The sequence below is a fragment of the Phalacrocorax aristotelis genome, chromosome 4 (assembly GCF_949628215.1).
Source record: "Phalacrocorax aristotelis chromosome 4, bGulAri2.1, whole genome shotgun sequence".
Taxonomy (NCBI): Eukaryota; Metazoa; Chordata; class Aves; order Suliformes; family Phalacrocoracidae; genus Phalacrocorax; species Phalacrocorax aristotelis.
In genome coordinates this window covers 63,481,120-63,553,208 of record NC_134279.1, presented here as the reverse complement: position 1 = coordinate 63,553,208, position 72,089 = coordinate 63,481,120, and the positions used below count along the sequence as shown (strand labels likewise).

At 37.5% G+C, this 72,089-nt stretch overlaps 1 protein-coding gene across 3 annotated transcripts; it reads left to right on the top strand.

Moving 5' to 3' along the window:
• Window positions 1–19,140: 19,140 nt before the first annotated feature.
• TBC1D19 (TBC1 domain family member 19) lies at window positions 19,141–71,510 on the top strand. Of its 3 annotated transcripts, XM_075091737.1 has the most exons (21): window positions 19,141–19,660; window positions 29,683–29,755; window positions 30,547–30,592; window positions 32,385–32,460; window positions 40,049–40,123; window positions 41,074–41,137; window positions 42,030–42,076; window positions 44,094–44,204; window positions 45,050–45,122; window positions 45,911–45,949; window positions 48,236–48,348; window positions 57,365–57,439; window positions 57,919–57,981; window positions 60,784–60,868; window positions 63,210–63,254; window positions 64,503–64,535; window positions 66,822–66,931; window positions 68,136–68,227; window positions 68,963–69,078; window positions 70,052–70,122; window positions 71,124–71,510. In XM_075091737.1, the coding sequence occupies exons 1-21, from the start codon at window positions 19,562–19,564 to the stop codon at window positions 71,196–71,198; spliced, it is 1,581 nt and encodes a 526-aa protein (XP_074947838.1). In that variant the 5' UTR covers window positions 19,141–19,561; the 3' UTR covers window positions 71,199–71,510. The 3 variants fall into 3 exon arrangements, with proteins under 3 accessions (XP_074947838.1, XP_074947840.1, XP_074947839.1); XM_075091738.1 differs by lacking the exon at window positions 40,049–40,123 and having other exon boundaries at window positions 19,482–19,660; XM_075091739.1 differs by lacking the exons at window positions 68,963–69,078; window positions 70,052–70,122; window positions 71,124–71,510 and adding an exon at window positions 68,416–68,537 and having other exon boundaries at window positions 19,481–19,660.
• Window positions 71,511–72,089: the final 579 nt, after the last annotated feature.

The following is a 72,089-nucleotide window of genomic DNA, read 5'->3' as shown; positions in this document are numbered from 1 at the left end:
TTTAATAATTTTACTATTTCCTTTAGAAGTTCTGGATGAATACCATCTGGTCCTGGGCTGAGCTGGATTCAGCATCTGCTGGTTAAATTGCCAGACTAAATGGCAAGAATTTGCTATGAACTCTTGACTCCCCTTTTGGAGTGGATTTCTGCATGAAATATATTAAGATGAAAGAGTTTTGGTTTTCTAGGCATTTTTTTTGCACAGATTTACTCAAAAATACAGCCAATAATCTTAATGTTTGGAGAGTTCTGAGTTGCCTTTTTAACAACATTTGTCTCTCCACTACATTTAGCTAACTGCGTGGTGGATCACTCTCTCATACAGATCAGTATCATCTCTTTGTCTCCCTGCAAACTTTAAGAGAGAGGAAAAAAAGGAAGCTGTTTTAATGAAATGTTTGCTAATCACAGTTGTAATTTTATTATTTAGGAGAAACAAAAACCTGAATGTCCCACTTGAAATAAATCATGCATTATTTGGGATGTTGGAAGTTTTAGGCAAGAACTTCCTTTGAGCTGGCTGCTTTATTACCAACACTATTTTATTAATAAAATTTGTTTTGTTAATTAAGAAATAATATAGGTACCATAGTGTACCTGTGTAGATAGCTTAGAGAAAAGGATACAAAAATATTTTTCCCTGTATTTGAAGAAGAGAAGGCCTGCTAATCCACGATAACAAAAGAATTTGCCTTTTTTTTTTTTTTAAATTTTAGTCTTAATCCTTTTTTCCCCTGTAATGTCCAATACTGAACACGCTGGCTTTGCAGCCAAAACAGTTGCTGTGCTCTGACATTTCTTACTATGTGTACAAAGCTTTTCTCATCCAAAACCCACCACATCAATTTACAGTTGTCTTATACTTTTTCCTGAAGAATAAGCATCTGTTCTGTTTTTTCATTAATTTGACAAAGATCTTCACTTAAATTTAAATAGAAACTCCACTGGTAAAATGATTAATTTGGAAAAGCTTATCTTTATCTTGTGTCAAACCTACAAATAACTTTGGTTTTGTTGCCAGGTCTTTTTTGGCCTGGCAAATTAAGCAAAATAACTTAATTAGAAGAAACATATATGGAAAGTCATGGTCTACTTCTGTTCTCACTTGCCAGGGTTATGCTGGCATTAGGCCACTGATTCAGTGGAGTTACTCACACAGATACAGACTACAGGGAGACCTGAATTAGGCCACACTTTCAGAGAACATACAAAATTCTCAGGGACACATTTATCTTAAGCTTTTTCAAGGTGATCTGAGCTTGAGTCCTACCAGTGTCTCACAGCAACTGCAGTTAGGACCAGTTTATGACATACTCATCTGAACTCAATAACATAAAGATTAAATTTACTTCAAAGCACCTTGTTGTGCTGTTAACAATTTCTGAAATAATGTCTGCCAGCTGCAGAGGGGATCAAAGGCAAATGAGGTGCTCTTGCTGCCCCTGCAGTGCATCTCCAGTGGTCACATATGACAGTGCTGTGGCACGTAGCTTAATAAATGCCTGGAAGAATCCACAGTTCTTGATAGATGGCACTCCATCTGATCATATCTCAAGCTATCTTTAAAATTATTTTGGGGGTGACCACTTTTCTTTCTCTTGAAGTGCTAATTCACAGTATTTGAGCTTCTTGGATGTTTGCAGTATCACCCACCTGACCTACCCATGAGACACATTACAGCTGGCCTTGATGCCTTCATGGGCATCTGGTCAGCCTGTCATACCATCTTCCTCAGAAGAGAAGAAATGAGGCCTCCCAGGTGATGGCTGTGACTTTTGTACAACATTCAAGGCTCACTGATAAACAGGACAAATAAAGCATACTGTTTCTGTAAATCTTCAGGTCCAATGTCATAATCATGTTGAAGTTTCTGTGAGCTTTCTGGGTGAAAGAATGAAATTTGGTTTCGCTCCAGAGATTGCTACACAAGTGCTGTATAAAGTTTAGGGAAAACTGCTTTGAAGAAATATGTGTAAATGGTCTGTCCAGTGTAACATAAGATCACATAAAAATCCTACACCCTGTGACAGCCAGTAAGACACTATTAGTGAGGTCTGGGATGAATCATTATCCACTCATTCCTCCCGCATGGTTTATCATGCATGTTGCAACTCACGTTGGCACTTCTTAGCTAATGTTGGCCTATCACTAGGCTCAGCTGCATCTCCTCTCTCCAGAAACCTAGCCCTCTAACTAATTGTTAAAACTGAGGGCAGAAGTTTTAATAATGCTCTCTTGACAACTGAAGCCGACCGTTTTTCTTTTCATGGCTTATCATAACTGATGCATAAGTGCTTATGAGAAATGAATAGAAACATATGAAAGAGGAACGTAGATATTTTTCAAAGGTGCTTGTTTATTTTGTAGACTATACACTGGGTTGTACAGTCCTATTTTTTTCCTCACTTTGTGAATATATTTGTTTGCCAGAAAAAACAGTTCAGGATTCAAGCTAGAGATGCAAGAAAATAGCCCTGCACACCCTTATGTTGTGGGTGCTAGAACCACATGCCAACTTACCAGCATGAACACATAGCCCAGGATGTCACTTCTTCTTTATTATCTCAACACCATCAGGTGTTGATACCATTAACGGGCTCCTTTGAGCATATTTTTGCATACTAGACCAGCACCAGTCAAAGACAAAATCTGTCACGTGTTCTAAGGTACCAGTCACCTGAGACTGTTTTCTGACGTACGGTCATGACACAGTTTTAACAAACAGATAAAAGATCAGGGGCTGCCACCAGAAACAGCCCCCATAGGTTATAATGTCAGCAACAAAATGGTATAACTGTTCTTGACACTAGTCAACTGCTTAATAAAGCTCAACACCAGAACAGACTGCTAAATAAACCCCTACCTGTAACAATCGAGAACTGCAGTCCTGTCTCTTTAAGATTCCAGTTAAGCACATAACAGAGACCCTAATATTTTACCACTAGAGATTTTCATTAGTACACCGCACAGAAGTACACGAAAGAAGCTAGTTCTGTTAACTGCAGTTGGTATGAGTTTCAATTTAAAGATGAAAAAAAAAAAAAGCACAGGAAAGTGAAATATTTGGCACAGGCCACTCAATGAGTGGTGGAAGCAACTGGAAAAGGCAGGCAGTCACTTCAGACTTGGTCCGGTCCTATATTTGTCAGACAGCTCTGCTCTCAAAAGAAGCCATGCTATACTCATAACATTAAGATCACATAGATTTCCATATTTCCGCAGAATTAGGTAAAGAGATGTTAGTTTCACAACACCAACTAAGTCAGTAAGGGACTGGCTGTGTAGTTAGTAGGGAAGAAATAGAGAAAGCCAGCGGATGTATCATTGAGTGATTTGGTACCAGCACATCTGAAGACAGGGCTTTGATTTAAGTTTCCAAAGTTTATGTGTCTTACCGTGTAGGGAGGGAAGTCACTTTGTGTTTCATGACATCTGATCTGACATCTACATTTTTGGAGGAGTATCAGTTTCTGTAACAGAAAATAAATACCTTTAAGGTAATAACTATCGAAATTTGTTCATTGACATCTGAGTTCCTGAGAATCAAATAATCACTGGCTTAAAGGAACCTAAGCTACGGGTAGCAAAGGAAGTATTGTCTCTATTAGAAAACTACTGAAAATTACACTTACATAAGAAAAATTCACTTAATCAACAAGAGTAGCTCTTGAAAGCTTCATTTTTTATAGGAATCATAAACTTTCTGTGAACAACAGTCCTCTGATTTGACATAAATCTGCACAAGTCTGCACAAGAGATCAAACATACAATTTGCTTATATTTTGATGGATTCTCTATTACTCAGTAGCTAAAGAGGAGCACATAACTTCACTTTTTTCAAAGTAACTAACTGGCTAAGTCTCTTATCAACAACTGAATTTTGAGTAGGAATTCTGAGCATGAATTTTGGTTATTGGAGAAAATTCAGACCATGAAGTCAGGGTGAAGAATAATAATAATAAAAAAGTAGAACAGAAAATAAAGTATTTGCAGTAGGGTGTCTGGTTATGAAACAGCTAGCCAAAGAATTCAGAAGAATCTAAAGATTTTAGGAGATATTGCAAAACTTTTCTCCTTTAGAAGACCTTTCTACCATTACTGCTGGTTACAACATAGACAGCTACTGTAGTCTATAAGCCCCTACCAGCAATCCCCACAAAGAAACAATACTCTCTCCTTGAAAGCAATTAACCCAGGAAAGATTTTGATCTAATAAAAAGAAAAGCAAAATATTACGTGATGTCTAGAATATTGCTGGTTTTCCATCATCATGATTTTGTGTGGAAGGGCACTCAGACAGATAGATGATGGGTTGTCCGCTTCAAGTTCTGGGGCTCCTAGAATGAAAGTAAGACTTTAAGTTAGGCATGGCTACGTATTTCGCTGCACACAATTAAGTATTTTATTGTTTGACTCTTCTTTTCCTGTGACAATCTCCAGGCCAGTTTTTTTTTTGTTAACTGGAACTCTGCTAGCTGACAGTTTGGACTAATTATTGAACCAAGTAAGATGAGGTACAGGGAGATCTTCAGGAGTGAAGACAATTTACCTCAGCTGAAGTTCTGTCCTAGGTCTTCATTTCTGGAATGTTTATCTTTATTTGTAAATTAGCCAAATTATCTTTGCATTTTGAACTTCTTTGATAGGCTATATGTTTCTGAGAAACTGAGAGAGGCTGGTCAAGCCCACAGTGATAACAAATACTCTGATTTATTTCAACTATTGTGCTAAGATGTCCGGGAAGTATGTGATAGTATTTCCATACGGCGTCATTTCAAAATACTATTCAAACACTGAAACACAAAAAAGAATAATTTCCAGAGTTTCACCACAAATGGGCAGTTAAAAGATAGTATTATTGGCCTTACTTGCCATGCCTTTGTCTATATAATCCTTAAGAAAACACACTCGGAGGAACAATTGCCATAGTTAGTTTGTACTATTTGCTCGTGTTTATACAATATTACATTGTGCAGGGAGTTAATGTGACTGAAAGCATGTAAGTTTTAAATTAATTTTCATTGTTTAGTCTTTGCTTACATTACAAAACTGTGTTAAAGCTGCCAAGGAGAAGACTCAACTCTCAAAAGAAGGGAGAAACAAAAGTCCAAGGACAAATTCTGCTCTGAATTCTCTATGCTCACTTTTTGATGGAGCAAGGCTCAGTTAAGGTGCTAAGGTAACCCCAAATATCCAGACAAACTTATCAGAAGTTGGATGTTTTGAACATAATCCTTGTATACAGAAAAGTTACATGACACACTATCGATTTTGCTTTAGCAAACATTTGAAAATTTGCAACTAATGTGGATGATTTTTTAAGTAATTTTTTTGTGTGCCTGAAGCCCCTATTTTACATTTGCAATTTCGTGCATACTGGTTTGGCCCTTTCTGTAATCAACTGCACTGGTGTTAAGCGTGCTTTGTACAGACAAGGCAGTGCAAAACAGTCACAGATCATATGAATTGTGGCAATCATGTCACTTCCCAGATATTTTATTTCTTCCCAGTGTTCTCCTTTTATTCTAAAGCATTCATTTTGCAATCCTGCAATGTGGGGAAAATTAATAAATTGAAGTAGGAAAGGTATTTCTTATGAGACCACGACAAAAGGTCAGTGACTATATCTTTACAAGCTTTGCTTATTTAAGTTGCTGGAGCAGTAAAGGGCTTTTTAAATATTTTAAGTGATATGCTAGTGAAATGCTCCCAGATTCTACTCTCACTCACTCTGGTTTTAAACCCAGCAGTACTGGAAGTATAATTTTGCTCAAACCATAATCTTACAGTGATCTTACCTCTTTAAATTTCATTTACATTTCAGTTAGAAAGCCAGAAGTGTCAGCTGCAATTTTATACTTTGTAAACACAGACCTCCCCAAAGTCTTCACTTAATTCTTAATGACTGCTCATAAAAGTTGTTATTAGAAGTCAAATGGGAATGCTCTGGCAAAATGAAAAGTAAAGCACTATTTATTTCATTAGCTGTTAAACTGAGTCATTTCACAGTGGAATATCTTTTTCACAAGACCTTATAAAGAGAAGGCTGGAAATTTAAAATTGGGTTCTGTGGGAAATATTAAAATAAATTCTAAAACATCAGATTATTATATAAATTGATAAATAAATTTTGATTTTCTGTTTTAAGAAGTAGGTGGTAGGTCATATACAATATTATGCAACCTGAAATGATAGAAAACTTCTGTTCTTCTGGTCTGACATGTTACTAGATATCCACGGCCTTCCAGATTTAATGCTGTTTGAGAAGAAACTGGCTGTACAAATTGATATTTCTTTGATGAAATCCAGCTTACTTATCAAGAAGGCAGTGAATTTCATTTGCCTGAATAGTATGAGGGAACGAGAGACAACACAGAGTTTATTTTCTCGCTTACACTTTTCCCATCATCCTGTTCATTACATGGTGGCTGATTTAGTTAGTGACACAATAACAACTTCTTTTCCTCTGTTCCTTCTTCAGTGTATCCTCAGTAGTGCATAGTTACAGAACTGTTTCCCTTCCTATCTGTGTGCGTTTTCTCCTCCTTTAAGCCAACTTAACCAAAACTGTGAATTTGCACATAGCACCTTAAGCCCTGAGCGTTCATCCCTTAGGCCATGCAACTGAGCTGTATTCAGTGCCTTCAACAGGGCTATTATTTCCAGTTCTAAGGAGTAAATAAATGGTTAGGTCTTCCACGACTTGTGCCTCTTGGATCAAGTTATGCAAGCTAGTATCACCTTACTGTATAAGGATATATATTTTTTAAATATTTTGAATTTTATAAAAAAGCATATTAACTCATGTCACAGTTAAAGCTCACTGAAAGTTGAAACTGTTGCATGGCTATGGATATTTGGGGTTTTGGTGTCCCAAACCACTGCATAATGATGCCAAAGCAAAGCGTTTTTTCTGAGTGAATATTTCATTATAAAGTCAATAGGCATAGATACATTTTCTCCTCCAAATTCCTTACAAAACCCACCATATAGGCTATTTTAACTCTTTGCCCCATGCATATTCTTACTGCAAACTTTCACAGTTACATTTGCGGAAAAAAATTCACTGGGTTTTGAAAGTAGCTTCCTTCAAAAATCAGTGTCAACTCCTGCTATTATTCCCCTGTATGTCAGGGGGATATGTGGGGGGACAGGTTTATGTGTCACCTCTTTGATCTAAATCTTTATTATGCTGCCTTTATTATTAATCTAATTTTACCCAAATGAAAAGCCTCCTAAATGAGAGTGGGTCTTTCTGCTGTTGAACAACTCCAGTGGGGTGTTTTAATGCTGTATTTTAGGTTGATCCTATGCACTCTGTTCAGCAGAAATTTACCTTGCTTTACTCTCTATGAGTGCAAGCCTGAATGCAGTTTCAGACAATGACCAGGAAATTTTTATCCACACTGGATACTAGTGTGTATCCATGTATTTTTTAAATCTGGGAGCACCTTTTATCCCATCTGCTGCAGAAAATATGCCCTTTTAGTAAACAGTGGGTAGCAATGTGGGCCACAGATGTCCTTCCTATGAAGATCAAAAGTGATCAATGACAGAAGTCACTTGGGAGGGTAAGGAGGCATCCCACTGAGGAGGATGCGCTATCGCAAGCTATTGATGATCTTCAGCTCAGGCATGTGGACTCCTGGAGCTGGGTCAGGGAAAATCTGGCTTTAACACATTCCACACCTTAGCTGACTAATGTATCGCAATTATTCTTCTGACACTACTTATTCCTCCAATTACACTGCCGTATGACTGCTTACTCACACTGATGATTGATCGCCTCATCTGGGGCAAATCTCTACATTTCTGCTAAACTGTTTTACCAGCTTCATATCTTGCCTCTTCACTTTCTTTTTTTGCAATGAATACAAATAATGCCAACCTTTCTTCAGCCCTTTAGCACTGACCTTTGTGACTGTTTTTTGATTTTGCTTCCTGGTGTTTCTGGGAACATGTTGAAATACAGGCTATAAGATTTAGTCCTGTATCCTGTTAATTAACAAAATAATACAATTTTTTTTACATAGTACCTCTGTCCCTTTTTTGATTTAGCAAATTTGTTGTGCATTGGAAAGATTTCTTTACTGAGCTCTAAACAGTGATGCAAAACAGAAAACCTAACTGCATTTGTGGTGGGTTTTTTTGCTTTTAGTGCACAGATCTTCATCTGAAACCAAGTCATCTGGGTTTGTTTGTGCTCCCTAAAGCTGGGTACAATATTTCAGTGCCATTCTTCCTTTAAGGAGATTTGCATACAAAGTTGTATTTTGGGGGTTAGTGAAAGCAGGGTAGCCTGCTATTCAACAGTGCTGTATCCAGCCTTCAACGCTGTTTTTTACTTATGCTTGCTCTTCTACCTCACTGTTTTAGTCTTTTCAGGTGGTCGCTTTGAATTCTTGTGCATGTTCTTATTATGAACTTGTTTCCACAGTAAAAACCGTTCATTTAGTTGCGTTTCATATATGCACAGCAATTCTGGTAGTAGGCAGCATTAGTGCTCAATGTTTTCAGATAATTTGCTGCAATAATCTATTCCTGTATATAAACAGAGAAACTGTGTTTAGAAATTAGGGCCGAGTTTTACATTTTGACTTACATCTTTTGAACTAATGCAGGACAATGGCAAGTATTTCAATATAGCATTCTTTAGACCTCTGCTACTGCCTGAGATCTATCAGAGGAGACTGTATTCCATAGTTGGTGAAGATATTTATTCAGTGCCTGGTGCTTCCTTTCAATGATGTAAAGCATTTGTCCGTACAAGGGAAAAAAAGCACTATCAGTGGAGATGAAACTATGAGAAACTTATGAAGGTTCTGCCTGTTCTGCTCAGTTCATTCAGCAGTTCCATTTTGTAGTTTATCTTACTAGCACTTCTAGCTGTCTTCTTATCAGAGACCCAAACTACAGTGCTTATTTTAACAGTTGGGCTACCTGGTTATCTTCCACCTACGTAACCACCAAGAAAGAATTTAAAAAAAACCTTACAAGAGCTTCTAGGTCCTCTTGGTTTATTCTTCACTCTTGAGTCTTCTATTTGAAAGTGTAACAAACAAGAAAACCAATCAGCCTCCTAATCCTTCACAATAAAATAAAAAAAATAGAAAAAAGGATAAATCCACTTTGTCATCAAGTCTTAATCTGAGGAATAAAAAGTGCCTAGAATTGATACCCAGGGAGAGATCCTTGTTCTGCACTGAAGTTTATAGTTCTGTGTCTTAATGATTAAGAAGAGGAAGGCTATGATTTGAACACTAAGTAACGTATCCAAGGTGATCTACTGGTTGCTGAAGACTTGCAACACACACTGACATGACTTTGTAATAAATTGTATATATTCCAGGCAGCGAACAAAAGTACAACAGACTATCTTAAAACACTCATTACATTTTCCACAGAAGACAAATTCCTCTACTGCAGTAAGTAGGGACGTGGTTTAGTGGTAGACTTGGCAGTGTTACATTTACAGTTGGACTCAATGATCTTAAAGGTCTTTCCCCACCTAAATGATTCCATGATTCTATTCTAAGTAGGATATGGTACCAAGAAGCTATTTCAGTGGAGTAATACTCAATACTGCATAATAAATAAATAGAAAATCAGAGTTTTATATATTTTTAATAGTAGGTATAGAACTCCACCACACACATTTTTAAAGATATTTTTAAACTTATTTAAAATATTTAATATTTAAGATCTAAAATATATATAATGTATGAAGTGCATCTACTACTCAGTGTATAAACTTTATTTGTGATTCAGCATGTGTTTTTCTTCGAAATGGATCTAAATCAATTGACTCCATTTTTATTTTATGCCCAAGAAATCCTACATTTGCATAATTATATCTTAATAGTCATGGTAATTGTACACACGGGAATTTTATGAACTAGAAGATATGTTACTGCTAAAGCCCACATCACTTGATTAATAACCAAACACATGAAAAATGGACTAAAACTAATCATATTAGAAAAATTAGGGACTTTGTGCATGTTATTTGTTTTACATGCCTGATAGCTCACAGCTGCTGCTATGACTCAGCAATGACATTAAAAATACCAGTGATAGGTATTATGACTTGAGATACATCATCCTCTCTAGGGACACTTATAGTTATCTAAAGCCAAGGCCTGGTAGGAAATTACCTAAAATCAAGCCCTGAAGCAATGTGAAACTCCTAAAATCAAACCGCTAATCCCTGACGTCATTGGTAGTCAAGCCTAGCTCTCAAGTTCAGCTGCATGTTAGATAAAATATATTATTTCTCATGAACAATAGTCTGCAGTAAGAGATGTTTTGTGCCCTGATTAAGTGAAGATACATCATCTAAGCTTCCTACATTCTTCATATTGCACCAGTGGTATTTGGGCAAAAACTCTCATGACTCCATGGGAGCTGATTATTTTCACAAAATATTGAAACTTGCTAAAATATACACCGTAACACTTCGGGCAGTAATTTAAATAGAGCTTAAAATTGATGACGGCGAGTCACTAACAGAAATTTCCTTTTCTTGCATTTTTAGTATTTGCTACAACACTGCTATCAGCTACAACAATATATTGTGGTTCTGATTACACAAGGAAACCAGTGGATATTACAAAGGTAATCTTGCAGGATTAGCCCGTAACTGAGATTAAAGTTTAATATACATTAGTCTAATACAAAGAGTGAGCATGCTGAGCAAAGGACTGAATATGTTCTTCTCTTAAAGAACCTGCTTGGATGAGAAATCCAGAGAGTAGCTGTTTGAACCCGATGCTTCGGTTCACTGGTGAAGTTCTGCAGATGACTTGAGATGGAGGTTCTGGGTTATGGATTTGAAACCCTTGTGACTTAAAATGGTTCTGAGTGGAGAAAGAAGAAACGAAGGTCTGGACAAGAGCAGCTTTTTAGTCATAAAAATACCACCCCCCCAAAAAAAATCCAGTTTGCCTGAAAGGAGATAAACATGCCATGCTCTCCTGTCTGAAGGAAGGCAAATTTGCAGGGTCTGTGGGGACATAAGGGTATGTGTGGTTTTTATGGCTGGTTGGGTTTTTTTTCTTCTTTAATGTCTTATCCCTTTGTTTTGGCAGGAAAATAATGTTGCTTATTTGTTTGTTTGTTTGTTTGTTTGTTTTTAAACCTGGATTTCTGTGGCACTTGTTGGCTGGGACACAGCCATCCTTACACGTGACCCAGTCTGCCACTGGGGAGTGCACACACTGTCATTCTCCAGGCAGTGTCTCATATAACAGAAAAAAAAGGGATTTTGGAGATATACACAACATCTGTGAGATGTTATCAGGGTGAATGCAATGTTTAGCTCCCCCCAGGACAGCATTAACTCCCTATTACTCAGGATGTCAAGGAAAAATAAGTCGCTTTTCTACAGTAGTAAGTGACAATGGTTGCATGCTTAGCCCTATTCCCAGCCATAACTCATTCCCTTACCCTGCCAGCACTGACTGCATGAATGCACCCACCCTCAGCACAGTTAAAGGCGCAGTCTTCCCCCTCCAGCCCCTCCCCAGCCCCATTCCCCCAGCAGAGAAACCAGCCCTAAGAGGAGACTTCATGGCTTGGCATTTCTACCAGCAAGAGAATGAAAGATGAAGGTGGGATGAGGGCAGCATGAGTGTTGCAAATTGCTTTAGGGAAAGAGCTTGAAAGTGCTGGGCTTTTGTTGACTGCTGGGATTTTGGGATTGGGACTGCTGGGATTTTGCTGACCTCCCTCACCCTTTACTCTGTTATACAATGCAACTGCCTCCTTTGGTGAAACCTGCTGACAGTCCTGGTTATTAGGGCAACTAATGCAGTTGTGGGGAAAAAAAGTAAAGGTTCCAGGCACTCAATGCTTCCTTTGAATGGTTTGCCTGCTTTTACACCCCAGGAAATAAACTGGTCTTCAGAATCATTTGGAAGCATTAAAACATACTTTGTCTCATGTGGCCTTAAAAATGACAGTATGATGTATCTGTTGCTTCATTCATATCCTCTCCTCTTCTAAATCTAAAACCCACCAGGGGAAAGAGGGAGAGAATATGGGTGAAATATTTCAGATACTGGCTATGTAATTTTTACTTTCCCTTGCCAAATTCTCAATGTTTTCTAGACCTGCGGTGGCAGGTAAATACAAAACACCTGGGATACTGGTATCAGTTATCACTAACTGCAGTAACTTTCACAAAAAAACAGTAAAGAAAGGTATGACATTGTAGAGCACTGCAGCTGTAAAAGGAGATGAGGGGGAAGAGAGTTGGTGTTCAGAGATGTAGGACAGAGATGGAGAGATAAGACCACACACAAAAAAAAGAAAAAAAACAATAGAAAAACAATGACACCTACACCAAACCTTCTGATAAAACCAGCAAGCTAGCTTTGCTATGTGGTACTGGACATCATAAAACCATTCTACACTGACTGTACTGCAGTTGCTTACTTGCAATTTAAAAATAAATCACAATGAAAAAGCAGTAAGTGTCAAACACTTATCACATGAACCAAGTTAAACCAGTCATGTGATACCAGGGGGAGAGGCTAGAGAGTTGGTTGGGATTTCTGCCAGTGCCTGTTATTTAAGTGATATTTTTTAACAATGACCCTGTATTTCTCAAGCTGCTGTGCAGTAAGCGCCTTGTAAGGAAACAAAAAAGAAGCACGCACTTAAGTGTGAGATTTCTTAACTGGATATGGTAAGGATACCGAAGAAGCAGTTAACAGCACTCAGTGAGATGCTGTAAAGATTTCTTTGTAAAGCCTTGCTTTTTAGCTTTGATTGGCGTTTACAGGAATTGAGTTTTCCTACCCATAGTGGAGACATAACTGACCAGAGAGAAACTCAGCGTATAGGACGAAGGAAACCAGACTGTAAATAGCCTGGAAAAACAGGGAGTGAAGAGTGACAGATGTGCACGTGGAGGGCAACCAAGGCAGATTTGGAGTGCAGGTAGTCAAATGCAGGAAATTACTCATCTGCAGCTGACGTTAGCTTTTTCTCCTGTTTTGCTGACCTATAGTAGATAAGGATGGCTTTTGCAGACCTGCAAAGTCTTATGCATTGCACATGAAACTCTCCTGATGTATCGTTTTCCCACATTCCCCAGGAGTAGGGGAACTCACACTTCTAGCCAGCAAGGTGCCGTGGCTTCTGTCCTGCTCCACAACCTGCCATCTGGCTGGACATGGTGCCTGCAGATCACAGCATGGAAAACAGCCAGACACAGTGCTATGCTACCAGTAGGAACATGCGCAGCCTCTGAGTCCCCACATCTCAAGCAGTCCTGGTAAGTGACATGCTCACCAAATGTGATGTAAGATTGCCATCCCGGTAGCAGTCCAAAAGTTCTCTCAAAAGCTGGATAAGACACTACTGAGGACTACGTCAGGCAAGGGGGTACGGCTTCCTCTCATACTTGCAGCTGCAATGTAAAACCTTGGACTTACAGACACTGAGCTGCAGAAGTTAGCGTCATGCCCTTGTTTTCTGCATGTGCTTGTCTTAGCAGGTCAAGTTCCTACACAAACAAATGATCCTCCTCAACAGAAAAAAACCCACCAAACCAACAGAACTGTTACTGCCTCCACGTGAACTCTTTGCAGAATTTTATTACGAATTAGCATACAAAGCTATTACAATTCATATGCTTGTTCAGTTGGGAACGTAGGCAAATATTTATCACAGAATCACAGAATGGTAGGGATTGGAAGGGACCTCTTCAGATCATCTTGTCCAACACCCCTGCTTGAGCAGGCATACCCAGAGCAGGGGGCACAGGACCATGTCCAGGCGCGTTTTGCATGTCTCCAGGGAAGGAGAATTCACAGCCTCCCTGGGCAGCCTGTTCCACTGCTTTGGCACCCTCGCAGGAAAGATGTTTTTTCTCATATTGAGGTGGAACTTCCTGTGTGCCCATCGCCCCTTGTTCTGTCATTGGGCACCACTGAAAAGAGCCTTGTCACATCATCCTGACACCCACCCTTTAGATATTTATAGGTATTGATGAAATCCCCCCTCAGTCTTCTCTTCTCCAGGCTAAACAAACCCAAGTCTTTCAGTGTTTCCTCATATGGGACATGCTCCAGTCCCCTGATCATCTTGGTAGCTCTCCACTGGACTTGCTCAAGGAGTTCCACATCCTTCTTAAACTGGGGGGCCCAAAACTGGACACAGTACTCTAAATGTGGTCTCACTAGGGCAGAGTAGAGGGGGAGGATAACCTCCCTCGACCTGCTGGCCACACTCCTTTTAATGCAGCCCAGGATATCGTTGGCCTTCTTGGCCACAAGGGCACGTTGCTGGCTCAGGATCAACCTGCTGTCCACCGACACTCCCAGCACTCAACAGAGCTACTTTCCAGTAGTTCCGCCCCCAGCCTGTACTGGTGCCTGGGGTTGCTCCTCCCTAGGTGCAGGACCTTGCACTTGCTCTTGTTGAATTTCATGAGGTTCCCCTTGGCCCAGCTCTCCAGCCTGTCCGGGTCTCATTGGATGGTGGCACAGCCTTCTGGTGTATCAGCCACTCCTCCCAGCTTGGTGTCATCAGCGAACTTGCTGAGGTTACACTCTATCCCATCATCCAGGTCTTTGATGAATATGTTGAAAAGGACCCAGTGCAGACCCCTGGGGAGCACCACTAGTGACAGGCCTCCATCCAGACTCTGCCCCATTGATCACAACCCTCTGAGTTCTGTTGTTGAGCCAGTTCTCAATCCACCTTACTGTCCTCTCATTTAACCCACACTTCCTTAGCTTGCCTACAAGGATGCTATGGGACACAGTGTCGAATACCTTACTGAAGTCAAGGTAAACAACATCACTGCTCTCCCTTCATCGACCCAGCCAGTCACACCATCATAGAACGCTATCAGGTTGGTCAAGCATGATCTTCCCTTGGTGAATCCATGTTGACTGTTTCTGATAATGTTCTTGTCCTCTACATGCCTGGAGATGACCTCCAGGATGAACTGCTCTATCACCTTTCCAGTGTTGGAGGTGAGGCTGACTGGCCTATAGCTCCCTAGCTCCTCCTTCTTGCCCTTTTTGAAGATTGGAGTGACATTTGCTTTCCTCCAGTCCTCAGGCACCTCTCCTGTCCTCCACAACATTTTAAAAATGATGGAGAGTGGCTCAGCAAGAACATCCACCAGCTCCCTCAGCACTTGTGGGTGCATCCCATTGGGGCCCATGAATTTGCTAGGATCCAGTCTGCATAGGTGATCTCTGAACCAATTCTTCTCAACCGATGGTAAGTCTTACTTTCTCTAGATTTGTCCTCTCTTCTCTGTGGCCTGAGATGCCTGAGGGCCAGCCTTAGCAGTAAAGACCAAAGCAAAGAAGGCATTCAGTAACTCTGCCTTCTCTGCACCCTGTATCACTAGGGCCCCTTCCTTGTTCAGCAGTTGGCCCACTGTATCCCCAGTCTTCCTTTTACTGCTGATGTATTTACTTCTTGTTATCCTGTTATCCTTGACATGCATTGCCAGATTTAGTTCCAAGGGGGCCTTGGCCTTCCTTGTTGCATCTCTGCACATCCTGACAACATTCCTATACTCCTCCCAAGTGGCCAGTCCCTTTTTCCACATACTGTGAACCTCCCTCTTCCATTTGAGTTTCTCTAGAAGCTCTTTGCTCATCCATGAGGGTCTCCTGGCTCCTCTGCCTGACTTCTTCCTCCTGGGGATGCCCTGATCTGGAGCTTGGAGGAAGTGGTCCTTGAATACTGTCCAGCTCTCTTGGAACCCCCTGCCTTCCAGAGCCCTAGCCCATGGGATTCCTCCTAGCAGGTCTTTGAAGAGGCCAAAGTTGGCCCTCTTGAAGTCCAAGGTTGTAACCTGACTCATAGCCCTGCTTCTACCTCACAGTATCCTAAACTTGACCATCTCATGGTCTCTGCAGCCAAGGCTACCCCCAAGTCTCACATCCTCAGCCAGCCCTTCCTTGTTTGTTAGGATAAGGTCGAGCAGCACATCTTGCCTCGTTGGCTCCTCCACCACTTGCATCAAAAAGTTGTCCTTGATGCTCTGCAGGAACCTTCTGGATCGTGCATGGCTCGCTGTGTTGCTCTTCCAGCAAATATCAGGGTGGTTGAAGTCCCCCATGAGGACCAGGGCCTGTGATTGCGAGGCTACTTCTAGCTGTCTGCAGAAGGCTTCATCAACTTCCTCTTCTTGATCAGGTGGCCTGTAGCAAACACCCACAACAGTGTCACCCATGTTTGGGTGTCTCTTAATTTTTACCCACAGACTCCCAACTTATTCTCCTTCTGCTCCAAGGCAGAGCTCGATGCATTCCAGTTGGTCCCTCACATAAAGAGCAACTCCCCCACCTTGCCTTGCTGGTCTGTCTTTCCTGAAAAGCCTGTAGCCATCCATGACCACATTCCAGTCATGCAAGCTATCCCACCATGTCTCTGTGACTGCAGTGAGATCATGGCCCTGAGACAGCACACAAGCCTCTAGTTCCTCCTGTTTATTCCCCATGCTGCGTGCATTGGTGTACAGGCATTTCAGAAAGGTGCTGGGGCACACAGGTTTCCCCGGAGGGGCGTACGAGGACCCACTACAGCCATGCAAATCCTTTAGGTGGTTGGTCCCCTGGTTGCCATCGCATGAGGCTGCACAGCACCTTTATCACTGCTCAGGTTGTCCTGTCTTATTCCCCCATTGTGTGTGATGGCGTTAGCATTGCCAGTTTGTCCCCCTCCCCCCAAGTTCCTCAGTTTAAAGCCCTCCTCACTGAGTTTGCCAGCCTGCTGCCAAAGATTCCCTTGCCCCTTCCAGACAGGGGTAGTCCATCCCTGCCTAGTAGGCTATGGTTGTTGAAGACCATCCCGTTGTCATGAAAGCCAAAACCCTCACGTTGACACCAGCCACATAACCAGGAGTTGATTTGTATTATTTGCCTATTTCTAGTTGCCCATTTTTCTCCAACAGTTAGTATGGAGGAGAAGATAACTTGGGCACCAATATTTTTCATTTGCTTTCCCAGAGCTTTATAGTCTTGCTTAGTTGTGCTCAGACTCTGGCTTGCAGAGTCATTTGTGCCCACATGGAAGAGTAGCAGAGGATAGTAATCAGTGCTTTTGACAAGTTGTGGCACCCTCTCAGTGGTGTCTCGGATCTTAGCTCCCAGAAGACAGCAAACCTCTTGTGACTCCCTGTCAGGGCGGCACATGGGTGCCTCAGTGCCTTTTAACAGAGTCACGCACTATGAGCACTCGCCTCTTCTTTTTGCAGTATCTATTCTGTGCTGCTGGTAGAGTTGCACCTTGTGGACCTTGCTCGTGGGTGTCTGCAGTCGCTAAAGCTACAAATCTGTTGTTGGTGGTGATACTGGGAGGTGGGGGCTGAGGCAGAGCCCTGCTTTTGTGGGTCACCAGGGTCCAAGGTGCCTCCTCCTTCTCAGTGGTGTCTGCTACAGAAGCGTGGTTCTGAGTCCGCCTATCTATCTCAGATAGATAGATAGATAGATAGATAGATAGATAGATAGTTCATTAATGAACTCCCAATACACAGAGAAAAAAAATGTGCTCACTGTTGCCCCCAGCTTCATATATGCATGTAAGCACAGAGCTGACAGGTAACTTGATGTAAATCAGAACAGATACTCAAGGCATTGGTAGACAACTGGGCTTTTTATTTCCCCATGCTGTCTATGAATTGAGAAGTGAGTTCTCCTCACTGGTTTGATTTAGCATATGTGATTTTTTTGGGTTTCTCTACAGTTGGTTAAAGAACTTTTATCTCTGATCTTCTATTACTATTCTTATTTAAACTTCATTTTATGCAGAAATGCTCACAGATAAGTCAAAAGAGGTTGCAGAGAGATGAGTTTGGGTGCATTTTTATACCTATTGTGTTGTTTTTTCCAGCAATGTAACTGATGACACCTGTCTTCATTTCCTCACACCTACATCACTCACCTGCAGAGCTTACAGCAGTGAAAAAGGTACAACCTGATGTTTCAGACTCTTGAAACTTTGTTTTACAGAGGTATGGCCATCTTCAGAGCTGAAAATGGGTATTAATGCTCATCTTTGGAGGTCAGTGATCAGATTTTCCATGTTACCTCCTTGAACCCTCTTAGCTTATTTATTATTCTGGGGTTCTCAAAATTAGTATTTTTAAATCAGTTTATTGAGTGATAATTTGATTACACGGTCCTGTTACTGATGCACATCGGAATAGATTTTCCCAGAAGGACTAAGTGGATTAAAGTTCCTTGCATTTACATCGACCAACGAGATGTACGTAGTGCAACGCAGCTACTCTACTTAAATGAGGGCTGTGCTGGCTCCTGGTACTGAGCCTGAATTAATGCCTCACCATGCTGAGCACACAGGTAAAATATTCAAGAGTGCAGTAAAACTTCACCTGACTACAGGACTGCTACTATTCCTCAGGAAACACACAGAAAGGAGCCTTGGGGTTGAATTTGCTGTTCACACCCTCTGGATGTGATACCTCAGGCCTGAAAAAGCAGCTTTTTTAACTGTCTCTCAAGCTTTAATGATATGAATCCTGCTACATCATACAAATACAAAGCCACATAAACCACAGCTAAAGATGTTTTTATGCTAATCTGTCTGCACCAAACTGGGTTTGAAGCCCTTTCGCTGCCACCTCTAGCTGAGAAGCAGTTCAAGAAGATGCTGCCTTGTAGCTACTGATTGCAGGAGCTCAGCTGAGGTGCAACAGCTGACTGTAAGAGAAAGCTTAGTCCTTTCCAAGACAAAGCCAGACAGGTTAATTAAGCCTTTAGTAACGATGATGTAAGATATTATTTAACTCGTTATTGAGACAGACCTCATTGCTGGTTACAGTCCAGCTGGCCTGGCAGGTGGCAGCTAGCGAGTGACAGCAGCTACCAACACCTTTGTAAGGCTGCTGTCAGGAACCGGCCCCTGCCAGGTGAGCGGTTGGACGCGCACCCAGGGCTGAAGCCATCTCGCAGGCTGCGGGGAGGAGGACGCTTTTCTCCGCACGCCCTGCAGAAGCGAAGGGCAGAGGGAGCCGGCTGGGCACCTTTGGGTGCCTCCGACCCCGGCGTGGCCAGCTGCTGGCACGTGGGCTGCCCGGCCGAAGGCCAAGACCCGCACGTAGGCTTCCCTTACACTTATTTCCGAGTTCCTTTCCAGCAGTGACACAACATAAACGCTTATTTAGGAAACAGAAGCGGGGCGTGAGGTGTTTGCCGGAGCCTTAGTTGACCGTTATCCAGCCCAAGACGGCCACGGCCCGCAGACCCGAGGAAGCCTGCCAGGTGCCCGGGGAGAGGCGCCAGCTGAAGGCACCACCGGGGCCGTCTCGGCAGCGTGGGGCCGCCTGGGCCAAGCTCCGAGGGGGCGGCGGGGTCCGCGCCACGCCGTGCGGCACGCTGTCCCTCTCGAGTCACCGTCGGCGGTGAGGAACTCTTCTGTGAGGCACCGCTTTCCTTCCGGACGCCGCGGCGGAGGACCGCCGCCGCTGCCGCAGTTGCCCGGTAACGCCGGTTAGGGAGGCGGGGTGCCGCGGCGAAAGCGGTCCGGTGCGGCCGCCCTCCAGCGGCCAGGGGCGCCGCGCCGCGATGCTGGACCCGGACAGCGGGCTCTCCCTCACCATAGCGCGGATCGTGCAGCGGCTGAAGGGCTCCAGCCTCCACTCCCAGCTGGAGCGACAGGCCCGGGTGAGCCCCGACCTGCCGCTGTGCCCGCAGGCCCGCCTCCCGCTCCCCCTCACCGGGGCTTTGTTCCCGGCCGCCGCCCCCGGCCCGGCCCGTGGGGCCTCCGCCGGGGCAGGGGCCCGGGGCCTCCCTTCCCTCCCTCTCTCCGTCCCTCCCTCCCTCTTCCACGGGGCCCGAAAGCGGGCCGGTTGGTTTCTAGAGCTGTATTTAGAGTTTCACCCCCTGGGACTGAAGGGTTTCGCAGTGAATGTGAAGACCGTCCTCTTGAAACCTCACTGCTTCAAATCGTTCCTGAAACGAAACGCTTTGTCTTCTGACCTCTAATTTGGAAAGCTTTAAGTATCCCCCACTCGTTCCTCCTCCAGAGTGCCCCCGAGAAAATGAGAATTTGCTGAAAGGAAGCGAAAATACATAAGAAACCCACATGAAAGTACATTCTTGCAGCTGCGAAAACAGCTGCTTTTTTATATTTAGTAACTTACCTGAGCTTGAAACCAGGTTTTCATATTTCAGCTGAACTTCATCTAGGATATTTCAGATTAAAATTGTGACAATGGTCATGACCATAATAACATAGTAGTGGTGCTATAACAATTATTGTGCGTTACCAAAATATGTTGGGTTGGGTTTTATAAAATCTTGGGGTTTGGTTTTTGGTTTGGCTTGATTTTGGTTTGGTTTGGTGTCTGTCCCCGACTGTCTGTCCCTGCTCCCCACCCCCGGCCCCCCAAACACTACTTAAAATTGTACAGGCTTTTTTAGGGTAGAATGTCCGTTGTCTGCCTTAGTTTTGTTAGGTTTTTGAATGAAACGTCGTTTTCTTCTCTGAATGTCCCCACAGCTTTCCATAGAAAGTGACATCACTGTGTTCTCATTGTGGTTTTTTGTTGTTTTTAAATTTGCTGATTTGGTCTCTAAGTGCTTTTTTAAATGTCTGCTTTGCTCCTCTTAACTAGCTGCTCTTTAGATATGATTAAGCAAATGTGCATGACTTGAAGGGGGCTGGAATTTTAAAAGAGTTACAGACATTGGGTTCAGCTAAGTGTTGGGGAATTCAGTATCCCAAATTAACAACTCTGTTACTGATTATAATAAAACCTGTCTGTACTCACTTCTGCATTTGTTCTTTTGTGTCTGTCTCCCGTGAGGCCTGATTTCACAGTCATTTGATACTTCGCATGTTTGTTTTGGGACACGAGGAAGCTGGGTGTTGTCAGGACTTGGGGTGTTTAAATGCTGCTGGTGGATGACTATTTTGTACAGCCATTTTGTATAGGTGGACACTCTGAGGACCTTAGCACTACCCTTCCATTGCAGTGTTTGATGTCTGAAAGGGCAGTTAAATGCCTAAATCCCCCCCGACCCTGTAGCACGTCAATTTACTCTATACAAGCAGAACCTCTGCATAACTAAAGCATAAAGATGACCTGTAAAATAAATACAGTGTAATGACCACAGCCAAATCTGTTGTCATAGCTTTGCAGAACAGTGTTTTACAAATTTCTTGGAGAAGAAAAAACCATGTGTATATATAGGTCGGAAGATTATTCTAGTCATATGAAGTACTAAGGGGAAAGAAAATAAACAGGGTAACAAATATGCAGATTGATTCTTGGAGTAGATGTTTGAAGAGTTTGTAATAGAAGATTAAATCAGAGCTATAGTTCAGTGTAGTGATCTGAAGGACTGGAAAGCTTTTTAGGTACATCAGCTAGAGGAATTCTCAGTGTAAAGAGTCATCTTTTGGAGCTTGTAGTTTAAATTAATAGGGCCAAATGTATGCCGTTTGTTAGGGATCTGTATGTTCTCCTTGATCTTGAATTTTTTTTTTTATTGACCATGCATTTATGTTCTGTCATGTACAGTATAGCCTTTGTTTATTTATAACGCTTGTATAGTCATATTATTGCTATAGTATGCAGTTGGAAAGGCCTTGTCAGTGAGTTCTTTATCTTTGCTTCATCCCTTAGTGACTGTACAGAATTCTGAAGGTTTCTGAATTTTGCTATTCTCTGTATTAAATTAATGCTTGGTTTCCCTCCTATTACATGGGTTATTTCTGTAGTTGTGTTGTCAAATGTGAAGTCTTTGCTATTGCTATGCATCACACTAGAACTCCAGTTTATTGATAGGACATGGTGGGTTTTTTGTCTGCTGGTTAACAGTCAGTTTCTGAACAATGCTTATTCTGCACTGGTTCCAATATTGATCTATAGGTGGTCCATTTTTCTATTATTTTTAAGCTGTTTTTTGGGAAGCATACTGTATTTTGAGAAATCTGTTGAGGCACTGTATCAGAATAAAACTTACTTATTGTTTTGGATATTTATACTGTGGTTATATTTTACCTTTACAAAGATTGCTGTTTATCTCTCAGTGTAGAAACTGACATTGCTGATACTCCTTCCTCAAAAATATTTACCGTCTCTGAGAAAACAGGAGTCAGAATGTAAAGTCGGAATAGATTGTGAAGTCCATTATAATATTGCCTGAAATTTTTGAGAGGTCATGTAGTTTCACAAACAGTATTTTAACAAAAACTCTGTTCTGTAAATTCATTTCCTCTTTGAATGTCTAGGAAGGAGAACTCAAAAATGAACAGTTTGTTTCATGAGTTAATAGAATTTTGGGGAAAATGCAATATCCTGACATTATTTGCGAGAGTTGACAGAGTAGCCCTGTGGTTATGAACTGATCACACCAGCGCTATGCTTGGCTGTCACTGAGAGCCCAAGCTAGCGTCAAGGACTGCAGTACACAACCTCTTTGAAATAAGTTTGGCACGGGCACCCAGTGATTTGCTGTCACAGCTTTAGCTCTGGGGATACCAAGATTATCACATTTTTGTCCCGAGGACTGAAATAGAAGTAGGGTCATATGCTTGTTAGTGAGGATTTGGAACATAAACGTTATGTTGATTTTGTAGGTTGAGTTTTGGTATGTTGATAATGTGCCTGCAGTTAATACAAAGAGATTAATGCAGGAAAGGGTATAAATGTGCCTGTCTTTTGCTTTGGAATGTCTTCTGAGCATATTTTGTAGTGTGTTTGAAAGGAAAGAGTAACTGTTACAAAGAGCCAAAATATTAGATTGTAGCTTTTCAACAGGTAGAATTGCAGCTGGGGTTATTGGGTATGGGAGGAGAAATCTGATCTCAGTTTCTCAGGCACACCATTCACTGTGTGGGCTTGTAACCAAATTTGTTTGCTTTTGCCTTAATTGTTCCTTTCCCATTCTGAAATGTAAATGTTTTTAAGGTAAACATTAGTGGTGGTTAGAAAAACTGAGACATGGACATCTTCAATCACAAAATGCAGTTTGAAAAAACTATTTTTTGTGAAATTTTGCTAAAATTCTGTTTTAGGGAAAATCTTTGTCAGTGAACTGACAATAAAAATGGAACAGTTCAGAGACATGAAAAAAGTGTTACCTTTTTAACACATTTTCATCTGCAGACAATTCAGAAACTTTGTTTTTCATCATGTTTGAAGGAAGCCAGGCTTTAGTAATTCATTAAGATGAATCAATCTTAAGTTTTGTTGTCCAGAAACCTCTAATAGCAATCAGTCTGACTCTGAGTTGCCTGGATCCTCTAGTGGCCAGGGGCAAATAACAAGTAAAGTTTTTTTTAAAAAAAGGGGGGAAGGAGGGGCCAAACAAAAGCTTCAGTAGTTTATTCCTAAAGGTCTTTTCTGAGAATGGGGGGTGAAAATAAAATGAAAGATAAAGGTTCTAGATTATGTTTTAAATTGAACAACACAGACTCACAATACAAAGAATTCCTCTGGGCATTTTCTGTGTGGATGATGTCAGATTTGGTTTTTGTAGGTATGTCTGTAGTGGGACAACTTGAAGGAGAACTTGTAGAAAAACGGGATAATGGCAGTCAAAGTAGGCTAAAAGTGGTAACCTGAATGTAAGAATCAGCCCTGACACCCCACCCTACACTGACAATTGAATATTAAGTTTGGGAGTGAGAAAACATTTTAGGAGGTACCTGAAGGCATTATCAAGGTTTGGAGAGGATATATGCTAGGAAATGTCATGATCGGACTTATTGTCTGGAGGAGAGGTTTCTGCCATCACTCTTTGAACAGGCCTGTGACTAATTCCACAAAGATTTAAAGAAAATATTAATTAAAGTGAGAAGTAAGAGTCTTCCCAAGACTTCACATGGGGCTAAGAAGAAGAGCTTGCCTTGGGAGCACTAGGAATGTTGCAGCTGGGGTATTGCCCAACTGTGTGCTTCTAAAGGGAGTACAGATAAATTATTTAAAGATGTTTATGTGGAGTGGATGGTCTGAGGATATTATTTTCATGACATTTTTCTCTGACGCTTAAAAGAAGAAATTGATACTGATCCCTGCTTAAGTAAAAGATGAAATTAAGGAGAATGTTTCTGTGAAATGTAGCATTTATTTAATAAAACTTAGCAAATAAATGTAGACTCATGAGTCATCGTAGATAATTAATGACTCCTTTTCATGCATTGTATTTAACAAAGGGCCCTGATATCAATCCCCTCCTGATAGAGCTTGTACTTTGGTTTAAATGGTTCAGTAGTAACATTTGCAGTGCAGTGAATTTTTAAATTGAATGCGGTTGTGACTACGTTGAACAGATTATGGAGTTCGGAAGCACTGCAAGCTTGATGCACAGTTCTGGTTTTTTGTTTTTTTTTTAGTAATGCAGATTGTGTGTTTTGCCTCGTGTGTATTTTATTTACAGGACTTAATTTTATATTCAAATAAAACCTAGACAATTAATTAAAACATCAAAATTATATTATTAAAAAATATATCTTGCATATGTTGAGGAAGAACATAACATTTGAAGCTATTCATTCCTGTATGAGGCTAATTGAAGCTCTCTGTTTCAACTGCTAGGTTATTTTTACTTGCGTAAGAAAGTTCACAATACTTTTTCCCTTTGTGTAATTGCTGTAGAAATGTATGAGCGTTGGAAAACTGTCAATGTAATCAGGGTTTCATACTTACTGAAATGTGTTTAGTTATGCTCAGAGTGATTCCTCTCCCTGTTACAGAAACGTATAAACCAAAACCAAAATCGCTCCCTTAAATCTGTAGGATTTTAAGTGTTTAGGGAGTGTTCACATTGAAATTGTTGTGGTTGTACTTGAAGTGGTTTTTAACAAGTTGGCTTGATACTGATAAAATCTAGTTATTACAGAAAGGAGTATGTGAGAAAAGGTGAATATTAGCTATCATTAAATTTATTTCTGCTAAAGTTGGACTATATTTGGGGTAGTGTGCTTTATTGTAATTTGGGAAATAACAGCAATAAAAGCTAAAAACATTGTGCACTTGTGCAAAATCATAATGAACAGCAATAAATGCTCTGGCAGTATACATACTTGTCTAAAACAGAAAGGCTCTGAAGAGAAGTTATAGTGGATACCTTGTAAAAATATTTAGATGGTGTAAAGTTATTTGCAGAACCGTTTGCAGCAGGATAAAAATACGCATTCACCTGATGCAGTTCCACATTTCAGTACAGTTGGATCACTTCTCTGCAGTGTTTATTCTTGTTGAGAAAAGAAATAGTTTAACACTGGAGTTATGCTGGAACACTTTGTTCTGTCAAGCCTCCTGTTTGTGGTATGTTGCCTGTCTTCTAGGTAGGTATTTTCCCATACTTCTTTGAGTGCTGTGCCTTGATGGCTCATCTGCCCTCCAGCATGACCAATGCTGCTCCACTCATGGTGACTGAATGCCATTTCCAGATTTAGATGCAAATTTGCAAATAGATTTGTCTCTTTGTGTTCACTTGCTCTACAAATCAATTCACTACACCCACCAACTTTTTCCAACTAGCTCTGTGCAATCCTTTTGCTTGCTTTCAGCCAGATCAATGTTGAATGTCTGGATTTTCTTCCCTTTTGGCATCCAAGTACAGAAAATGTAATCAATTTAGAGTATCACTCATGATGGTGACTGCCCAGATCTCAGCAGGATACCTTACCAAAACCAAAGGCAAAGAAGATGTGCACAGAACATACAAAAGATTGGTAGTGGTACCTGAGCTGCCTTTCAGAAGGTTTGGCAAAATTTTGAAGGTCCCAAAACTGTCCTTTCTCTTCTGTATAGCTGAAGGACAAGAGGGTGTCAACAAATGCTGTAGTGATAGCTTGTTTTATGAAGGAATGTCTAATAGGTGGTTGCTTCTTGATTTGCAAGAAGCTGACCAAGACTGTAGATAAACGTGGACACCCAACACCTGAATCCCAGTGCCCTATCTGTAAGAATATGCACAGTGCCAGTTATACTGTAAGAGAAACTGTTAGGCATTAACTTCTATTAAAAATCATTTGTTATTCCATGCTGAATTACACTGTATTCATCCCTGTCTCCTTTCAGGACTCTGTCTTGGCCTGACTGAGCCTCTGAATAGCATGATTTCTTCCCTTGCCTTCACGGGTTGCTGCATTATATTGCTCACTCTCCTTTACCCTGCTTGTGATAGCCTCCTGATAGTACCAGGTTGTTTTTTTAAAAAGGAAGATACTTGTTCATCGAGATCTATGGATTGAAGTTGGAGAGTCTGTAGTTCTACCGGAGTATATGCTGCATTTTGATCATGCAGGAAATTAATTCAGTTCACCAATACAAATTTCATCAAGGTACATTTTTCCTAATTAACTTTAGCCAGGCATTTTTATCAGAGCAAATCATAGTAATGCTTTTTATATAAATTAAATTTTGTCACCTTGTACAAGAAAAAACCATAGTGGATGAAAATACAAATGATACTTAGGCAGTACTTTGTATCAAGCAGTTTACAACAAACAAACCCTACCAAAATACCTAAATGTGTTTTTGCAACATAGTACAACACAGAAATAAGTTAGACCAGTTAGTCCAAAGGGAAAATACGAGTACGGGGGAGACCTGGTCTAGTATTTTTGGAACATCAGCTCTGCTAAGTCTCCTTGATTCCTCAGTTTAGTGCCCATAAACACCCGTGTAAGTTCCAAAGAGGTACCATTCTGTTAAGTTAGAGCAAAGCAATTCTGAAGGGATTTCCTTTCACTTACCAAAGTAAGTATTTTCTCTGGTTATATTACACAGAGCTAGGGTATGTTGTTCTGTGTTAGAACTGGCTGCAGCTGCTGGCTGGGCCATCTGCCAGATTCTCACCTTTCAGGTATCTAATTTCTGATTTGAAAACTGATAAGCAACCCAGTATGCAATGAGTCCGCAGCAGTTTCTGTGGCTCTGTAGATCTGCATAGCACTGTAGGAATCTATCAATCATAATCCAGAAGTAAGCAAAAGGAAAAACGGAAATGGGAGAGGCTTTGGCAATTGCATCCTGAAATGACAAGAGTGGGGACAGGAACGCATCCATAATTTGGGGGAGAATTTTTGTATTTCTTACATGAAAACTTGTCTCAGTGTAGAGCATTTTGCAGCCAAGAGAAGGAAAAGGACTCAGGAAACAGGCTAAAAATAAAAGTTCTGTTAAAGATTATCATAGGAATATTTGCCGCAGGTGCAACAGGGCTAGGAATAGTGAAATAGAACTTGACTGAATAAACAGGCACGAAGAGCTGGGGGTAACTGGTGGAGATCATGTGCCAACGTAGTCCTTGGAGAAAGTTTTCCCCGAAGTCCTGTCCTGCTGCCTTTTGGACTGCCACCCTGCTGCATACAAGAGAGTCACATGTGTTTTTTGTTCTGCAGCTGGGGAACGGGTTCTATTGGGAACAGCAGCTTACAAGAAAGTCCTCTGTAGTATCTTTTGGGCTGACGGGAAAAATGGAAGGTCATCTGTGTGGACTGAACTCCTTTATCCCCCTAATGCAATATGCTGAATCAATTTCCAGGAAACCACCAAAAAAAGATTATCAGGATGAGTGATCAGGTTCAGACCTTCCTCAGTGAGCCAGAAGCTCACAAATTTTACAAATGTGTGAACAGCAGAGAATTAAAATACTATTCTTGTGATTGCACTTTTCTCACTTTTTGCGCTGTTTGCAGTGTCAAGACAATGAACCCACTTTTTAGTGGATTGTAAAGCTCTTCTTTTTATTGTGATTCATCATCTGTCAATTAATTGTATTTGTTAGAGGTTTTTTTTTTGCGCGTCTAAAAAGGATTTTGAAGCATGCGTACGAGGCCCCACAGGTAAACAGCCAGTGGACTTTGGGATTAAAATTGGCCATATTTAACCCAGAAGACAAAGTTGAACATTTATAAAGTGTGCTCAACAACTTCTGAGGAACAGTAACGCACAATCTGCCCAGTTTGATGCACGTTACTGTATTTAAAATGTATACAGGAGAGGTACAAAACCACTGCCTTGCAGCAGAAAAAAATTAAACTCAGCCTGACGTACATCAGTCCAAAACAGACGTAGGACTCCCCATCAAAGTAGGTTCAGAAGGAATCCTTCATAAGACATTGCTTGAGGCTGTTGTTTAGAGGGATATTTTGCGAGCTGCCCAAGAAGTCCCATGAAAATAATTTTCTCCCTGCCCTTAGTGATGATCCTTTGCTTGCCTTTACCATTGTGCTGAACGGGGTATGTGTCATTTGACATGAGAGTTATGCAACTCACCACACCTTACGGTTTGTGCTTATGATCACCTTTCTTTCTCAGAAAGCATGCTTACAGTCCCTTTGTATTGCAGCTGGTAAACCAAATACAAAAGCCATCCTTAGCTGTAATGGCAAGGTGACTTAAGAGCAGAAGTGCTGATTCTCTGCATTACTCACCGTTCCCCCTTCCAACTAGGGAAAATGGAAAGATTTCCTTAGAATTCCGCATCATGAATTCATCTCGAGCAACTTTTCCAGCAAGGTGTGCAGCACAGCAAATACTGTGTTCTGTAGGTGAACTGTAAGACAAACGATAGGATTGTGGAGCTTGTTAGTTGGGTGTGATGGACCTAAATTAGCATGCCATGCTGTCAACAGTGCGGTTAGGGTTGGCAAACTGCACAAGCTGGTGAAAGTTAGTTTTTAATAGCAGCAAAACTTACTGCAATATGCCTACAGCATATTGCTGAGTAGCTTTTGGTAAGAGATATCTCACATTTCTAGGTAGGTGATGTGTCCATATGCTTCTAACATATGCCTTGAGCTGTCATGGCAGTGGAGTAAGTTGCACACAGATCTCCCAGTGTTATTTTTGAGTTAGCAGCCAGGGTTGCTATTTTCTAAACCTCTAGCTCTGTCCTCTGGTGTTAATCAGCTATTGCCACACTCAGTATTTTAGGAAAATAAGTATTAGAAGTAACTTCACAGGAACTCTTGGATTTCTGATCGTTGTCCTTTTGGACCTTTGTGGTCTATTTGTTTTCTACTCTTGTTCTGACTATGGAAGAAGGAGATGCTATAGCAGCTGCTCCTTCTGTTGCTGAAAAATCTGCAGCAACATCTGCTTGGTAGTGTCGTGGTACGGTTGTAAAACTGGTTGGTGCCTAATAGTCTGTGTTATGTGCATTTCATTACAAGAGTCTTAATAACCTGGTAGTCACAGCTGCAGTGAGGAATGCTTGGTCCACAGTTTTTATTTGAAGTTTGAAGATGGAATTTCATATCTGAAAGAGGTGAACTGTGGGAGGTTAAGTGAGAAGTTATGGAACATATTCAGTTTGATTCTTTCATGTAAAATATAGTGAGTGGCTTCTGGTTATTTACTTGTGTGCCTTATGACCAATCTTTTAATGTGTAGAGTCCAGCATTTGTGCTAAGTGTGTAGGGTACTTGCTCAGAATATTAAGCATATATGTCACTGGATACTCCCTCTTCCTCCTCTCTCCTTCCCCACGTAGAGCTTTTAGCGCTGATATAAAAGCAAAGACATCGAGTCAGGAAAAAGTTGATTTTTTTTTTTTTTTGGCTGCAATTACCCTCGTCAAGTCAGTAGGAAGCAGTTTGCTTTGTGCGTAACCTTAAGCATGTATGCTTCTTTTTCATAACTTAAAATACACAATTTACTTGCTTTTTAGTGCTTGCTTGATGCTTATAAATTTATTAATTTATTTATTTTTTATATTAGGTTAGCCTACACAGACCAGAAATTAAACTGGAATCGCTAAAAGAAGATATTAAGGATTTTCTGAAGACGTCAGGTTTGTAAGACTTCATTGATACATTTGTGGATAGTGTAGATCAATATAAGAATATGTGTGACATACATGTTGAAAATAATAGCTTGTGCAGCTTGCTGTCTAGTTGCTGACAGTAGCCAGAAGCAGATATTCAGTGATTTGAGGTTATTAAATGAGAGAGAGAAAATTAAAAGGGAAAAAAGTTCTTGGATTCCAGCAGCATTTTGAAAAACATACTATGCATGTATTGTGAATAAGTGTGTGAAAAAGTGATTTTGTCATTTTATAAGATACTGGTAATTTTTTTTGAAAGTTCTGAATGATACAGGAGTTCAGTCACTTCTGAAAATGGAAATTAGCATTCATGGAGGTACTCTTGAAAATTTTACCGTTAGCTAAGTCTCCAATTTCCATCGGAAGTTGTAGGCTACGTAACTATAACGTGAAGATTTGATGATAAGTGATATAAGATTTATAATCATTAGGAATGCTGTGCCTATTAATATTTATAGTTGTTTTAATAATACGATGACTTTGAAAAAACAGCATATAATTATTTAACCAAAACTGTGTTGTAATGATTTCATCTGTATATGGAAATAAAGGTTATTCAACCTTTATACAGGTCTCAACTTGCAGTGTTTCCTATCTTAATTAGGTTAAGGTTTCTTCATCTCTTCCTGTCTGTCTGGTGGGTAGACATGAATTGAGGCAGGACAGAAAACTCTCATGACTGTAAAGCAGCCTCTGATTTATGTTCCAGTAGTATTAACTCCTGAAGTTGTTTTCTGGATATTTTTTTATTTTAACAGGTTGGGAAAAGAAGCTTCAGAATGCTGTTTATAGTGAACTCAACGTGTGAGTTTATTTAGTATTTTTATTTAATACGTTCTACTCACATTATTTACTTTTGATTCATTTGTATATATAGATGGAGGATGTGTTACTATTATCTGCAAGATCTGTCATACCAAGGGTGCCTGCTTAATTTCTGCTTTTAAAGTGCCATTATTTCTCTTTCATCTTAGTGAAAATATTGGACTCAAGTACATTTTAAAGATTGAGTGAAACAAATATCACCACGTTTTTTAGTTACTTCAGTAATTTCTTTGTTGTTTTACTTCCAAAGGTACCAACAGTCATCATATAATACTTCTGTAGCTGAGGTAGTTGCTGCAAAGTAATTTTAATTATTTTCAGATGTTTATGACAGCATTGCACATATTTGTTGCATTAATTATTTTTTAAAAATCTTTAAGATATTGGATCTCTAGACTTACCAGATCAGTGCTCATCATCCTTGGGATCTGCTTATAAACCAGCTAAAATTTGTGAAATTCCCTTTTTATAATTGTTTAGCAAACTTTGGGTTAGACTTCTGGGAAGCGTAAGTTACCTTTACATTCTGGCAAGGTGGAAAGGTTAATTTCATAACAGGTATGGCCATAAGTGCAATGGCATAATAAGAAATGTATATGCAGATCTATTTGTGGTAATTTAAATAAGCTTATTAGAGTTACCAGTTTTGAACAATGTGTCTTAGTAGTATGAGCAACTCGATTCAGTAAAATACTTGAATCCTTACTAACAGATATATTTACATCTTCATCGTATCTTTCAATGGAAAAATATTTACCTGTCTTTTGGACTTATGCTTTCTTTGAGGTCATGGAAATAAGCTGGAAACAATAATGAAATTAGCCCTGGAAAATTGAAATTAGCTCAGAATACTGTGATTTCATGAGCATCGTGGAATAGCCAAGAAACAGCATTGCTGAAATCTGTTAGTATTGATCTCATTTTACACATAGGCACAGAGTTGTCCAGAAAAGCTTAGCAGCAAGCATAAGAATGACCTTACCAGTTAAAAATGAGAAGAAATTTGGAGAGGGTTTCCCAAAATCAGATGATAGAATCTGATTGAATATATATTAAAAAAATGAAAATTCAGGCTAACTGTAAGAGGATCTTTGTGTAAATTTTCTTTCCAGAAAGACATTTGAGACAGTTAAAATGGGTGAAGTGTTTGGCAATAACTCATTGGAAATAATCTGCACTACTAGAAGACAAATTTGTGGTTTGTTTTAGGTTTTGGGTTTTTTTAAAAGTTTTATTGCGGCTTTTATATTTTGGCATAATGCAGTTTATGAATGGATACTCAACTTTGCTTAGGTCAACACCACAATGTTCTAATTGCTGTGGACACGATGTGTTCACTATTGATTTTTAAAAGGAAATCCTCAAAAAAAAAAGTTCTCTTTTTAAAAAATATAATATCCTGTATAGTACAAGTTCCAGGGAGTCATAACGATGACGTGATGTGAAGAGGATACACTTCTAAAATACCTGTGTTGTTCATAGGAATGTTTGATTTTATTTTACAAATATGTGAAATTATGAGGAAGTATTATTTGTAATATAAGAAGAACTCATGTTGAAATGTTATTAATACTTACATATCTTTGTGTCTATAGGAAAGGATGAGGAAGAAATACTTCTAAAAATAATGCTTATTTTTAGTTCTTGATCAGCATACACAGTGGTTTTACTAGTGCTGTCATGAAAGAAGTTACATTTAGGTTTACAAATACAGGATTAATTAAGCAAAATAAAAATATGAACATTTAAAATATACTATACTTTCTTTAAGGTTTCCTTCGCCCTGTCATCCTGCAGCACCACCTGAGCATATGAAAGAACCGTTAGCTTATATGAGGAAAGCACAGGTTGGTTGTTACCAATTTTACCATTCACGTCAGATCTTTGATTAGCTATTTGAGATTTATTCTCTATGATGTTATTGTACAATTTCTAGTTTTTTATACCATAGGAAAAATACAAGTTTGTAATTGCATCAAAGTTAATAATAATGTTTTCTATGTGACATTTTACATACGTAGAAAAAATGCTCAAGTAATTCTCCAGCCATGAAGGAAGTAGGATGTAGTGGCAGGTAGGTGAATATTGTAGAATAGAAACAATATGAAATACGTCAAGGAGGAGAATTTGATTTTGTTGGGAAGAAGAAAAAAATGTAGGTAAAGGTCATTTTACTTAAGGTTACAAAAATACTGTTATGAGACGCTGGCAGGCAGTTTGGTAATGAAAGACAACAGGCTGCAGAGACAGCAAGATCTTTGGGAAGAAGAGATTTATTTAGTACTTAGAATTGTGAAAGGAAGATGAAAAGTATAAAGCTAAGGAGCGTAAGGCGTATTGAAGGAGAATAAGAGAAACCAGACAATAAAAGATTAAATGAGGATTTTTGGTATCAGGAAGAAAATATTTTTGCTTCATTAGTTTTATTTTTTCACCAATACATGTCATTTGAAATAAATTTTTAAAATTCACATAAAACCATTAAAAAATGCTTCCAGAATATGATCTAACCAAAATATCTGAGGTAAGGATAAAATTGTGTTTAACTCAGCTGTGCCTGGAAATATAGTGCAGTGTTCTTTTACAAGGTGTTTAACAAATTGTGTTACTTTTTCAGTCATATTGTTGCATATTCCAGTTAAGTCTTATCTTGCTGTCCTGGGTTTCAGTCTTTAGCATTTGGGGACAAAGATTGTATTAAATAAGTTTTCTTCTGTGATGTGAAATGTAATGCCACAATTTACTGCCTGAAAATAATCACTCTTATCAGTTTACTAATGCAAAAACCACAAAGGCGTATCTATGTGTATGTTTGTCTAAACCAGTTTCATTGGTTATTATTTTATAAAGTGTATACAATACTTACAGTAACCAATATTTTAGCTATATGTAGAAAGGACTGTTTTTCTAATAGTTTAGGAATGAGTAGAAGTCCTATCTTTACTGGTTTCAAAATTTCATAGCCCTGTTTCAAAGGGTATTATGCATCCCTATCCTCTGGAGTGGGTTAACCCTGGTAAGCAGCTCAGCCACTCACTGGCTGTCCTGCAGCAGAATGGGGGAGAGAATGAGAAGGGCAAAAGTGAGAAAACTTGTGATAAAGATAGATAAAGACAGTTTAATAGGTAAAGCAAAATCCATGCACACAAGCAAAGCAAAACAAGGAATTCATTCACTGCTTCCCATGGGCAGGCAGGTGCTCAGCCATCCTCAGGAAAGCAGGGCTCCATCACCTGTAACGGTTACTTGGGAAGACAAACGCTATCACTCCAAACACCCCCTTCCCCCTCCCCCCCCCCATCATCTTCCCCCAGCTCTATACACTGAGGATGATGTCCTATGGTATGGCGTAGCCTTTTGGTGAGTTGGGGTCAGCTGTCCCAGCTGTGACCCCTCCCAATTTCTTGTGCATCCCCAGCCCACTCGCTGGTGGGGTGGGATGAGAGGTAGAAAAGGCCTTGATGCTATGTACAGACTGTTCAGCAATAGCCAAAACACTGGTGTGTTATCAACATCATTTTGGTCACAAATCCAAAACACAGGACCATACTAGCTACTCTGAAGAAAATTAACTCTATTCCAGCCAAAACTGGTAGATCCTGTTTCAAATTCTTTCTTGAAATAAAACTCTTCAGTAAAGACATGAATCCTTTTCATAGAGAAATACTGATAAATGGTGATAGCTGTGAAATAGTAATAAATACACACTTAAGGATTTAACATATTATCTAAAATTACTGAGGTATGTGTGAGCATTTGATTTTTAAGATGAACGCTGTTTATCACTGTAGGTAATAGGTCCATAAGGAAACAACCATGATCAGATCAGTTGAATCACAACTAGGTTCAATTGTGTTACTCTCTCTGATTAAAGAGCAATAAACAATGTAAAAAGCTTATGAAGTCAGTGTTGCCATGATTTTGTTTGTTTTGTTTAAAGTGTTTGGAAATAGCTAAGATGCAAATATACATGTTGCTACAACCTTTTGGGAGAGAAAAGTGGAAACTTACCAATTTACTTCGATTAGCTATCAGAAATCTAATCTATGTTTTGAGGGTAGAAGACTGATTTTGTTTTATTTGCAGGTAGATTTTTTCACCTTATTTGTCTTTTAGCATCACAACAGTTGGAAAAGAATATTTTGGTGCTATCAACAAAATTTGTCCTGGCAGAAACATGTGTTCTATATAAGTCATATCCTATCTTTTTTTTCATGCACAGCCACTGTTTAAGATGCTGTTTCCATTGTTACAAGCTCATTGATGTTTTCTTTATCTTTTATTATCTTAATTAATTTTGCTGTACTTCAGAATTCTGGAAAGAAGGATAGTACTCTCTGAAAACCACCTTACTTTTATATCAGTTATTGGAATTACTTTGAATCAGTAATTAAAACCATATTAGTATTTTTCTAGAGTAGATATTAAACTGTTCATAATTAACCCTTTTTTTTTCCTCCCCAAATTGCTTCTGTTTTCTCATTCTTGGGTGGCAGACTGATGTTTTTATACTGTATTCTCTTCCCTACCTCAAAAGAAAAACCACTTTCTATGAAACGATAGAGCAATGAATAGTAATGCTGTAAATCATTCATGTAGTTGTGGTGTTGTCCTGTGTAGAAAAAGTGCTGTCATTAATATTTACATACCTTTGAATGTAGCATAATGTATATTTTCTAATCAAGTGTGCTGGAGGTCTGGGCCTGTGTTTTGGTCCAGATAAATCATTGAGTACAGCTGCTTTAGCCTGTCATTGTTTAGGTCCTGCCTAGACAGAGAAATACTAGGTCTTTTTTTTTGTTTCCTGAAAAAATGGCAGATATAATATTTAGTATCTTTCTTTAAAACATAAGGTTATTTCACATCTCTGATATTTTCTCTCTATTTGATCTGGTTACAGTTTTGGAGAGATAACAAGGCGGGAAGAGGTGAGCTAAGCAGCAGAGTTATTGCTTAAACCCTATGCATCTTAATGCAGACAAAGTATTAGCACTAGATCCTAGGACTGAAAATTTGAACTTTGCTAATTTGTTTTACCTGCCCAGCAGAGGCTGATGTGAGTTGAAATATTCCTGAATCCATTGAACTGCTGTATTGGCTATTTTCATTTCTACATTTTGATGAGACGAAATGATTGCAGACCTCTTCAACTCTTTGTTTTGCTCCCAGAGTTGACTGGGAAAGCCTTTGCTAGGATTAGGACAAGCCTGCTGCGAATAGCAATGAAGAAATGAAACGGACAACATAAAAATAAGAGCAAAAAGAGCTACAAAGAAGCATAAGAAGCTGCGTCTGAAGAATTGTTAGGAAGTATTTCCACAGTCTGATACCTCCCATGAAGCTGTCTTTTAGTTGTATCATATGTAGATTTTACAAAATTCACAACAACCCAAATGCTGTAAATCTCAACAAGAACTTTTATCATTATAGTCCCATAATATATCATTCATAAATTTGCACTGCTATGTTTTAATCCATACAGATCCTTTTTCCAGGTTTTAGCTGTAAGCTAGGAGCTTGTTTCAGGGGTTTGAGAGAAATGTTAAACAAGTAAACTTGAGGAGGAGATAGATGAATAAGAAAGGATGCCCTGTTGTCCAGTTACAAAGCATAAGGAGTAAGAAAATGGGAAAGGAGCAGCCAATTCTGTGTCAGAGTAAGTCTGCCTGGTGCCAGCAGCTGCTTACCACAACAGGAGTGGGAAAGGTGGTGTTCTCCAGAGGGAGGCAACATTAAATTAACTAGCTATCTTCAAAGTAAGCTGAGATGCTCTACTGGCTTTGGAGAATCCATGTTGTTTGAGTTAATAATACTTATTTTTACTTGATTTCTTTAAAGTTTTGTTCCATTATTTCTAAACTTGTCTCCAATGAAAAAATGATAGGTTTATCTGAAATTTGTGCAGTCAGAAACATAACTCTGGTGATCTTTTGCGATACTGTATACCTTCCTGAAGGAACGGGCAGTTCTTAAAACTAGGGTGCTGGAGTACATTTACAAAAATGAGAATTCTGATGTACTACTTCAGGAAATCTTGAGGGTAATTCAGTGTGTTCTACCTGAGTAGCATCAGCTGGTTATCTAAATATACAGGGACCTGAAAAGAGAAACTGTTCTCTGGCGGGCTGCAGTTCAGAATTCTGGGAAGGTAGAAGACCATAATTGTCTGTGTTTTAACCTGTTTGTCCCTTGCTTCATTAGATTCCTTTCCTCCATGCTTCTAGCCAAATCTGTGAAGATCTTACTGAAGTAGAGCTTTGCTAAAGCAAATCCTTTCCTCCCAGTGCTTAAATTTTCCTATGTTCCTCTTTGTTCATTTTCAGATCTTGCATTTTGAAGAAAGTCCATACATAAACAACAGCCTTGATTAGAAAATTACCTTGAAGTACATTTCTATATTTGCTGTTGACATTCTGGTTGTTTTTTTTTGCCCAGCTAGGACCAGATTCCCCATGTTGTACATGCTATATAGTCACACAATCAAAAAAGCATTCTGACCTGTAGGATTATAGTTACGAGCTAGAGAACTCCCCAGTCCTATTTAAAATAAGAGTAACATTACAGCTGATTTCAATAAGAGCGTGGGTACTAGGAACTTTCCAAAGTATAATAGAAATGTTCCTATCCATAGCCTAATTTCCTCCAGAAGAGTTAAATAATCCCTAAAGGACAAAAACCAGCTAAATTATTTTCTTTCTTGAAAAAGACTGGTAGACTCTGAAAAAAATAATATTACAATGTTACATACTCTAATGCTGTGACTGCTAAAGATCTGCTTAAAATGTCTTATTTCAATAGTCAATTCACCTTTCCTAGTTTCTAAATCTCTTTGAGAAAATAGACTTGAGTGCTTGAAGAGTAGATAAAGAAAAATGGTGCTTCTTTGAAAAGTATTCAAGTCAAAGGAAATTTGATAACATTTTTATTATTCCTAAAAGAATTTCTGTTTCTTGCTACAGAAGTTGGAGTACAAGATATTCAGATCTCCTTTAGATCATGTATTGATCTGGTTTCTTGTGTCCTAAATTAAGTTATGCCTCTTATCAGAGGCCAAATGAAAAGTTCATGAGCATCAGAATGAAAGTAGTACCAACACAGTTTCTGTATTTCTCTTCTTTTTGAAATTTACAAGTTTTGATTAGAGAAAATGTACCAAATGAAATCTGTGTCCAGAGACCTTGAATTCTACCACCTGCAGAGTAGGTCTTATTAGGTATACTCTGAAAGAACTTTAGGATTCATTACTGTGGAAAAAACTGTAACTAATCCTGGCTAGTTTATGCAGTTGTGACTTATTTCTGTTTAGTTTATTTGTTGCCCACCCAGTTTCATTTAACTGCAGTGAAATTTATAAATTACTTTGCTACAGGATAAGATAAATTTGATTTGTAATAGACATGTTTGAAATTGTTACCAAATTGCAGTATTGCCTTCCTCAGTTTCAACTATTTTACTGAAGGTTATCACTGTAACCATAGCAATCCTGGAAACATGTTTTCTTAGTGATAAATATCTTCATAAAATTAGTGGAATCATCTTGGAAAATTTATTGTTCCCATCAATGAAATGACTTTATGAACTCTGCCTCTGGCTTTTATTTCAGTCAAGGATCCTGCGTTCTGTTTCTGCTCACTGCAGGTAACTCTGCTGTCCTGAGGAGGGGGGAGGGTGTCTTGCTTGGAGAGGCTGTGTAACCCTCACTTCTGTTTTGACTTGGTTCCTTTTATTTGAACATCTTTTACTGGGCAGAGTCTTGAAGGCTGAATTATGGCACAGTTTACGAGTATCCAGAAGTGATTTATTACTAGTATGTTGCATCCCCAGTGCAATAAGCAGGTTAATGTCTGGTCTGGCAGTTGTCAGTCACACCAAGAATATCAACCTTTGAGTTCCTTGGAACGAGTGGTTCTCTGTTGCAAACCTGCCATCTGCCTCCTTTGTAGCTTTTATATCTTGAGGCATATCCATGCTTCTTTTTTGATTTTTAAACTGCTACTAACACCTCTGCATTCTCTTTATTTCCACTTTCTTATCCTATGTGGCTTGGTAGTCTTCATGCTCTCTCATTTCTCATTTCCTTCAGCCACAAAACCCCACTTCTCAGCAAAACAGGGTACTGTACATGCTCTACACCACCCCTCTGTGAGAGAATAACCAGTTTGTGGCATGGTGTTGTGTAACTGCAGTGTATGGAAGGCATTTGAATATGATGATACAGTTAAATAAAAATATTTTACAGAATATTATAAAAAATACTGCCATTTGGAAAACATTCCTTACAATTAATACTCAGAGATTTTTAGTTTATGCAAGAGAAGGTGAAGGGATGGCTTGATTGTGAGAAGAAATTTCTGGTGAAAGATAGCTATTCCATTTGATGGAAAAGGTAATGAGAGTACCTTGTAAATGGAAGCGAAAATGAAACAATTATAGACATAATTTTAATTTTTTTAACAGAACATTTGAACATCTGCCCTTCCCTTCCCTTGCTTCCTGTCTAATAAACTGCATCCTCTTTCAGACAGAACTTTAAGTTTGAGGAACATGTGGTTAGACAGTAACTAACTGTTGTAGAATTTGTGTCTAGAGCAAATTACAAGTAATAAATAGAGTTAAATTACATTAAGAGGAGCCTTTGCATTCATTTTATTGGGGCCTGACTCATCATCCACAGAAAACTAAATTAATTATAAAACCCACCAGTGCTGGTGTAATCACGGAAGCGAAATCCTAAATCAGTTGACTGGGAAGTCAGTACTAGTTGGCATTAACCTCAGAGGAATTATCCACGGATTAGGCACCATATGGTACGTTTGAAGTCTAATGCAATGGTTGGAAGAATCTGATTGCTCTTTAAGCTGTCCACTTGCTACTGAGGTATTGTCTACTTCTGGTTTTCTCTTTGATTAGAGAACTATTTCCTAAGCTTTATTTTAGAAGAGCTATTTTTCTGAGCATTACGGAATACCAAATTTCTACGTTTTTAACTTCTGAGAACATCTGAGATACCTTTTGTGGAGAAAGACTTGCACTCTCTTCAGGTCACAAAGTGGAGAAGACATTCTCTGTACACAGTTGATTGTTCTGCTTTATAATAATTTGAAAAAATTGTTAAATTTTGACATATAAGGAAGCTTGATCATTAGGCATATGTCACAAATCAGTAGTTGTGAAATACGTGCTTTTTGGAGATCTGAAATGTGAACAACTCATTTTTCTGTTTCTTTATTGTGATGTAAATGATGAAATTGTCTGCTCTATTGTTTCCGTTTAAACAAGGATGTAAATATTCTCTTAACGTTTTTGCAGGTGTCTGTCAATGACTCTTGCTATCCTTTCTTATATATGACTTTTAAAAGCTGCTTATTATTACATGATAAATGCAGTTGGAGGAAAAAGAAATTCCGGGTAGTTTAATGTTTTTGTGCATTTTAGGGAAGCTGGGAGAAGCGAATCCTAAAAAGTTTAAACAGCATGTGCACAGAGCTCAGTATCCCACTAGCACAGAAGGTAACGTATTATTAACTTTCTGTTGCCAAACTGACATTTTTTGGAAATTAAGCCTCTTCTTGCACACTTGTAATGTTCATTTTGCACATGGTTATCAAGAGCTGCAAGGCTGGTATCCAAATAATTTTAATACAGGATAATTTTCACAGATAGTGGCAATGTATGCGTCAGCTCAACCTGGGAAAAGATGAAGTCTGTAGGCAGATATTCCTCTTTGCTGTTGCAGTATTTAGCCTCTTGAGGGAGCAGCACGTTGGAAAGCTAATTGCTATGCTCATTGCCCTTAATAGAACATTTTTGTGTGCAGTCTTGGCTGCATAACTTCTAGCTGCATAGCCTGTACACAATATACTTTGAGTGCTGCAGAAAGCTATAGCTGAACTGGTACTTTAGGAGGCAGAGATACCGGTACATCACTAATTTTGATTGTCATTCATTCAGTTCTCTTTTGGTTTGGTTTTTTATTAATTTAGAAGCTTTTATTTTAAAGATCATGGAATTGGGGAATAATGTTAGAACGTTTTGTTATTTATTTTTCTCCTGTTCTGTATCTATGATAGGTAGCAGAACCTCTATGGTTCATCATATGAGATAAAGGATGCAGTTGTGTTTGTTTGCTTTTCATGACTGTGCCAGGGACGGGAATTTGTCCAACAGCTCTATGGAATGAACAGTCAATCTTCAGTAGTATGAAACTGACTACTAAATAGCATAAAATTCATTAGTAAACACATGAAACTCTTTAGTGGGCTCCTTTTTTCTTTGAACTGGAACTTGGACTTCCTACAGGAGAATATAACTTCAGGCTGGGGATGATTTGTAAGCAAGCTAAGTTTGTGTTGCTAGTGCAAACTATTTTTTAAAGTGTTGTATTGATTTATGTTTTTGAAATAGGCATGTTTTTACTGATTCTGTTAAAAAAAGAAGTGTTACTTTCTTGTGCCTTTCAGAGGCCTGTAAGTGAACAGAAAGAACTGCTTAATAAATGGAATGAAATGGGAACTGATGAACCAGGTAAGGTTAACTAAATTTATGTCCATTAAATTTTTGTACACAGAAAAATAGCATACACATCATATCAGTCAAAGACTGGTGTAATGACTTCAAGGGAAACTGATTTAAATATTTTTTTCTCATTGGTAATGTGTCATTATGCATAAATAAATATTTAATTGTTATTTTGTTTCAAGTTCTTGTTGTAACTTTTGAATCGTCACTGAGAGGTTATGATATAATAATCCTCATTCCAGTGCTTTAGAGGTTTATACAGCTAGGGCAATCCTCTTAGTGTAAACTCAGGCTAATAGAAAGAAAATGTTCAGAACTATGGATAATTGAGCTCAGATATTTTATTAACAAAAGATAAAAATAACACTTGCACAGAATAGTCAGCCATGTTATCCTTTGGGAGAACAAGGCTAAGTGTCGCCTTAGTTCGTATCCAAGTTCCTTAAAAGAAGTAATTTTGCAAAGGTACTAGTTTGTATTGCGGTACCACCTCTGTGATGGCAAACACTTTTCCTGGATTGTATATGACAAGTCCCTGTTTTTTATTTCACAGCAGTACATTTAATTCAACAGTGTATGCTCTTAAAAAAAACCCTTTTTTGTATATTTTATCTGCCCTGTGTCTAAGTATGGTTCAATCTAAAGACTTATGTGGAATAAGTAAAAAGCTTCCTGTGACTACTTTTCACTTACTTGGGGTTTACAAAACTAAGGCACTAACAGTAGCATGATCTTGGAGGATAGGTGGTGGTTGTAGCCATGATATCTTCGATAACGTTATTTTAATCTTTGCTCTAATATGTTATTGAAGTTGCTAGATTGTGTTACAGCTATGGGAAAATGGCATGTTTTTTTCATCTCTTGGTTTTAACATAGCATCATTGATATCTGATTTCAGATTTAAGTCTCTTCCGGCCTGTTTATGCACCTAAAGATTTTCTTGAGGTATGCATTTATGAAACAGTATCTCAGCCATTGACTGGGAAGTGGAAAAAATAATTAAGTGTATTTCAGACAAGTTGTCCTTTATAGCAAGTGAAATTTGGGATGTGTTTTATGAGTCCGTGTTTTGTTTACAAAACAAGATGCTATTGTCTTTTTTTTTTTTTTTTTTTGTACCTTCATTTTTAAATTGTACTTGTGGTAAACTTCGGAGAAAGAGAAGAACAATCACTTTGGAGCTAACTTTTTTCCTCTGAGAGCAATTCTCCAACTGATTTAATAAATTGTTTTACATTTTAAATTGCAGTATGTTAAGCTGATGAATTGCAATATGTGAAGCTGATAGACTGGTGGTAGATAGGAGGCCTGTACGCAGTTGAAACTGTAGGTTATCTATGAAGTCTGAAAAATCAAACATGAAACTGAACTTCGTGGAATTTGGAGGCTTTTGTCTGTAATGAAACCAAGCCATTAAAAAAATGGTGACTGCTGAACCTTTTAAGTCAGAAATGACAGTAGTACTTATCATTTTGTATGGTTCAGGCACAGAACACCTTAGTAAGACAGAACTTGCTTTGCCAGCTGTTGCTAGAATAGGCATGGAGGACAGACACTAAACATTATTGATGACAGTGAACTTATTGGTGACAAATGGGAGATTTTGGATTAAAATGTGATTGAAAATAAAATTTTAAAAATCCGTATCTGACTATCCTGTGAGTTACTCAGGAAACAAATTGATTAGAGCATGATGACAGTGTAGAATTATAGAGTTAAGATGGCCTCCTCATTTACAGAATAAAACTTAGAAGTCTAGTATTGAATTATCAGTCCGAATTAATGCATTAATATTTTGATGTGATTCAGTGCAAGATTAGTGGAATGTCTTTTGTAGTGGTAAAGGAGACAGTATTTATGATTGAAGTGTATATTGTTTCATGGTTATGAATTGTGAATATATTCCTGAATCCAACAATAAACTTGCTATCCATTTTCTTACATTTCTGAAAAGCTCCTTTTGTTCCGTTAGTTATAATAATATTGGAAATTTTTTATTTATTCTGTTTTCCATCACTGTACTAAAAGCCAAGTTGTGTATTTAATCTTGAATCTGTAAATAAATCCATCTTCACCTGCAAGGTCACTTTTTTCTTTCATACTGTTTTCTTTCCAGAGCTTGCAGTCTCTTACATTAATCCTTAAATTTACAAGTCTGACACTGAGTTTATGTGGTATTAGAATTCGTACAAATCTGAGAATTGTAGAGGTAGGATGTGTGGAACTATTTCTTAAGAGCTGGAAACTCATCTTAGGAAGAATCCTTACCAGCTGAACATTATAATATGAAAATCTATACCCATGGAATAACAGTATGTAAGAGGGTGTAAATGTCGTTATAGATCAAAGTTACTTATCTTGACATTATGATTTCCTGTCTCTTAAATTTTATCCTTATGTTAGGTTTTCAATTCTGTACCTTTTTTTTTTTTTTAATTAAACGAAATAAGGTATTTTTCTGTATTGGCATTTAATAAGAAATTATTTTAGTAGCAAATTATGTAGCACTTTGACTGAAAGCTACGTGGGATTGCCAGTGTAAGAATATTGATGAAAATTCTTCCAGAAAAAAAATAATTCTGAAGAATATCCTGGATATTGTAGCCATCAGAAATATACTCTTGGCGTTTGAATGGCTTTAATGCTAAAGTGATTTTTAATTAATCAAGACATTACTATGTAGCCAGCACTTAATCCCATATATCAAAAGTGTTTTCTCCTTTTTTAATTTAATAATTTAGGCTTACTTCTCAAAGTAGAATATGTTTGCTTCCTTAAAAATTTGGCTTCGTTTTGATTTTGAAGATATTGAGATATAATTCGGTAATTTGGACGTATATATATGATAGTTGCAGGAAATGGTTTTATGCTGAACATACTGTTTGTAATACTGATGGTAAGAAGAGTTCTGAATATAACTTTCTGAATATATGCAAGGAATGACAGAGCTACCATTTTTAAGGTACTGATGAATCTTCGAAACCCAAACTATGAAAATGGAGAACAGCCTAGTTTCAGAAATCATCTGGGGCTAATTCAGGTTCCTCTAAAAGTTAAAGATATTCCAGAATTGGTAAGTATATTTTTTTCTTACAAAAAGTTTCTGTAAGAATTATTTTGCCTTGCTAATGAGTGAGGTTCTAAACAATAAGGAAGAATATTAATATCATGATAAATTTCTCCTTTTGAAAGTGAAAATCAATTTAAATATGTAGTTAAAACACAGAGTGTAAAAAAAAAAAAATTATGAAAAGATGTTTTTAATGAAAAGTAAAACATAAACAGCAAATTATCAGCCAGTATGGAATTTTTCATTTTATGCCACACAGCTTTGATTTGTGCCAAAAATATTTTTCTGTACACATCATTCGCTTATTTTTTTCTGTAAAAGAAAAATTTAAATATGTACCTTAATTCTACAGTTGTATTTGACTCTGTACAAGATGAGTAACCTGTCAATCAGCTTCTAATTTTCTTCTCAAAGCAATTTAAAATCCCTTTACTGTCAGATTGTAGATGAAAGGAAATGCTTCGGTACTAGTATTATAGTTTGAAAATGGGAGAGCTGCTCTTAACGTTTCACTGATAAGACTCTTGAAGATTTTAGGCTAGTAGAAAAACTTAGACCTGGGTTGGGAATTAGATATCCGTAACCTAATCTTTCAATCACCACTTTATTACATGCAGATGTAGCTCATAGTTGACATGAAAACTGGGCCTATTCCTAAAACTAAGTAAGAGTTGATGTGAGATTTTTCTCTGTAAAAACCTGAGCTCATATTTAATATAGATACAAACACGTAAAAGAACTATGTTTGGTTTGGAAAATATTCGCATTAAGCCTTTGAGAAGAAATGTCTAGTGATTTAGAAAATTAAACATTGCTAATTACTGTTTTATGGGTTTGTTTCTTTTCAGAAAGAAGACTTCAGTGAACTGGGCTTAAATATAGGACAGCTGGGTATTGATGATTCAGCGCAAGTGCCTCCTGGTTAGCTAATGCTGTGCTTCAGTCACTTAAATAGGACACTAATGAGTAGAATACTTTGCAATTATCAAGTAATTTGTGTATTTTTTCCATGGTAAACCATAAATATTTGTTCTGTAACTATGATTGTAGTGATTTTCTCAGTAAAATATGGCTAATAATAGAAAGCACTGAAAATATGAAGGGTCAGGTTTGGAGAGGATGTAAAATCATTACATTAATTTGAAAATATGTTAATTTCAGTGTGTTTGGAGGACAAAATTGCCTATCTCCAAAAACACAGAAAATATCGGTGAATGTTAAGCCAACTAACAGAAAGGCATATATACAAACATCTTTTAAATAACTATCTTTAAGAAAAGATTACAGAAAATATCCATATATTAATATTCAGTACCTTAAATAGTGCATAATTTCTGTTGGTTTTCCATGTATGCATTTATTCCTGTAAAAACAGGTTTTGAAATGGTCTTTCCATATAAAAGTGGAAAGCATTATCGTAGCAAGTGATTTTTCTTTTTAAATGGAAACTTACCTAATTGAAAGTCTAGGTTCATGCGGTAAAGGGCTACTTTGGTATTTGTGTCCTTCAGACAATAAAAAATTCTGTATTATTATTTCTTAGTTTTTGAAAAAGAACATTGATGCTGATGCAGGTTAATTTTTAGTGGCATTAGCAATAAAAATCAGCTGAATGTAGTGGTGTGTAGTAAAAATATAAAATACGATACTAGCTGGGATATCTTTTTAATTTAATTTTTGCCATTCTTTTTTATTTCTTAATTTTCTAGAGTTCTTTGAAAATGAACATGTGCGAGTTGGACAGAAAGGTATGGATCTAGTTTCATCTAAAATAAACTCTGAGTAGTTAGGAACACATTTAGAAAATTTCTACCTCAATTACATATACCTTTTAGAATTTCAACAATTTAGACAGACTAATGCAAAGCATAGTCAGTAATACCATTGTAATTTAGACAGAGACAGTCAGTAATACCATTGTAATTCAGACAGAGACAGAGAAGCAGGCATTTGCAGTCTACCAGTAAATAGCTCCACAGATATTCCATTAAAAATGAAATAGGAAGCATAAAGACATAACTTTTTGGTGGTAACTTATGCCACTACTGAATTTCATTTTACAGTCAAAAGACTCTGGACTCCTTTCTCTGCACACGCAGTTCTCATTAGTGTAATGGGGTTTACGCCTGTGCGTCAGAACAGTCTTTTCAATAGTTATTCGCAACTGCAGAACTTGCTAAGTATTGTAGTACTTAGACACCATGGAAAATACACTCATTTATCTCTGTATACTGCTTGTCTGAAGAAGTTTCAGGTTTTTTCTAGGTTAAGAAATAACCTACAAAAGAAAGGGAAAGATAGAAGAAATAATAATTTAGTAGCTCAAGTTTGCTTATAGGAGAAACATAAAAGGAATGTTTTAAATCCATCAGTATCTGCTCCTTACTGTCTCTTGTGATTCCTGCTAAACATTCTCATCATCAAAGAAAAAAATAGAGAGGACACCATCCCAAAAGTCCTCCATCCCCCCCGCCCTTTTTTTTCTCAGTAACAAACCAGTGACCTTTCTTTCTTACCTCTCCTTTTGTGGTCTTCATTCTATCCCTCATCCCTATACGCAAAGCCACAAAATCTTGTAAAAATATAAGTTAAGAGCCTTGACCATAAACTGAAATCTTAGTTTATTCAGTGGGAATCCTACTGCATGCTTTGTTGGGTGTTGGTTATGACTTTGGTTGCCACTGATGCATTGATTTTGCTTTTACATTAGATGTATTGCCAAGGTGGGGTAATTTTCTTTATTGTATTTAGCAAAACCCATCTTGTATACAGCAAAACTACTTTTTAATATTTTGTGTCTCAGTTAGAAACAATAAGGTAAACACTCATGGACACTGAGATGACACAGTCTTTCTTTTCTAAAGTTTTGTGGGGAATGTAGGAACGGTTTTTCTTTTTGCCCTCTTCATTTAGGAAAAAAGGATCACACACCCTCTGTGTTAGAGCTCTGCGGGTTAAACAGAAAATTGGTAGGCTGCTCTATTCAGTATTTAAGAAGAGAGGGATGGAGAGGGGAATCAGTTATATAACTTTATAATTCCAAACCTCATCCTTCTAAGTCACACCAGGTGGCTATTTTGAATATTGAATTTAGTTAAGTTTAGAAAAGCAAGTTGTTTCTGAGAGACTTCAGAAGAATCAGAGGATACAGATTTGGAAACTTTTGAGTACCAGCACAACACCTATCTAGTGTCTAGATAATCTCACAGAAGTATTCTCCCAACTCTCTCTCTGTTGTGAAAGACCTTTCAGGTATAAGGGCACAGTTAATCACATAACCTTGATGGGAATCAACACTTCTACCAGATTAGAACAGATAAAGATCATTGTATTTCAAGTTTATAGATTTAAGTAAGGAATGAAATAATCAGCCCTAAGGTATGTACAGTACTGTGTTCAAGATGAAGCCCATGTGACAGAATAGCCTAAAGCGTCACAACAATGACCTGTCTAGGCAAACCTGTCAACAGCAGGCTATTTGTTTTACGTCAATCTGAAGGAAAAACAAAATCTTTTGAGAAAGACAGTCTTCATCCTCCAGAGTACGTATACCAATAATGAGAGAACATGACAGTATACTCTGAAATGGAAAATCCTTGCCCCGCGGTTATCTGTGAAGATACTCAATATAATTAACACAAAAATAGGGGAGACAAAAAAAACCATAGTGAGTGGCAATCTCTATTTGAACTGAGTTACCATTCATAGTTAAACAAGAGTATTTTGTGGCCAGCCTACTAGCTGCAACTAGCCTTGATGTAGTCATAGGTACATACTAAGAGGATACATACTAAGTGCTATTTTGTGACAGAAGGTAGTACAGCCTTGCTGATTAGTATCAATTGCTTTGTTTCCCAGGGAGCTACTTCTAAATCACATTGTGGAAACCAGACCTTTTAGATATTTTCCCATTAGCTAACGCTTACAGTATGGTAAACCAGTTTGTAAAGTTAAAAATTAAAGTACTTGATAATTTAATAAACTTTGGAAGTCTTAAATGACATCAATTCATTACCTGCTTTGTTTCTTAACAGTTTTAGCAGAGCAAGATAGTGCTGCAGCTCAGCAATATGTTCGTCAGGGATGTCCAACAGCACTCCGAGCTGATCTGTGGGCACTCATTCTCAATATTTCTAATCAGCCAGAGGTAAGGAGCAAAGCGCGAGTGAAATATGAAGACTAGGTGAAAACACAAAAGGGCAAGCACTTATCTTCCAGTGATCTTTTTCCAAAATAGACATGCTTTACTGAGTTGTCACAGAAACTGATAAATGTTATATGGGAAATATGCACATGCCTGTAAAAAACTCCGTACTGTGCTGAAGTCTTTTAGGCTCTTCCCTAAATTTTAACAGATATATGAGCAAATTACTGTAGAACAAACTATTCAATTGATCTGGTTGGCTTCTGGGGTTTTCCTATACGGTGCTGACTTTTTTGGAAAGATGTAAAGAGGAACTAGTGACATGTCGATTGTCAGCAGTTTTTCATAGTACCTTATATTTGACACAAGTCCTCAACAATGAAATCTGTTGCAGTATCTGAAGGCACGCTATAGTCAATATAGCTAATAAACCATAAAAAGATTTGTGCATACTTTGACGTAAGGCTTTTATTGCAACAAAATAACATGCATACATATAAACAACATGCATACATGCTCATAAATGTGAGAATTTCATAGTACCTCATGTCCCTTGAGGATGTAGCCATTTTCTTGTAATCCTGGGGCATTTATTAGTAACTACATATCACAATCATAAGCTCTTGCTCTTAAAAACAAATGTAAATCTTGTTCATTGACAGTTTACCGAAGGGGTTGAAGTTATTTGGTCTGGTGTTAGAATTAGTTTATTCCTTTGTGAAAAAAATAAAATAGACTTTTGTTTCTAGTAAATAAAAGATCAAATTTTCTGTAGAAGAAAGAGCTTTTGAAATAATAATGAAATATAATACATCTTACTTAAGATACTCAACACTAGATTTAATTTATCTTAAGTTATCGTGACAGCTTGAATTTTAGAAGTCTTTAATGTTGATGGTTACATTGCATCTGTTCATAATCTGTTAAATGCTGCATGCTCTAAGAACATTTTTATCTTAATGTGGAAAACGAAATAATTGAATAAAAAAGCCAGGTATTCTGTTTTGATGACTGAAAGCTAAGATAATAATCAGAAAAATGATAAAATATTTCATTTAATGTTCATGTAAGGCATGAGTTGTCACAGAAATAGATTTATTAAAATATGATTCCTGAAATTCACATGGACAATTTTCAATAGTTACCTTTTTTAAAGAGGAACTAGCTATGTCTGTCTATTAATATATTTGTAAGCCACATTGTTAGGTCCTTTAAAAGCTAACTCTATTTTATAGTCTGTTTTAATATGTTTTTCTACTCTGCATGAAATGTGAATATTTCAGACCTCAAAAGGTTAGTCTCTGCTGTGAGGGTATTAACTCAATTTGCTGTTAGGTAAGCTAGAGAATGGTACATTAGCTGTTTGATCACAAGTGCTTATGTGTGTGCCTTTACTGTGTAATAAATGGTAATTCAGCTCCCACTTATTGCAAGGATGCATGTGGACCCTTATGTTAGGGCAGCTCATATGTTCTTGTTGACATATTTTACCTTGAGTTAACTTTCTACGCAAATTAGCAAATGATGCTGTCAACTGTAGATGAAAAAGAAAAATAAACTATATATACATACAGTATTCACAGAATCCCAGGTTGGAAGGGACCTCAGGGATCATCTAGTCCAACCTTTCTAGGAAGAGCACAGGCTAGACAAGATGGCCCAGCACCCTGTCCAGCCGAATCTTAAAGGTATCCAATGTGGCCGAGTCAACCACATCCCTGGGGAGATTATTCCAATGGGTGACTGTCCTCACTGTCAAAAATTTCCCTCTGGTGTCCAATCAGAATATCCCCAAGAGCAACTTGTGTCCATTCCCCCTTGTCCTCCCCATGTGACTCCTTGTAAAAAGGGAGTCTCCATCTTCTTTGTAGCCACCCCTTAAGTACTGGTACATGGGGATGAGATCCCCTCTGATCCTCCTTTTCTCAAGGCTGAACAAACCCAGTTCTCCCAGCCTATCCTCATATGACAGGCTTCCCAGTCCTTTGACCATCTTGGTGGCCCTTCTCTGGACCCCTTCCAGCCTGTCCACATCCTTTTTGTATAGCGGGGACCAGAAGTGTACACAGTACTCCAGGTGTGGCCTGACAAGCGCTGAGTAGAACGGGATGATGACTTCTTTCTATCTGCTGGCGATGCCCTTTTTGATGTAACCCAGCATCCTGTTGGCCTTCTTGGCCGCAGCAGCACACTGTTCACTCATGTTGAGCTCCCTGTCCACCAGGACCCCCAGGTCCCTTTCCACAGAGCTGCTCTCCAGCCAGGTGCATCCCAGTCTGTGTTGCACTCCTGGATTATGTTTTCCCAGGTGCATGACCTTACATTTGTCCTTGTTGAACTTCATAAGGTTCTTGCTGGCCCACTCCTCCAGCCTATCCCGATCTCCCTGCAGAGCAGCTCTCCCTTCTGGAGTGTCTACTTCCCCACTCAACTTGGTGTCATCTGCAAAATTCATCAGGCTACACTTGATCCTGTGCAATTGACATTGTCTTTTAGGAGACATTCTACAGGGTCCAGAGCTTTGAGACTGAACGGAGTAGATTGTGTACAGGGAATTATTGGTGAGTCATTAGTTCGTGATGATGCTGAAAGAACTTGAGAAAGATGATGATAAGTGGCAGGAAAATGGTAATGGAAACATAAAGAAAAAGTGGTAAGTAAGGATGGATGAAGTGATGCAGACTCTGAATTTGGCACTACTTTGAGATTCTTGAAATAAAGGATTGGAAAACAGTAAAATACAAAATCCTCCCTCCCTCCCAGCAAAGAACAGAAACTATAAAGTCTGTGGATAAGATATACTGTGTTGGAGAAAATAATCTAAGATGGTGATGTTAGTGCATATGAATGTTTTTCTAGCATGCTAAACTGTAACTGTACCTTTTAATGTAACAGCTATTGGAGCCTTTTATCTTATTTTCCAAGACTGTTTTTGCATAGCGTAGTATAGTGTTTGTTATCCTGAGCTCTATGTTACAGTAGTTTTATGGACTTTGAGTACTATAAACATAAATGCACTAAAGGGACAAGCTTTCTGACTGAGATCTAGCAGACTGCCCAGAGATGAGGTAGGACAGCACATGGGTAGTATAGCGATGTTATAATCTGAATGTCCATAGTTCATTTTAAGGATTGCATTTACTAGTGTTTCACAGAAGTAAGGCTGTAACTACTGCCAGAACTCTAACACCCTGAGATGTTCTTCTTGCATATACTGCTTTCTTTTTTGTAAAGCATAGCAAAGCAGTTTTCAGATACATGTAGCTGTTTTATGATCTTCTTTATTTCATACAGATGTTATTGGTTTATCTAGCACTTCTCTACCTCTTGTGTACTGTTTCTCTGCTGAAGTTGAATTGTGTGGTTGTAGAGATTTCTTGCCGTAATAATTCTGATTTGCAGTTTAGGCTCTATTACATTTACAGATGTAAGAATCTATAACTCATAAGGACTGTGAATTTCCTTTCTTTAATGTAAAACATTATTGAGGGTTTGGTATGGGCAGCAGCATTGTGTATTAGCATCCAATATTGTTTGGAAAATTTTATTCAGTAAAGCTCAGCCTCAGTATAAAGCTAATATACAGCGAAGCAGGGGATGATACTAGCAATCTAGCATCGTAATCATAAAACTGATAAACTGTAAGCTCTATATGCAGCATTATTTAGAAATGCGTAAACACGTTTCCTGGCAATGAATTGTTTGTTAGTTCTCATTTGTAATGGTACATTTTAGAGAAACTGTGTTAAAAGAGCATTATTAAGGTTGCAAAGTCAAACATTTAAAAGCTGAACAGTGTCACGGTTAATATTGTCTGTGCAAACAGTCCAATTTGCTGTGTGTATATATATTTTATCATATACTCTTGAATCACAAAATCACAGTTTTTCCTCTGGGATGTCTGCCTCATTGATTGCACCAAATGGATGGCACACACTGGGAATCTGTTTAATTTTTTTCTTCTGTTCAGTGTGTTACCCTATTTTTTATTCACTGCATGCTATTCAAGCAGTGCTTAAAAAACAAAATTGTTTCTTACCTTATACGCTTTTTCCCCTCCAATTTTTTTTAAGGTAATGGGTTGAAAATCAGTCTTAATTCTGGAAATTTGAGCATGCAGAAATTAGTAACGCTTTGCTTTACTATGCTTTTATTGGATGTAATTCCTAAGTCTAAAACCTTAATAAATAGGTGAGATAGTAAGTTCATAATGGAGCATAATGTAACTCAATGCCTTATCAGTAGGGTTATTTAGATTAGGATCAGTAGCTGAAGATACCCACTGCACCATTCAAACAGCTGAGAAGCCAGTAGCAGTAATGGGCTGTCCTCATCTTTGGCTGGAAAAAGATGTACTTTACAAATAGATTTCACAGGTGTCTGATAAAAGGAGAATAAGGTTTAGATTCTCTTCCAGGATTTGCCAGGAGGGACTTTCTTTAGCTGTTTTGTCCATTACCTCTTTATGTAATCTATTTAGTTTTTTGTTTTGTACTTGTTTCTGGTACTTCTGTTCCCAAATCTACAGCTCACCTAATTAATGCCAGTTGCCATTCTTTAGGCTTCATCCAGTTCCAACAAATCTTAGTGTCTCCTTTCTAGACTCCCCAATGTCAGTCTTTCTTCGTATTCCTAGTTGTATGTGTCACCCACCCATTTCTTGTATTAGATTTGAGAGGCAAGTATAGACAGCGCAATCAAATGACGGGGGTAACCTAAAAATGAATCATGAGCTGCCTATGGTTCAGCAGTGACAGTGCAGCTCATGTACCAGGGATTTTATGACAGGCCACAGGTGGGATGTGCCTGCACAGAGGCTGCTGAGTAATCCAAGCCTTAATTTCAAAGGTGAATCACCAGACTCTGCTTAAACTAGCTTTGCTGGGTACTGCTGAAAGATACTGTTCTCCCTTGCCTGCAAACTAGTCTCAGAGCTCCCTTTTCCTTATGCTCTTGGGAGGACGCAGTATGTATTTTGGGTGGAAATTTTTGTTATGTGGCTTTGTAAGGTCAAGAGGGCTGGGCACTGCAATCCTGAAATGTGTTTTATTCCAGCTTGGAAAGATAAGTATGTTCAGAGGTGTAGAATATAAAAAAATATATATTATTTTGAGAAAATCTGTGGTCTATATAAAAATGCAACACAGTTTCAGAAAGTAAAAAGTTTACAAATCAAGGTTACATTAAGATTTGGCAGACACAGAGGAAAGGTTGAATCAGATGAAAATGGTAAGATTTTGGTTTTATAAATGAAAACATTTTAGGCTAAGAAACCTGCCACGTTTTTGGACACTCTTGAGACTTTGTAGTAGTCAGTTGTCTCATCTGGAGGAAGAAATGCAACCAATAAAACAGTCAAACAAGACTTGAATCTTTTTTGAAGCTTGAGTGAGTGTCTTAAAAACATTTCTCACTGTGTGAGGAAAACTTGATCACTGAGCAAAAGGGTCATGGGTCTTGAAAGCAAATCTGTGACCAATCTTGTTTATGATTCAGATATAAGGAATAAATGTATTAATAGAGCATGAATCACAAGCTTCTTGTCTTACTAAGAGTCATGGGCAAGATCTACTTGTGGTCAAGTTGTATCTAAATAACTGGTGTGATTCCCAAGCCGAGTTTTCATTTTGCATCACAGCAATCACAATTTAAGAGAAAATTAATGACAAGTAATGAAATAAACCATTAATCTTAGAATGGTTGTGATCGGTTTTGCATTGCAAATACCTTCTTAGTAATTTCTGATTTGTTTCCCAAAATTTTTCTCATGAGTTCTAGTTCAGGTGGACATCTTGGCCTTCTGGTCATTTTACTAAATTATTTAACTCTTAAAATACTTAAGTGCTGTTTTACCCTGCTAATCTTTGCAATGTAAATTTGTTACTCATTTTTTCAGGGTGGAGTTTCCAGTTGTGTTTTAAATATTAGTTCATGCTGAAATTGTAACAGTGACAGCAAACGATGCTTTATCTTCTGAGAAACGACCAAGTTGGCCCAGTTATACCTAATAGGTATACCTAGTAGGTTTCATAATAGCGAAAGAGAAACTGTTATTTATGAAAAAAGAAAAGGTGATAAACTGTTTACCCTCTTTCTTTAAAATTGTACTGAAGAAAGTATTCAACTGAATTATAAAGAACTTCCATTCAGTTTCTGTGAGCTGCTGAAGAATCTGAGCAGTTGTTCTCTTTTTTAAGACAGTGCCCTAAACATCAGGTTGCTTATTCTTACCACTTTAACTGCTTGAAATATTTACACCAAATAAAACAAATTGAGGAGGAAAATTGGGAAGGATATATATTTCAGAAATTGTACATCGTGTTGGTTAAGGCTAAGTGATTCAAATATCTGTTCTAACTCAGGCAATATTTGCCCTGTATTCTAATGAGTTCATTGTTTTTTAAAATCAGTACACAAGTCTGAAGGTGAGAAATGGAAAGCTTCTACACTTCAGCTTTATTGTGTTGGGTTTTTTGCTAAAATAAAAAGAAATTTTACAAAATGTTTTAAAGACATGTTGTTCTGGATTAACAAATAGCAAATACCCTCTTCTGATTAAACCTATTTAAATTTCTTTCAGTGCTTTTCTGTTTTTCTTCTGGGGAAGATACTGTTCACTGGCTATACTAAACTGTAACTTTTACATAATTGCAATTAACATGATTCTTTACAATTCCATCAATAATGCAGTTGAATTAAGTCATATGAAGCTAGTAAATATTTTAGAGATTAATAACATAACAATAATAGTTCAATGTGATGCCATAAACAAAACTGCATTGAAACTAGCACTCTAAACTCATTATGTCAATACAGCAGAGCATCATTTATGAACAGATTTCTGTACAAGAAAAAAGTGTTCTTCATACATTCAGTGAAGTCATTCCTTGCATGCCAAATCACTAATTATGAATAAAACAGCGGCAATTTAACATAATACCAGGTTATTCTGACTGTTAAGGTGAATGGACCAGGTACTTAAGTGACTACTTTTTAGTTGCGGTTTTACAATAATTTTAATAATAGCAGGAAAATGGACTCTTGTAAGTAAATGTAAAACATAATTGAATGGCTTCCTAATTGAGGAAGGAAAAAGTTAGCACAAAATTCTGGACTAGTGATAAAGTTAACTTGTGGCTTGGACCCACTGTGTGACCTCCGGTGAAAGTACTTTAGGAAGAAAACTTGTTTCTCCATATGAATTTCAAGTGTGCTGTAAGTGTGTAGCAAAAGATTACTGTCCTTCCTCATACCACTTTCTTTTTCCGCTTCCAGACAGCCTTTAGCAATTGTTCAGGGCGGTTCTAAAGAACTAAAAACTAGGAAGTGACAACAGGAAACCATGAGGTTATTAGAATCTCTTTCCCAATTTACAATAAATCAGTAGTTGCAATATCTAGTACCCCTTGTAGCCATGAGTTTCATTGTACCATTTCTAATGCAGGAGTACTTCCATGTACAACAGAAACAGTAAGTCATGCGATCAGCTCAGCATGAAAAAGAGGGATTTTTTTATTAGCTCCTTCTGTTCCAATATATATACAGTCATTTGGGATGGAAAAAAGAACTGTAGACATTATTCATTTGACAGTGTACACTTAATCAGACTACAGTATGGATGCTTTAAAATTGTGACTTGAATATTTGAGTAGTTCTCTGTAGCTCTTAAGAACAGAGTGATACATTTGTACTGCAATTAATTTACATTTAGTAAGCATTTGTGTCTGATCTTTCATAAATAAATAGTATATTACTTATACCTCCCCTTTTTATTTCTCAGAAAGAAAAATGTAAATATTTTCCCTGTGGTAGTTATGTAGTTATCAGTACTTAATAAATACAGCTTTTGTCCTCATTGCAACCTAACAGTCTGATAATGTATTAATTCTAATAATTTCTAAGTGTACAATATTCACTGCTTCTTAGTTTTGGATTAATACAAAGAACCGTTACAATGTTCCCTAGCCTTCTCTTTACTTTTTTCCATTCTGTCCCTGTGAAAATTTCATCTCCCTTCCCATTTGTTCTTTAAATCCTTACTCCAGACTTAGCTTTCGCCCCCCCCCCAAAGAATTAATCAGTAAATGTTATGTGAAGCTTGGAATAATCAAGCATTTATGTGGTGCCTGTAGAGACACATTGAAATCAAAAGTGTTTTGTGAAGTGGGAGGAGCTTTGGGCCTGTTGATTTTAGTTTATACATTTGTTCCAAATCCATTTGAAACTGTGGTATTCAATATGAAACTGTGGTATTTAATTGTAGGCATAATGATAGCGAGGTATTTAGGGATTTAAGAATTACATGATGATAACGCAATATTTATTTTTTTGTTTCCTTTGTGAGCCCTTTCTAAGAAGGAAGGGACAGAATAAGCAAAAGCAGAGAAGCATTTGTTCGGATACTTCCCCATCATTTCACCCTTGTGTATGTTCTGTAGATACTCAGGAAATAACTGGAATTTAAAAAAAAGGTCTGAGTTATTTGTACTCTTCACAAGATTTTAAAAATATATTTATCATTTCATCTTTTCACAAATTTATACTATTTAGAGATTCATTTTAGATTCAATCAAATATTTGCAGCAACTCACTAATTCTAGAAGATACGACAGAACCTATGAATGGGGAGGTGTGTGAAAGTAGGGGGTAGCAAAGAAAAAAACCATGCTGATTTTGAGCATGGGAAAGGTTTTAGCTGTAGAGACCCAAAGGTTGAAAGATACTGGTCTTTGGTTTGAATTAGTTCCTTCATTCTCATTTTATTAATTATCTAAAGGGGAGGTCATTTTATAAAGTCTTAAATATCTGCCTCATTTCTTAGGGCTTAAGCTAGAATAAACAGTGATAGAATGCTTCAAAAAGTATGCAGCTTATGATTTTTCATGATTTTCATAATTATGATTTTTCATGCTCATTATTTTTCTTGACTTTTTTTTAACTGCTAAATATTGGCTTCATTAGTTTAGATATAAATTGAAGTTGTGTCTCAGACTCATGATGATAATATTTTTAATTTTAGGATATCTTGTATTATGAGCAGCTTAAGTCAAATGTGATTCAGCACGACCTTTTAGTGGACAGCCTGATTTACAAAGTAAGTGATTATCTAAACAGGGATTAAATGATTTATATACTCATCACCCCAGTAACTTGGTTTTTTTTAACAAAGAAAATGTTAGGTAGTTTGGTTTTAAGGAGTTTAAGAAAAATTAGTGTGAATTTATTATTGTAAACTCTCTCCTGTGTCTATGTTGGCTCTTGTGTAAGACATTTGTTTGAGTTGAGCCGTTAAGTTGTAAAGAAACGGTAATTTCATTTGAAGGAATAACTGGTTTTGCGAGGAAGAAAGCATTGGGGTCCAAGCACTTCCATTTCAAGTTTCAGTTGTGAATATTTTAATCATCAAGTTAATATAGCATTTTTAAATTTTAAAATATGGAGTATATACTTAACTACAGCTCTTTCATGATTCAATGGTGAAACATTGTCTTCTACCACTGTATTAAGATTAGCTCCTATGGGAGCCTGAAAAGATGTCTTTCATCTTCAAACGGGTGTATTTTTTGATTACAGGATGTAAAGCTGACAGCAAGCAATGATGACTACTATTTTGTATTTGAGGATTATTTATATCAGGTATGTAACTGTTTTTGTTCTTAGAAAAGCTAGAAAGTATACTCCTGTGGGATTATATAATTTTTGGAGTAAGGACTGCCTTTGTGTTCATGTGTAGGCAGAGTACACAGGGACCCTAGACAGCATCTGTTTGCTGTGTTGCATATACTTTCCCTTCTGAATAACAACACTGTAAATTAATCTTGTACACTTAAACAGATTAAGCAGGACAGGCTTCTAAAAATCCTACTCTGAAGGACCGTCCACAGTGTCTTTCGAATGCAGTAAGCCAGCAAATACGGTCAGCCGTATTCTTCCCCTTTCCAGCTTTGCAATAATAAAATGGTTAATGTCTGTGGCATACAAAAAAATTAAGACTTGAGAAGTATATTCAGTGTTCCAGTTGAAAAAAAAAACCCTAACCAATATTGATTTTCAGTGACCTACAGCAATAAACAGAAAATATATTGTATTGATGTATTTAAATTGAAGACATTGATTCTGAATAAGGTAGTGATATGTATGGTTCTTTTAGGATTGCTCCCATTCCAAAGCTGCTTCTAGCAATGGGAAATCCAGCTAATTTATAAAGAATTATCTTCGCTGCTGCCTGTTGGATGCCTTTAAATAGAGGGACATTACATTTATGAATTTCCTAATGCGCAGTTGATTGCAGTGTCAACATAAATGTCACGCAGCAAACTTACCATTTCCACAGTGCCTTCAGTTTCATTAGTCACATCTGTTAGGTTAGATTTGTTTGATTTTTTTTGTTTTGAAGCTAGGTGAAACTAAACGATTTCTTCTTTGATGGTAATATGTAAAACTGCTAGTAATTTAACTAAGCAAGAAATTGTCCTTAATGCTGCTTAGTCCATACAGGTATAGAAATATGCTTTACTATATTAACATACTATTCAATCGTGTCTACATGTTATATTTTAGCATAATAAGCATTTAAACATTAATACTTAAAATTGTAACCTCGTGAAATTATAGCCTTTTTTATTCAAAATAGTTCCATTATTAAGATCTGTATCTGAATTTGTTTCTGAAATAAAATTTGAAAAGTGGCTACATAATGACAACTCAAACATTGATATTTATTCACTAAAATATTTGCAAGTAGTTTTTCTTGATTTAAGGGTCAAAGATGATCTTCATTATGACAACGTTTTCACATCCCATGATGAAGAGATAATCTCATTCGTATTTCTGCTTCGTTCTAGTATAGACTAGTAAGGCATATTAAGTAGTCATTAACTGACAGTTCCAGCGGACACAGGATTAGAATCTATGAAGGACTATGCACTATTATACAGTATAATCTTTTGTTTTAAGACCATCAGAAATAGCTTTTGTTCATCATTCTTAATAAATAGCACTGTTGAATATCTAATTTTTTATATATCTCTATTAACTAAAAGAATAATCACAGAATGAAAATCATAAAAAGGACTAACTGTCCTTAGTAATTTGAAGGAGAGTCACCAAAAATCTTTGAAAAATAAAGTGTCTGGTTTTACTGAAAGGCTTTGAGGCAAAGAATATGTCAAACTTGTAATTATTAGCTGCTCTAGTTTTGTTTGGTACTTTGTAGTATTCCTCAGACTCTTTTTCTAGAAGAAAGTTATCCATGTATTGCACAAAAATAATATTTAGCTTAAACTGTTCAAGATAAAGAAACTATTTTTTAAAAGGTGTTTGTATCTGAGAAATAGTTTTGTGGTTCAAAAGAGGAAGAAGTTTCAAAATATGACCCACTTTCCATTAAAAAATAATTAAAAAAGCAATGATATTCAGATGTCACAATGTTTCAGTTTTGCATGTTTCCTTTTGACAAATGCTGACGTCTGGAGAATGTTTGCAATAATTAGTTGAAGGAAAAATCCAATCATTTGTATTCACAGTAACTTATGTAGCGAAACATTTCCACCTTTTACACCTTGGCTACAGTTAAAACAAACAAACTCTTAAAAACCTACAAGAGCAGAGAGAGTTTAACGTTTAAAGTCAGCAGGAAGTTGAAGTCTGTCTTACTTCTGCCCTCTTGTGTACGTTCTTGAAAGTGCAGTCCTTCATTGCATGAAAACATGAAAATTTTCAAGTACAGTACTAATTATTCAATATTTTTTTTACAACTGCATATAGGATGGGATTCTTAATTGTTTTTTTTTCTAGGAATTCTTTTAGTATTTAATTTTACACTCAATTGCTGTGAATACTTGATATTTCATTCATGTAAACAATAAAAAGTACAAATATATTTTACAAAATACAATGTGCATTTCAGAACTTATGGATATGAGGTGAACATTATAATCTGTGCTTTTTGAAAGAACTGAAAATCATGCCAGCATTCTGTAAAGCTCCTGGGAATGAAAGCGAATGTAAGGATCAGTCTTCTGGAACCGCACACATGTGAAAAAGTGAATGTTTCATTTGCCTACTCACTTACTAGGACTTCCCCAGGTCATAGCAACTGACTAGAAAAATAACCTAATAGATATCAAAAGCAGACAGTTGCCTGCCCTAGCAGCATGACAGAAACGGATAAACCCATGCCAAGAGGCAAAGAGGAGGGTTGGAGAATAGGGATGTTTTACTGACAACAAATGAATGTGAAGGTAAAATCATAGCAAGTTCAAAGTGAGCCTGGAAATTTGAACAGGAAAGTAAATTAAGTCAGTCAAGAGCTTTCAACCATATTAGTTCTCTTCAGCAGCATCTAATAGGTGCTAACTAAGGCAGGTCCTTAAATATGTCTGACGTTGCTTTGTTGATCCAGTAAGTCAGCTGATTTTCATATGCTGTCTTGCACAGGTATTACTCTGTTTTTCCCGAGATACATCTGTATTGGAGCACTTCACTTATAGTAGTGCCACCCCACCCAAATCATATATACGAGGTAAAAGGAATTGTTTTATAAAAGATTGTATAGAATTTGTTGACTGCTATAGTAATACAGTATGTAAATTTTCTTTACGTTCGTTACACCTACAATTAAAGGAATGGTAATAAAAACCTCATGTATCCAGTTGACTTCAGCACAGATTCTGTTATGACAGTTTAGAAGCTGATCACATGAAGGCCAGATTGCAATGTTGTTCTTTTGCTGTAGTTTTCTGTCTGTAATTCTCCAGTGTTTTACCAAAATAAATTAAACACACAGCTATGACAACATGATAAAATCTTGACAACATTTATCTTCACCAGAGTCAGAACTTTAAATACGCAATGTTGCCCTCTACAGCTTCAGTAAATTTAGCAACTGGAAGTGGTGGTTAGATGTTATCTGCCCAAAGCAGTGAGTTTTGCAGATACTTTTAGACAGGACCAGAACGTGCTGCTGAAGAACTCTGGGCTCTGTTTGAAGGTCTGGAAGAGCAGAGCTCTACCAAGCAGGCTTATACTGGGTTTTTTTCAAATCATGGCACCTTCCAGAGTGTTAGCTTACTTTTGGATGTTCTTTGGCTTAAGTTCTCATGTGAGTCTTTATTTTTCTTAACAACCTTAAATTTATGCGTTCAGTCCACTTGCCTCCTCTGCCAACTTCTGATGCCATATCTCCGGGCTCTGTTTCCTTGCTTCTTAGATCCCCACCTGCCTTGGCTTTACCCAGAGGTTCCTAATATTGTCTTCTTGAATCATTCAGCCATACAATCACTTTTTTTTCTACGTACCTTTCCCATTTCCTTCCTTGGTCCCTCGTGCCAGTGTATTTAGCCAAATGTGATCCCCGTACCAAGTACATTTTTTGAACAGGACCTCTGCTGACAGTTTTCCTCTTGCTGCTTCTTATGTCACTCGAGGCAGTGTTTGGTTTTGAATTTTTTTTCTTCCTCCTTTATTACTTTGTAGGTCTTTTCTCTCTCTCTCTAACTGAATTAGGGAGTTTTCTTTACCTACTTAAAACAAGCAAAAGACTCACCTGAGAGCAGAACAGCAGTGGGATCTGTGGTCTCACTTCAGGCACAGAGCCATGGCAGCCTGGAAACACAGCTCTGTGGAACATTCTGCTTGTTCTTAGACAAATCTGGGGGATGAAATTGCTGAAATCTAAATCTCTGCTGAACCTGTGCAGTGTAAATCTGAAGGGCTTGTAGGTCCTATTTTTGGCTAATTTTCCAAGAGATGTGCTTTATGCTAAAAATACTCTCCTTCCAGATCACAACTCTCTGCTGCACAGCAAGCAAACTATTGAAAGGAAAAGTAAAAAGTATCTTTTAATTTAACAAAACAACTCATTTCTGTAATTGGAAAATATTGCATTTTATTTTCCTGGGGTAGTAGACAAGAGCTTTGCATGTTAATTTAGAATTTAATTTAGTCAATTCTTGCTACAGGAAAAGAGCTAAGTCGGGATTCCATTTACCCTGACAAAAGTTCCCCGTGCTAAATTCTTCTGTGTAAAGTGAACTAAATATACAGAGGACCTAAAAGTTCTCTGAATATTCTATAAATTTTCATTTAAGTAAATACACTTTCTAGTTGAATTTGAATTTTCTCATTTTAAAACTAATTACAGCTTTTAATTAGTTGTAATTATGCTTAAAACACTTTTTAATATTTCTAAATAAATTGTTAATTTTTAAATAGTGGATTTTAAATTATTAGGTTCTATAGTTAAAATATGGTCAACTAATAACATGTTCATTTTGCAAGGCAGGAAAAAAGTTACATGGTCAGTCTATACTATCAGTGATTGTCTTGACTTAAGTAATCTTTTGTATCCAACAGATTTTTTTTTTTTTTTTTTGTTATATCAAAAATATACCATCCATCTTTCTCTCTGTTGCAGGCTTAATGAAGCCTTGAGTATTTTTCATCTGTTCCTACACCTTTTTAAAAGCCTTTCCTGTCCCTAGGTCACTCTGCCACAGCACGGCAGACTTACACCCTTAACCTTATCCCCTCTTAGAGCTTCACTGTCTTCAAGGTCTCCAGCAAATCCTTTAGAGGTCCTATGACACACCCAAATAAAATGTCTTTCAGCATTTGCATTGCTGAAATCTTCCTCCTCTTTTTTGCTGTTTGTCATCCTCCCTTATGGGTGCCGCATGTTAGTTTTAGATTTGACGCTGTACCTGCCCTATTGCATTGTTTGCTTGTTTTAGACAATATCAAATGATCAATAATGTAACTAGTTGCGATTTTTACATTTGTGATTTAGAATCTACCATTTAATTTCAGTCTTTACACCTTTTAACAGTTTAATCACATTTTAATTGTGGTTTGATGATTCACAGGAAAACTTGGAATAGAAGAGTATGCTGTTTTCTATCCTCCAAATGGTAAGAATTATACTACTGCCTCCTCTAGTGGTAGATTGGAAAGATACAGGATTTTTTTCTCAAATACATGATAACTTCTTTTTCTATTGCAAATTATGTTTCACTGTTATTCTGTGAGATTCATTAATTTAAAGGAGTAAGCTGGACTGAAGCTATTCCAAAACCACGTTCAGCCTGGTGTTAGTAGTCACATACGGAGTCTGTCTGTGTGTGTAGGAAGGAGAAGGAAAACAACTTCTGGTGCTGCAGCTTGTATTCCAGTCTTGTATCACCACTTAGAGGATCTGAATGATACATGCTGAAACTGTCTGACCCCCAGCTTTTCAGTACTGAACAAACCATGCTTTAAAGTCTTTTCCTTCCAAAATCTGTGTGAATTTAAAAAATTCAGACTTAATCTATATAATTTTATGTTAATATCATCGCTGCTGGTGTTGTTACTTCAGTTATTAAAATTATTTTCTTCAGATCTTACTTTGACTATTTCAGTCCCTGTCTGTTGAATCCATTCCCTGTTTTTGTGCTGCATTTGTATCTTAAGTTCAAGCTCTTGGCTCTTGTTTTCAAGGCCTTATGTCACCAGTCTTAAATCTGTGTCTCTGGCCTTGTCTTTTACGTCTTCTGTGTTCCAGTAGTGTCAGTTGTAGCACATACTTTTGTTCCCCCTTCTTCCATTGTTGCCTCCACAGTTCTTTTCAGCTTTGTAGCCATAAAGCATTGTCCTTATGACCTTTTGCCAAAGCAGCTCCCTCTGACTGGTCCTATGTGAAAATGAATGAGAGCTAAGATCAGCTGGAAAGGAGGCGAGAACTGTCCTGATACAACGGCCAAGTCCTCTAAATGTTTTGTCTGAATACTACATGAGTTAGCAGAGGTCTTGGCTTGCTTTTTCCTGCTCCCTCTTTGTCAGTGCATGACATCTATGGGTTGTCATTTATCTGAAATTAGGTTCTGATTTCAGTAAAGCTTATACGTAACTTCATGGAAACAGAGCTCTACTTGGCTTTCTAGGAACTATACCATGTGTTTAAGCACGTAGGTGGTTGTACTGAAGTAAGTGATACAATTCCTGTACGTAAATATTTACAAGATTGAGATGTAAGACTACAGGTGCTATAAAAAAGAAATATTTTATTTCTATGGTATGCAGAATACAATTTAGAAACTTGGGGGGAAAATACTTTTTTTTTACATGGATAAAAAGAGATAGAAAAGATTTTAAAAAAAAGAAATATTTTTGTTTTGTAGGTGTAATTCCTTTTCACGGCTTTTCTATGTATGGTAAGTGTGACTCTCAGAAACAATTAAAACCTCAGGATTGCTTTTTATCATATTGCAGTTTAAAGCTACATGTACTTTTCTGAAACTATTAAATGTGTATATTCTGTTTTTTAAAATTCCAGGCTGTTTTCATTTACTTGCATTGCAGCTCACTATGGTGTGGGAGTTTCTTCTTTGAGAGCTAATAGCTGAGCTATACATCTTAATGTATATGAATACAGGGATAAAGTTTGTTGACAGAGTGCTCTTTTCTTGTGTTTCACTTCAGGATAGACCAAGTTACTGTGAAAAGAGTTCTTAACACATGAATTATGTGAAAGGCCTGTTGCTGTATCCATTTGCCTAGAACAAGCGTTAAAGGAGCATTAAATGATAGAATACTTGCTACTTTACTGCACAGAGGAAAGCTCAAATGTCAACAAGATTTCTAGGAAAAGAGCAGAAAAAAAATCTCCTCAGGTCTCAGATGTAACAAGGCAGCTAGTGCAGAGAGACTCCAACGACGTGAGGTGTTTGTTACAGCTTCCCAGTTTTCCTTTGATTTATCAAAGGTGTTTGTGGCATCACAGGACAAGCAGATTTTAAGATTATACTTAAAATGCTATGTTTTGCTAATAAGAAAGTTTAATGATCACATGAGAATTAAAATTGGGCGATTTAAATATGAAATGCAGTTTCGAACCTGCGTAGGGATTGTAAGTCTTTGAAATAATGAACAGCTTAGTTACCAACTCTTCCTTGGGTACTCACTTAGGAGGCTTTCGCTTTTTCTGTGTGAAGCCACTTTTCAAAATGTATTTGACTTTGCCCTTCAGAACAGCGTCTCTCAAACTGGGTGTGAGCTTCTTCCCTCCCTCCTGTCCTCTCTCTTTGCAAGGGCTCAGAATGTGCTGGTTGTGACAAGGAGGGAGGCTGAAAAGCAAGGCAGCAGAAGCACTAGTGTAACTCCAGGCTGTGGGTAAGGTAGCTGGGACCAAGCAGAGCACACTGTGTATTTCATGCTGTGCTGCTCTCGGAGGAGGTATCTGGGTCCTTACGTAAATGCTGTACACTTTTGCATGTTCGCATGCATACACTCGTACGGTGCCAACCATCAGGCACTGTCCTGTTATCCTCCTGGCCTCTGTGTACATATGCACGCTGCCAACTCTTCCACCTCCATCTTCAATCCTTAAAAACACATGCACTAGTAACACCCTCTGCTTTTCTTACCACTATGTAAATACACATTTCTGTGAACATATTTCCCTACTGTATATATATATGCATATATATATATATATATATATAAAATGTACCTATATTTATGAGCATACATATGCAGACAAGTGTATCCATATCCCCATCTTTGTGTAAATAAAACTGGAAGGGAAGGTGAATGTAGGCATAGTCTATGGGTGTGTTAAAATGTAAGCTGTCATCCAGAATGAACACACCTGTAAAACGAAGCAGTAGATGTGGTGAGTGGGCAGATGAAAAGCCTGTTTGCAGGAATGTATACAGAACAACTGTCTGTGAAACATGCATTGACTGAATGGAGTAGAAATTGGGGGAACTATGTTTGCACAACATACACACAAAATAGATTTATCTATATGCTAGACTTTTACAAAAATTAAAAAGGGACTGATTGAAAAAGTTTGAGAACCGCTGCTGTACAAATGTAGCCAACTGTTATTTTGAATCGGGTGTATTAAAAGGCTTAAAGTACCAAACGTCCATGTTTTTTCAGATCTTATAAGAAATAAACAGGTCTTTATCGATTGGTCATACTTATGTGATGTTATTGTGGCAGCCAAAAGCTATCTTTTTTATATTTTCATTTTCACAACACCCATCTTCAAGCAATGGACTTACTCCAGTCTTACAAATGGGAACCAGTTCAGAGATGGTCGCTAGCCCAAGAGCACGTTGGAAGTTATAGATGGTTGAATCAAAAACTTGCACTGGTCAATATATCGTTGCCCTACACCCCAGAGAACCTATCCTTAAAGTGTATTTCTTATGCTTAGGAAGCCAGCACTGTAGTAAGCAGGTTCTAATTAGTTTAGGTTCTTGAAATATATGGAACTATTACCTAGAATGTATTATATTCCCTTTCTTAACTTTTTATGTCAAATGGTAGACTCTATTATAAAATATCTCTTTCTAAATAACTGGTTTAGCATTGTTTTTGTAAATTGTACTACTATAAATTGTTTTTTCCCCATACTTCAGGCACTTAATCATTGAACTCTTTCAGCAGTTTACAGTGTTGAGTCAATTATAATTCTTTTATCCTTTCAGTTGCTCCACTTTGTTTTCTGTACCATGAACCTTCCAAATTGTATCAGATATTCCGTGAGATGTATGTGCGTTTTTTCTTCAGACTCCATTCCATCTCTTCTCATCCCTCTGTAAGTTCATTAGGAATTAAAACCCACTCACTTGATATTCTGTTTGCTATGGAACAATAATATACAGCGCGTGATGGAAAAATATAGAGATATATACACTTCAGGCAAGCTTGGAAAGAATATTAGGTAACTCTGGTTTGGATATTTTTGTTTTCTATAAAATATCGTGTACTTTAAAATAGTACTGTTGTCATTATATGAGGAGGGTTTTTTTCTGAGAGTCAAGTCTTTTATGTAATAGATTTCTCAGTTCAGGAAGTCATGTAAATGCATACTTGCTTTTATTTTAATCAATAACATGTCAGTGCACACACTTCAGTGTTTTCTGGGGCAGAGGAACTAAAATGTAGTCATATATATACAGGTATTGTTTCAGTGATACCAAGTTAATGTCTGTTTCTTTAACTCAAGTATCTTTGTGTAACAGCACATGCTTTTTAGCACTACTAGATGAATTTTAAATAACTTGTTTGTGTTTATGACCAAGACCAGCTGTCTTGAATGTAAGACAATTCTAGAAATTTGCTTGTCTTCTATTTTTGAAGAATAAAACATCGTAAATTTTGTTTGTTCCTTCACAAGGTGCTGAATAGTTACATTACTTTTTGAAAACATTTCCTGGTTAAAAGAAAATCCTTTCCTTGATATACCATTTCAAGGCTGTGCATTGTGCTTTTGGTATTAATAGCAGGGAAGTTGGTTAGACAGGAATCTTTTAATTTTCATGGTAATTTAAAAAAGAAATTTAAAACTATGTTTACATTTTACTGCTTGTAATTACCCTCATTGCTGTTTGTTTTTAGTTATCAGAGATACGTTATTTCTCACATCCTCTATTTTTTAGTATATATCTAATGTATCTGAGTTCTGTAGCATCAAAGTGGAAATATTTCAAGTAGGTCATATCATAATAACGCACTAAGTACTTAGACTCTGACATATAAATACCATAAGTAACTTACAGCTGAAAGGGACTATCAAAATACATTATGTTGCTAATACATACGCAGAATCTTAGCAGCAAGGCTTTAGTGACTGAAGGCATTAGAGCTGCTTGTGTCCTGCTTGCGTGAGCTATATATTATATCATTAATAGTGTTTTAGTGCTTGAATTAAAAATTCATGCATACTTACATGCTGATACTGTTTTCTCAGATTTGACAGGATGAGTGTTAGTATTCAGGGTGTGATCTTGTTTCATTAGGGCATTGTGTCGTTGTGTTTGCTGTTCGAGACTCTTCTACAAACACATCTGCCCCAGCTCTTTTATCACCTTCGAGAAATTGGGGCTCAGCCGTAAGTACTTCTTTCTGACTTGCTACAAATGGTGCAAATTCATTGGTTTGAAAATGCTGTTCCGTAGTATTTTAATTTAAAACCTATGGGAAATTATTCAAAAGTGCAATCGATGTGCTATTTTTCCTTGAAAGTCAGTTGGAGTCCTTCGTCTAACCTGCGTGTATGTGCTTTGTGCATTTCTTCAGTATGCTCTGTGAAGAAGAGAGAACAGTTGCTCTGTGAGAAATGCTGCATTATTCAGCTAAGTTTCAGTTATTCATGTCAGATCTGATGGAACTAAGTGATGTATTTCCTAGGGGGCAGAATACACAGAGATATGTTAGTTACAGCAGAAGCTACCAGAGGGGAGAGCAAGAGGTTGCCATTCTATAGTGTAGTCATGGCACCAAGTGCAACAGAACCTGAAAATCTTAATGTTATAATTGGTATCCATCGTAATAGCGTACCAGCGGAAAAGATGAAACATTGGGGGTGATAATAGCTGAGGATCCCTCTAATGTGACTGTTTGATCAGACTATTTTACTGATACTAATACTTCGGTAAATGAAGCGCTAAAGGATTTTCTGATGGCTGTTGCAAAGGAAAAATATTATTAATGCAGCAAGAAAAAATGGCTATTCTTCCTGGAAGAGAAATGTGGAAGAAAAATAAGATATTTTCAATTTATAGAGGATCTGTCTGATTGTTATGGGAGACAAATATAATAAATATTGGTTTTCACTTGTTTTCAGGCTACGAATTTCATTTAAATGGATGGTACGGGCATTTTCTGGTTATTTGGCTACAGATCAGCTCTTGCTTCTGTGGGACAGAATCCTGGGATACAACTCTCTAGAAATTCTTGCTGGTAATAGAATTATTTTTACAAAACATGTGAAGTCCAGGTGGATGTAAGGCAAATACATGTTAGTTTAAATGTGTTTTGTGGTAAGAAGAAAGTAGTTGCTCTTTGAATGTTAAAAGCAGATCACTTGTTGAAGAGTGTAACTTTTAGAAAACTAGAATTGCATAAATACTGCATCTCTAACAAAAATATGTGAGGTAATTTTTTTTATATCAGCACTCCAGAAATGCTAAGTGCTCTGGGAACAGAACATAGGATGTTTTCTCAGCTTCAGTGGTAACAATGAGTTTATCACCTTTCATAAAAGACAAGATTCATGTTACTCATTTGTGGCAAGTACCTCAGTACTTACAGGCAACTGAGAGTTCCGTAGATTGAGATGGATTTCTTCCTTCAAAGCCCCATCTTTTAAGAGATGTTGAAAGTTTTGTACTTATATTTTATAAAGGAAATTCTGTTGTAAGTTTCATGTGAGGTTTTAAATGGGGGTTCTAAGGAAGACATGTCTTCAGTTGGGTCACATCTTAAATATGAAGTAGGTGAATAGAAGAGAGAAGGTTCTGGTTCTATTTCTACATGAAAGACAGCTATCTAGAGAGATACAATTATATAAGATAGTGCAAAATAAATTAACTTTTTAATGTTATATAATATTCATAACAAATATTGCTATTTGAATAAATTAAAACTGTAGGCTTAGAAATGAACTAATTGTGAATCACCTTATCCCTTTTAATTAAACGCTAGTCACCTTAAATCCAAGCATTTTCACTCAGACTTTTGTGACAGAATGTTGTGTTTCTCCTACCCATTTTAAAGAATGGCTGAAGAAACTCAAACACAGGCATCCATCGTATGTTATTATTCAGAATCAAAGTAACTACTCTAAGGGAGTGAGAATTGGTATTTTACATCAGGATTAACTCTCACACTAATTAACAGGCCAGCAACTTAAATACTGGGCATTTTCTTTCAGTCCTGGCAGCTGCTGTGTTTGCTTTCCGAGCGGTCAACCTGATGGAGGTGACATCACTGGCTGCAGCTGAAGTAAGGATACGTTTCAGTTAGAAGAGATTGAAATAGTTTCTGATGTTTTGCCAATAAGAGTAACTTAAGCTTCACATGGCACGTGGTGCATAGTGCACATCTTTCTGCCTAAATTATTACCTTAGATAAAAAACTGAGGAAACTGTGAACATGCAGTACATAATACTGCTTTTCTGGAGTAAAAAGAAATAGAAGCGTATACTTGCTAAAAAATGCAATGTTCTGAAATTATTTTGTACAATGAGATTTTTTTTTCTATTTTAATATATAATCTGTTTGTGGGATATATTATTTTTGAAATATCGTGGAGGTTTGTACCTTTGTTCTCAGTGCATTTTAATGTAGTTGCTTCTGTGCTTTTTCATGTTACAAAAATTTTACAAGATTACTTTTGTCAGTATTGAATCCGAGATTTCACTGTGAGTACTGTCATTTTACAGGTGGGAAATAAAGAAAATTAAGTCATTAAGATGAAGAATATTATTATTTATCTCAAGTAATTTGTTAAAACATATTTCTTCAAAAAAATCTGATGATGTATTTCTTTTCATACTTTGAGAGCTTGTGATGACTTTTTCCTTTTGAACATACTTCATGAGAAGACATTGACTATTTGAGTCATTACATTGGACTTACTTCACAAGTACTAGCCAAGCCACAGGATAAGGATTCTTAATTCCCAATTATTTTTAGAAGCAAGTTGAAATGTTAGATCCCTTATTCACCCATGATGCCATGTATATTTGAAGTAAGGCTAAAGGCTAAAATAAAGTTACTTGGTTTATTATATATGTAAACATATGCTTTTTCTTTGAAGTGTTAGAATGAAAACTAATACAATAAGGCACTAACATTAAACACCATAATTTGTTTCTAGCCAGGTCTGAATCTAATTATTGTTAGTATTGTAGTATTTGAATCTTTTTCTGACTTCTTGACTTGCTTTAAAGAAATTTCATTCAAATGTCAGGTTTAACAAGCCTTTTTGTTTTCTATCCTAGGCTGTACTTGCTGACCTTTCGACCCTGAAAGTTATGCCTCTTCTTCAAATCTTCTTGTTTGCTACTGTCACTTGATCTGCTTCAACAATACTGGTACCACAATTCCAGCCTTTCTTGAGAAGCTAATCATCAACTATGCAATGTCTGCATAAAACCAAAATTAAGCTGTATGTATAATATTAATTTAGAAATCACGACCTTAAAATTTTCTAACTGAAAACAATAATTTTGTGCACGGGTGTGTGCAGTGCATGCTACTGAATTCCACATTAACAGCAGTGGTTATTACTTGTACATTAAGAATTACTATTTGTGCAAATAAACAATATGAATCTGTGTCTCAAGTGCATGTGATATTAAATTAAATAAAGTAAATGTAATTCGTGATCTGGGTGTTGTGATGTTAATGTCAGAGTTGTAAAAGGTCTCTTTTAATAAGAAATTACTTTTTCACACTCACAGCTTAGAAGGTATCAGCTCAAATACCATTAATTGGGTAAATAAAGATGCTTGCAAGATATTTTTTCTCATTTTCCAAGAAAAAGATGGGATCATACACCAGTTCTGCTACCTCTATCTTATTTATTCTCTTCACAGAAATTTTCTCCATGTTCTTTCTCATGTTAGCTACTTCCGTTTATTCTTTTCATATACAGAGATGTAGTCACGCATTCCCCATTAATCTTCAGTTAGGTATACAGCTATCTCAGGCGTCTTCTGAACTCCCACGCAGAGTCCCATCAAAGGCCCCGTGTCATAAAATATGTTCCCCTGCAGAGAAGGCCTGAGCATAGCTTCCTCCAGAACTTGTTGGAGCCGGTCCTTACATGAGCCAAACTATTCCCCTGAGAACGATGCCAAGAGTCCTTTCGCCGTGCCCCACACCCTCTTTGGGAGAGCAGTGAGGGCTATGCCTTTGCCAGTTTTCCAGCCTCTGTGATTCAACAGCTCAGGCTTCAGTTCAGA

What these genes read in the sequence shown, in the direction of transcription:
- TBC1D19 (XM_075091737.1), top strand. Translation starts at nt 19,562, where the DNA reads ATGCTGGACCCGGACAGCGGGCTCTCCCTCACCATAGCGCGGATCGTG. An exon ending in AATGGGAACTGATGAACCAG is followed by an intron (nt 41,138 to 42,029) that starts GTAAGGTTAACT and finishes ATCTGATTTCAG; the next exon opens with ATTTAAGTCTCTTCCGGCCT. An exon ending in TTCAGCGCAAGTGCCTCCTG is followed by an intron (nt 45,123 to 45,910) that starts GTTAGCTAATGC and finishes TTAATTTTCTAG; the next exon opens with AGTTCTTTGAAAATGAACAT.